Source organism: Malania oleifera, chromosome 6 (genome assembly GCF_029873635.1).
Source record: "Malania oleifera isolate guangnan ecotype guangnan chromosome 6, ASM2987363v1, whole genome shotgun sequence".
NCBI lineage: Eukaryota > Viridiplantae > Streptophyta > Magnoliopsida > Santalales > Ximeniaceae > Malania > Malania oleifera.
Window position 1 is genome coordinate 102,582,392 of NC_080422.1, and position 71,895 is coordinate 102,654,286.

The 71,895-nt window shown below is 36.9% G+C and overlaps 5 protein-coding genes across 11 annotated transcripts in view; 2 read left to right on the forward strand and 3 right to left on the reverse strand.

The window, feature by feature from the left end:
- Positions 1 to 27,677: 27,677 nt before the first annotated feature.
- On the reverse strand, positions 27,678 to 28,499 carry LOC131158730 (uncharacterized). The gene has a single exon (XM_058113588.1). It carries the CDS (start codon positions 28,497 to 28,499, stop codon positions 27,678 to 27,680), a length of 822 nt encoding a protein of 273 aa, XP_057969571.1.
- A 2,147-nt stretch (positions 28,500 to 30,646) lies between these two features.
- Positions 30,647 to 44,103, forward strand: LOC131157236 (uncharacterized). Of its 6 annotated transcripts, none has more exons than XM_058111222.1 (9): positions 30,647 to 30,763; positions 30,931 to 31,023; positions 31,100 to 31,228; positions 32,225 to 32,340; positions 32,780 to 32,861; positions 36,291 to 36,350; positions 36,437 to 36,544; positions 43,012 to 43,057; positions 43,525 to 44,103. In XM_058111222.1, the coding sequence occupies exons 2-9, from the start codon at positions 30,952 to 30,954 to the stop codon at positions 43,728 to 43,730; spliced, it is 819 nt and encodes a 272-aa protein (XP_057967205.1). In that variant the 5' UTR covers positions 30,647 to 30,763; positions 30,931 to 30,951; the 3' UTR covers positions 43,731 to 44,103. The 6 variants fall into 6 exon arrangements, with proteins under 6 accessions (XP_057967205.1, XP_057967208.1, XP_057967206.1 ...); XM_058111225.1 differs by having other exon boundaries at positions 30,678 to 30,759; XM_058111223.1 differs by having other exon boundaries at positions 30,696 to 30,763; positions 30,934 to 31,023.
- Positions 44,104 to 50,748: 6,645 nt separating this feature from the next.
- LOC131157238 (uncharacterized protein At2g34160-like) lies at positions 50,749 to 58,066 on the forward strand. Of its 2 annotated transcripts, XM_058111230.1 has the most exons (6): positions 50,749 to 51,180; positions 51,468 to 51,516; positions 56,581 to 56,643; positions 56,750 to 56,814; positions 57,226 to 57,323; positions 57,677 to 58,066. In XM_058111230.1, exons 1-5 carry the CDS (start codon positions 51,064 to 51,066, stop codon positions 57,319 to 57,321), a joined length of 390 nt encoding a protein of 129 aa, XP_057967213.1. In that variant the 5' UTR covers positions 50,749 to 51,063; the 3' UTR covers positions 57,322 to 57,323; positions 57,677 to 58,066. The 2 variants fall into 2 exon arrangements, with proteins under 2 accessions (XP_057967213.1, XP_057967212.1); XM_058111229.1 differs by having other exon boundaries at positions 57,226 to 58,066.
- A 1,403-nt stretch (positions 58,067 to 59,469) lies between these two features.
- On the reverse strand, positions 59,470 to 67,728 carry LOC131157239 (adenine nucleotide transporter BT1, chloroplastic/mitochondrial-like). The gene is made up of 3 exons (XM_058111231.1): positions 66,719 to 67,728; positions 60,282 to 60,443; positions 59,470 to 60,174 (listed from the first exon to the last, which is right to left on the reverse strand). Exons 1-3 carry the CDS (start codon positions 67,322 to 67,324, stop codon positions 59,704 to 59,706), a joined length of 1,239 nt encoding a protein of 412 aa, XP_057967214.1. The 5' UTR covers positions 67,325 to 67,728; the 3' UTR covers positions 59,470 to 59,703.
- Positions 67,729 to 69,954: 2,226 nt separating this feature from the next.
- Positions 69,955 to 71,895, reverse strand: part of LOC131157240 (ribosome biogenesis regulatory protein homolog) — a 6,463-nt gene continuing 4,522 nt past the window's right edge. Inside the window, exons 6-8 of the mRNA XM_058111232.1 lie at positions 70,535 to 70,718; positions 70,312 to 70,425; positions 69,955 to 70,191 (exon numbers count right to left, since the gene is read on the reverse strand). Of these exons, the coding sequence (XP_057967215.1) occupies positions 70,045 to 70,191; positions 70,312 to 70,425; positions 70,535 to 70,718 (445 nt within the window). The 3' untranslated portion in view covers positions 69,955 to 70,044. The remainder of the gene's footprint in view (positions 70,192 to 70,311; positions 70,426 to 70,534; positions 70,719 to 71,895) is intronic.

The following is a 71,895-nucleotide window of genomic DNA, read 5'->3' on the forward strand; positions in this document are numbered from 1 at the left end:
GAAATCCCTCGGCTTCTCCTCGTCGACAAGCCTCTAAATTTTGTCAACGAGCAACACCTAGACTTCGTCGACGAACTCTGGCTTCGTCGACGAACTTTACTCAATTACTAATTTACCCTTCTTTTATATATTTAATCCATATATCACGATTTGGGTTCTTACAGATTAATCATTAGGTTCCACAACCCTTCAATTAATAATGTCATAACTTATTCACACTTGGTTGAATAAGTTCAAAAGGAAAAAAAAAAAAAAAAAAAGCAGGACAAAATGTTTATTTTCAAAGGGCCTCAACCGTTTGAACCTTTGGAGCTCAAATTGCCTCAGTCGACCGAAGCTGTTTATTAAGGATTTTTTTAAAGGGGTTCAGGCGACCGTCCTATTTATCACACAACTTCCTCAGGTGCCCGAATCTAAATTCCTATTTAACTCAATGCCCTCAGCATACTAACTCTGAAGGTTTAAAATGTGATCGGCCGACCGAAATGATTCGTTCAGGTAACCAAACCAAACCTCAACCAACCGAACCTACGAAGGGTTCGGATCGCCCAATCTCAGCCGATCGGCCGTGTCTCCGATAAACTGAACCACCAACTTAAAAATTTAAATTCACTGTGTCTGTTCAGGGGACCGGCCCATAGCTCCAGGGACTGAACCTCTGGGATTCAGCTAATTTTACTACGATTAATCAGGGTTAATTTCTAATTAAACTTTTCTAAAATGATCGTTGTGTCCCCAATGGTAATATTTTTTAGGGTTTCTATATATACCCTTTCATTTGTCCTAATTAACAATTAATTAACTTTTTGATTAGCAAATTTTCTCTGAAAAATATTTTTTGCTAAAGCTTTCATACTCTCACATTTTCATAAGCTCATTGTTAAAACTTTTTCTCATACTCTATGTAACAACCCGGGATTTTTTGCATAGGGTCTCGTTAACGAATACAGGGGATTCATCGATGAGCGCATAAGGGACTTCATCGACGAAGCCACGTCTCGTCGACAAGAAAATACCGAGAGAGGCTTTGAGGCAACTTGAAATTCGTCGATGAGGGAGGAAGTTCGTCGACAAAATTATTGAAGAACTCGTCGACGAGGTGACGTGTCTCGTCAACGAATCTGGCCCTATAAATAGTGAAAAACTCAAATTTTTATCTAATTTCGGTGCTCCTCTCTCTCTCTCTCATACGATCTCTCTCACTTTTCTCTTCGTTTTCGGGCCCGTTTCTTGCTGGATCGAAGATCTAAGGCTACCACGACACTTCTGGTAAAGTTCTTTGCAAGTCTGCTAGAACTAATCGTTGGGAAAGTTGGTTTGGATTTCGTCCCAATCTCAGGGTAAGGCATTTTATTTAGTATTTGTCTTTCCCTCAGTTATGAGAAATGTTGTAGGTAAGAAAATACTGATATTTTGTTCTGGAGGATTTTGTTTTCAGGATGTTAAATTAGGAATCATGCGGGTATAGAGTTAGAATTTTATTGAGACTTTTCAGAATTAAGGTAAGGGAAATATGCTATGTTAGGAGTTTTATAATGATATAAGAAATTTCATAGACATATATATATATATATATATATATATATATGTAAAAACACGAACCGTGATAAATGGGTTTAAATAAATATGAGAGGGGCAAATTGGGAATTTGACATATTTCGTCGACGAAGCCAGATTTCGTCGATGAAGCCTTTGTTCTTCTCGTCAACGAAATTCAGAGACTCGTCGACGAGGAGAAGCCGAGGAATCTCGGAAAAACCAAAGATCCCAAACTCGTCAACGAGGCCACCGATTCGTCGACTAAGGCAGTGGAAGACTTGTCGAGGAGAACACCATTTCGTCGACGAGTTGGGCCGGGTCAAAGGGTTATAAATAGGGATTTTCATTACTTCCTCACTAAGAAACTTCAAACATATCTCTCTCTCTCTAAACCTCTCCTTACTCTCTCTCTCTCTCTAGATTTCTTCGCCGATCGTTGCTAGAATCGAAAATTAGAAGCTACCACAATGATCATGGAAGGATTCTCTACAATTTCTACGGATCAAAATGTCGTTTCGGAGATTTTTGGGTTTTGGAGAAAAATCGAGGTAAAGCTCAATTTTCATTTCTGATTCGGTAGTTTTGTAGGAAACTGTTTTGTGAGTATATATTTTGTACTATGATTTGTAGGTTTTAGAACTCGGTTCGCTGTTTAGGGGCCTTGGAGTCCGGGATTTGTTATTCGGGAAAAAGGTAAGGGGAACTATGTTTATATTGGTTATTTTTTAAATCGAACTCGGTGGAACTATGGTCCACGGTCCTCTGTGTGTGTTGTGGCTACTCATTTGGGGGGATCTAACAGGAAAAACTATGGGTTTTTCATTATTACAGTTTTGGGAAAAAGGGGGCGACGAGCTGCATCCTTGGTTTTGATGAAAACCTATGTATATGTTGATTTATAATGTGTTATTGGGATGGACGTGCCTTGACTTTATTTAAACTGTATTTTTTTGGAAAGTCGTGATTTAGATTACCAAATGGGTGTGGTTTGTTTGGTTATATGAGTATGCATATGTGTGCATAATATTGAAATGCTAGTAGGAACGAGGTTCCGAATTGTTTCAGATACTGAGAGTGTCCAGCTCTATATCCGAGGGCATGTGTTTATCGCCTGCCATGTAGGCAAGAGTGTCCAGCTCTATATCCAAGGGCGTGAGCCTATACCGACAGATCAGGCTGAAGGGTGTGGATCCACCAATTAGCGCCGATACGATGCCATAGGAGTCGGGGACTAGTCATGTGCCGATGGCGCCGTGTTTGCGGGTCGGCTACAAGCCAACGCCGTATGTCGCGGGCCGGCTTCGAGCCGAAGGGTGTGACGACACCAAGATTACTGATTATGTGTATATGTATGTGTATGCACTGTGTGAATTAGTACTGGATTGCATTTAACTTTTTGTATGTTGTATCATGATAACACTCAAATGCCACACATTAATATAACATGTGTTCTTCCTTACTGAGAGGTGTCTCACCCCTGCTGTACGTACATTTTTACAGATCCTTCGAGTAACCAAAACTAGCGTCCTAGTGTAGGGAGCGTAGTAGCCTGTGTAGTGCGTTTAGCGCTTGGGTAAGTGTTAGGACTGTATTTTTGGTGGGTTGCCATTTTGAGATGTATTTGGGCACCCGTTTGTACGTTTTGATAGATCCATGTTCTGCTCTTGTATAGACTCTGGTATGGTACTGCATATGTATATATAAAATGACCTTTTTCCGCTGCATATATGATTGTGTTTGGATGTGTTAGGGTGCCTAAGAAACCCACGGGATCGGAACCTCATCCATTGTACTGTATCTTTGGATGTTTTATCGGATACAGGGACAAGTTAGATTACATTTTCACCCTTGGGTCCCATTTCGAGGTTCGGGGCGTAACAGCTTGGTATCAAAGCTAACTAGGTTACTAGATCTTGTAGACTTAGTTAGGCTTAGCTATGAGTACATACCAGAGTATAGGATGTGGATATGGGTAGAGTTGGTTGAGGGTTGTTCGGTTGCTAGACTGGGATTTGTCGACAGTATTCCGTGTTTTTCCTAGGATGACGATTCTAGTAAAAGTAGGGTAGATCATTGATGACTTTCGTGTCGGTGTGATAGGACAGACTCAGACCTAGCAGGGAGTAGTTAACACGATTAGTGTAAATCATTGTGTTAACTGTACGAGTTGTAGGGGATACTGATAGATTCCTATTATGATACAGCATGGAGCCCAAGGATAATGACTTGGGAAGTGGTTCCAAGGAAACTGCGAGTGATTTGTCTCCTTCTGTGCTTCAAGGTCTGACGAGGCAGGTATTACGGGAGATCGGGTGGAGTGAGGAGACGTGAGTGTTCTCTTATTGCTGTAGGGTGCACCATTGAGAGGTTCACACGCATACATCCTCCGACGTTCTCTGGAGGACCTGACCCGACGACAACAGAGGACTGGATGGAGAAGACTGAGAGGATCTTGGAGGTCATGCACTGCACGGATACGCAGCGAGTTCTTTATGCCACCTTCCAGCTATCTAGGGAGGCGGGTCGATGGTGGACTGCGGTGAATTTGCTGGAGAAGCAGAGGGGTGGTCTTGAGGAGATGACGTGGAGCCGTTTCAAGGAGGAGTTCTTTGAGAGATACTTCTCGGCTTCAGTACGTGATGCCAAGGCAGATGAGTTTTCTGCTCTGACGTAGGGGAGTTTGACGGTGCAGGGGTATGCAGTTCGGTACAAAGAGTTGTCCCGCTTTGTACCATGTATGATCTCGAGTGAGTATGAAAAGACTCAGAGGTTCGAGAAGGGTTTGAGGAAGGACATCCGCAGACTAGTGGGTATGCTTCAGATCCGCGAGTTTCCTGTGTTGGTGGATAAAGCCACAGTGATTGAGACCGCATCCAAGAGGACGAGGTGGATCAGAAATCGAGGAAGAGGACAGTACCTTCTGGTTCTCAGACAGTATCTCGTCAGGGATCATGGAAGAAGAGGAGTAAAGGCTCGAGTTATCATTAGAATACCGAGCGCTAGGATTCTCAGATGAGCCCGACTGGTGGTCGTTGTACCAAATGTCACAGGTGGCACAAGGGTGAGTGCTAGTCATTTGGGGGTAACTGCTATAATTGTGGCCGGTCAGGCCACATGTCTCGTGATTGCTGTGCATTGAGGCAAGACTTGCCTGCAGTTAGTGGGGACCAAGGGAGCAATCAGATACCTTGGGGAACCATTCAGAAAAATACAGCTCCGGCCAGAGTATACTCTCTTACTCTAGCAGACGCTAAGCATGTAGGTAATGTGGTGACAGGTACCTTATTATTGCTTTCAAATAAAGCTTCTGTTTTGTTTGATTCGGGTGCAACCCATTCCTTTGTATCTATGAATTTTTTGGGACGGTATGGGGTTGAGACCCAAGACATGAATGAGGTGTTATCTGTTACTACACAATCTGGGAGTGTATCTTTCTGTAAGAAGATGCTGGTAGACTGCCCAGTGGAAATTTAGGAGAAGCTGCTATCGTCGAATCTTATGGTATACGACATGTCAGGGTTCGATATCATTCTGGGGATGGATTGGTTGTTCTCCAGTTATGTTGTGATCAACTATCGTCTGAAGGTGGTAGTTTTCAGACCTCCTAAGGAGTAGGAGTATGAATTCATGGGTTCGTGTGTGCATTTGATGCCACAGATTCTATCGGCACTACAGGCGAGGAGGCTACTCTTGAATGGATGTCAGGGGTACCTATCTTGTGTGCAAAAACCGCCGCGGGATGAGTTGAGACTCGAGGACATTTGGGTAGTCAGCGAATTCCCAGATGTGTTTCCAGATGAATTACCCAGTTTACCTTCGGATCGTGAGGTGGAGTTTGCGATAGAATTGCTGCCTGGTGAGGCACCAATTTCTAAAGCTCCGTACTGGATGGCTCCAGTAGAACTTCAGGAGTTGAAGGAGTAATTGCAGGAATTATTAGATAGGGGATTCATTCGACCTAGTGTTTCGCCCTGGGAAGCTCCAGTATTGTTTGTGAAGAAGAAGGACGGGTCGATGCGGATGTGCATTGATTACCGTGAGATTAACAAGGTAACTGTGAAAAATTGCTATCCTTTACCTCGTATAGATGATCTCTTTGACCAGTTATAGGGGATGCGGGTCTTTTCAAAGATTGACTTGCGGTCAGGATATCATCAGGTGAGGGTTAAAGCGGAGGATGTAGCGAAGACTACTTTCCGAACCAGATATGACCACTACGAGTTCTTAGTCATGTCTTTTGGGTTGACGAATGCTCCGACGGTGTTCATGGATCTGATGAACATGGCTTTCCATGAGTACCTAGATCGATTCGTAGTTGTATTCATTGATGACATTCTGGTGTACTCGAGGAGTATGGAAGAGCACGTGAAACATTTGAGGCTAGTGTTACAGATTCTGCGGGAGAAGAAGTTGTATGCTAAGCTGAAGAAATGTGAATTCTGGTTGAATCAGATTGCGTTCTTAGGCCACGTGGTTACTAGGGACGGTATATCATTTGATCCTAGCAAGATTGAAGTTGTGGTCGACTGGGTAAGGTCGAAGAATGTGTAGGAGGTTCGAAGTTTTCTGGGACTGGCAGGTTACTATCATCGGTTCGTAGAGGGTTTCTCTAAACTGACTGGACCTCTGACATGATTGACCAGGAAATGAGTGCATTTTGAGTGGACCAGTGATTGCAAGCAATGCTTTCAAGAGTTGAAGCACCGACTGGTTACTGCTCCAGTATTGACCATTCCTTCAGGAGATGGTGGATTTGTGATTTATAGTGACGCGTCTCTGAAAGGTTTGGGATGTGTGCTTATGCAGCAAGGTAAGGTAGTGGCGTATGCTTCTCGGCAACTGAAGGAATATGAAAGGAATTACCCTACGCATGATTTGGAATTGGTTGCTATGGTATATACACTGAAGATCTGGCGACACTATCTGTACGGGGTGCAGTGTGAGATCTTCACTGACCATAAGAGCCTCAAGTATTTCTTCACACAAAAGGAGTTGAACATGAGGAAGAGGTAGTGGCTAGAGTTGATTAAGGACTACAATTGCACGATCACTTATCACCCGGGGAAGGCTAATGTGGTGGCTGATGCGTTGAGTCGGAAGTTGGAACCTGCGGCTATATCCACGGTGGTAGCTCAGCATTATATTAGACGAGATCTGGGAAGCCTTGGCGTGGAGTTAGTGACTAGTGATCATCAGGCTTTCTTTTCTAGCTTGGTGATCCAGCCGACTTTGTTTGAGCGTATAAAAGCCGCGCAGGCTAGTGATGTAGAGTTGGCAGAGGTGATGGAAAAGGTACAGCAGGGACTAGCTACAGGGTTTAACATCTCTGAAGGGGGTGTATTGAGGTTTGGGACCAGACTGTGTGTTCCGAACGATGATGAGATCAAAAGGACGATTCTAGAGGAGGCGCATCGTTCTTTGTATATGGTACATCCTGGTAGTACAAAGATGTATCGGGACTCGCATGAGACCTTCTGGTGGTCTGGTATGAAGAGGCGGATTGCTCAGTTCATGGAGTAGTGTCTGACGTGTCAACAGGTGAAAGCTGAGCATCAGAGGTCGGCAGGGCCGTTGCAGCCTTTGCCTATTTCGGTGTGGAAATGGGAGCATATTTCCATGGATTTTGTGATCGGATTGCCGCCAATACTTCACGGGCAGAATGCTATTTGGGTGATCGTGGATAGATTGGCAAAATCTGCTCATTTCATATCGATGAAAGTTAGTTATCCTTTAAGTAGGCTGGCAGAGTTGTATATGCATGAGGTTATGATAATGCACGAAGTACCGGTGTCCATTGTATCAGATTGAGATCCGAGGTTTACTTCTCGATTCTGGGTGAGCGTGTAGGAGGCATTGGGGACGAAGCTTACTTTCAGTACAACATTCCACCCCTAGACTGATGGACAGTCGGAGATGACGATATAGATATTAGAAGATATGTTGCGAGTGTGTGTATTAGACTTTGGTGGTAGCTGGATACGGTTTATGCCACTTGTAGAGTTCTCTCATAATAACAGCTTCCAATCTAGTATCGGGATAACACCGTTCGAGGCTTTGTATGGTCGGAGGTGTCTATCTCCTTTGTATTGGGATAAGGTTAGTGAACGTCGAGTGTTAAGACTTGAACTCGTGCAACAGGCGTCTGAGAATGTGGATTTGATCCGGGAGAGGATTAGATCAGCTTAGAGTCGGCAGAAGAGTTACGCGGATGTTCGCCGCCGTGAGTTAGAGTTTGAAGTGGGAGGTAAGGTATTTCTGCGTATTGCTCCAATGAAATGAGTGATGAGATTTGGGAGGAATGGCAAGTTGAGCACGAGGTATATTGGACTATTCGAGGTACTTGAACGAGTGGGTTTGGTAACCTACAGGATTGCATTACCTCCGGCCCTTTCGAGGGTCCACAATGTGTTTCATGTATCCATGTTGAGGAGGTACGTGTTGGATCCTTCGCATGTTATTAGTTATGATGAGTTGAAAATTGGGGATACTTTAGTGTATAAGGATATACCTGTTCAGGTTCTGGACCATAAAGTTCAAAAGCTTCGTACCAAAGAGATACTGTTAGTGAAGGTATTGTGGCGAGACCACGAGATTGAGGAAGCTTCTTGGGAACTAGAAACAGAAATACGCCAAAAGTATCCACAGTTGTTTTGAGCACTTGTACATGATCCTACTGTGGTTAGGGATAGGTGGTTAGTCGTCAGGAGCGCGTATATATTGTGAACTCCTGAGACCGTTGTATATGTAACCACGGTATTCCTCTGCCATAAGTGAGGGAATGTATGTGTATGTGTATGATGGGGCTATTGTAACGACCCGAATTTAAAATGGTATTTAAACAATAAAAGAAATGGGAATAGAAACCGAAAAAGAAGGAGGCAGTCGACGACATTGCATTTTGGAAGGAAAAACCGAAGGAAAGTTATCAGGGTCTCGTCGACGAACACAGGGGATTCATCGACGAAGACATAAGAGGATTCGTCGACGAAAACATAAGAGGATTCGTCGACGAACACAAGGGATTCGTCAACGAAGGCATAAGAGGATTCGTCGATGAACATAGGGGATTCGTCGAAGAGGAAATACCGAGAGAGAGTTTGAGTCGACTGAATTTCGTCAATGAATGATGTGTTTCGTCGACGAAGCTTGTTCTATATATATACAAAAAAATCCAAAAATTTACTTCATAAGTAAGAAATCTCTCTCCTCTCTCTCTCTCTCCCCTTTGGTTCTCTCTCTCTCTCTCTCTCTCTCTCTCTCTCGTCGATTTTGGGCCAAATCTTTGCCGGTCTCCAAATCTGCCGGAGTGGATCGTTGGTGAAAGTAAGGTGGAAACCATCCCAAATCCAGGGTAAGATTTTCTACTTAATATTTGGTTTTTTGACAGTTAAGAAAAGTGTTATACGCTTAGAAATACTGAAAATTAGTTCTGAAAAATATTGTTTCCAAGGTGTCGAGTTGAGAACCCTGCGGGAGCGGGGTAGATTTTCTTATAGGCTTTTCAGGAATCAGGTAAGGAGATAAACTAAGTTAGTTCTTTTTAAGGAAATGTATATGTAACGACCCGAATTTTAAAAGTGGAATTTGAATAATAAAAGAAAGGAGAAAGTGAAATTGGAAAAAGGAACAGAAGGAAGCTGCCAAGCTTCGTCGACGAACACAGGGTTTCGTCGACGAAGGCTTCAAAGATTTCGTCGACGAACACAGGGCTTTGTCGACCAGAAAATGCCGAGAGGGGGTTTTTGAGCTGACTGAATTTCGTCGACGAGGAGTGGATTTCGTCAACGAAATTTGTGAAGAACTCGTCAACGAATTCTGCTGTCTATATATATGAAAAATCCGATTTTTATTCATTTGCAAGCTTCCTCTTCGCTCTCTCTCTTTTCTCTTCGGCCCTTTCACTCTCTCTCTTCAATTTTGGGCTAGTTTTGCCCCGGATCGAAGATCTGAGGCTACCACGACGCTCCTGGCGAAGTTCCCTACGAGTTTGCCGGAGCGGATAGTTGGGAAAACGAAGTTGGAAATCATCCATGTGTTAAGGTAAAGCTTTTTAAGCCAAACTAGACTTTATGGTAGTTATAGAAATTGATGTACGCATGAAAATACTGATGTTTAGTATTAGGGGTTTTGAGTTTCAGGGTATTGATCAGGAAGTCATACGAGGGTTAGCCTAGGATATTTTGGGGGCTTTCTCAGTAGCCAGGTAAGGGAATAAACTAAACCAGTTATTTTCCATGCATGTTATTATTAATTATAAGCATATTTATTTTCATAAAAGCCTATGCTATCTTTGTATGTTACATATGAAATGTATGTTTGGAAAATACTGCTATTATGATGGAAATGTATATGTATGTACAAGATGCTAGAAATGATGATTTTTAGAATATGAAGCATAACTTTAAATGGCATATGTGTGGCATGAACATTATTTTTATGTGAAGTGAATCAAGATATGATTGATTTTACGAGCAAGCATATTTCCAGGTGTTTTAAAAAGACGAGTTATGTTATACTAAGTTTGACGAATATGTGAAAAATGAGTTATTTTCAGAATGTAAATACTTAAAACGTATTTATGTCATTGGCGCGAGGCCATGTATTTATATTATCGGCACGAGGCCGTATTTACGATTTTGGTGCGAGGCCATGTATTTATATTATCGACACGAGGCCGTATTTACGATTTTGACGCAAGGCAATGTAATTATGATTTCGACACGAGGCCATGATCATGTTATGTATGTTCATGTATTATATGTTATTACAACCAGGATGTTAGTTTAGTTCAGTTCAGGGCTCGGTACCGTAGCTATATGTGTAGATCAAATATCTACGTCAGATTAGTGCTAACCATCCCACGAGGGGATAGGAGATGGATAGTCGATGTGGCTTTCAGTAGAGTGTGGACGTCCACCTGGCAGTCCGGACGAGGGTGTGGCGGGCCCATCGTACTTACAGACATATTTGATTTGGCAGTGGTCGGTCAACCATTGTCGGGTCCCGCCTTCGGACTACACAACCTGTCATAGGGGGTAATACATGACGTTAGCTAACTATTCATCCTGGATAAGTTTTAAGTAATTTCAGTAATATCAGTATAACAAATGCATTATTTATGATATGATTTATGAGTAAATATGAAAGTTTATGATGATTTATTTTACGACGATGAATGTGTATGGAAAAATGAATTGTACTGTATATGTATGATTGTATTAAATGTTCATGTGTCACACAACTGTATTTAGTTTATTTTTCCTTACTGAGAAGTGTCTCACCCCCAACATTAACACATTTTTCAGGAAACCTAGAGAAACCGGCGAGTCAAGGCCGCCGTTGAGTGAGTGGAGCTTCCCTACTATAAGGGTAAGCGTTGAACTAGGACTAAAAGATTTTTGTTGTAAGGTCCTAGTGTCATTTTTGACTTTTTGAAAGATTGTAAATAAATACAGTATTTTGAGAATGTAAATAACTCTGGTATTATGTTTCATGGTTGAATGATTGAGATTTTATTTTACTACTGCTTAAGCTTCCGCTATGATTAACAGGTGTCCCTGTTACCCACGGGTTCGGATTGACCATTTTATCTATTATGTGACATTTTATATTAAGAAAATTAGGGTCGCTATAGTATATGTATATATAGCATTCGATTTCAACAAATAATATATTTATATATGATTTATATATTTGGGAAAAATACTATTGAAAACGATGGTATGTTGAATATGTGAAAATCTGTTAGTGTGGCATGAGTATAAATTGTTATGAAATATTGTTTTCTGAGAATGTGCGAATGATACGGATTTTCATAATGGAAAATCGGCATACGGGCCGTGATTTTTATGTATTTTTCCGGCGTATGAGCCGTGCTATGTGTGTGATTTGTCAGCGTATGGGTTGTACTATGATATGATTTGCCAGCATACGGGTTGTGCTATGGATGTGATTTGCCAGCGTACGGGCTATGCTATGATGTGATTTTCTGGCGTACGGGCCTGGCTATGAATGTGATTGCCAACGTACGGGTCGTGCTATAATTGCCGACGTACGGGCCGAGTTATGGTAAAATATGAAATACCGGCATACGGGCCGATGATTTTTCTAACACATACACACACACACACATATATGTATATATATATATATATATGCAAAATGATATGATTGATGTGAAAATTTATGATATGAGATATCCATAGTATAAACTATATGATATCAAAACCTGATTGGCTTGGTCTAGGCTAACACTTGCACGGTATCGTTGCTATGTGTTCATGGTCTTCGTGATCATAATATTTGTGTTAATGCCGCTGTATGGAGTGGTGTAAGATTGGATGGTCGATGTGGTTTTTAAGAAGTGTGTGTGATCGCCCCTAGTGTACGGACCAGGTCAGGCAGATCCATTGGACTTACAGACCGTATGTTTGACTTGGCAGTGGTCGACCAACCATTGTCAAGTCTCGCCTTCGGGCCACACAAGCCAGTTATGTAGGGGTAATACATGACAACAGCCAGCTAACCTACCAGAGATGTTTTTGTATTATCATTATATGAGATGAAATATGTTTATGAAAATGTAGTATGTTCTACCATGATTTGATGATATATATGTTTTCCCAAATTTGGCAAACAGTTACTGAGTATGTTATGTATGATATATGTAGAACACAGAATACTCATGTTGCCACACACTGGTATTAGTTTATTTCCCTTACTGAGAGGTGTCTCACCCCTAAATTTTATAAACTTTTCAGGAGCCCCAGATAGGAGAGCGGGAAAAGCCCGCTGATCTAGAGCTATTGTTTGCTCTTTTTGAAGGGTAAGTTTTGTAGATACAATTAGATTTTGTGGAAAATGTCCCTAGATATGATTTTTGGGATGTATATATCAAAATACAGTGATTGTAGTGACTCTGGTATATTGTGATATATAGTATTGAGATGTATATGATTGTATGTTTCCTGCTGCCTAGGCTTCCGTTGGTTGTTCTGATGTATCCCTGGTACCCACGGGTCCAGGTGGATTATAATCCGCTGAGCTTGAATATGAGATATGTGATATTGATGTTATTAAAAATAATAATAATGGGAAAATAAGCAAGTCGTCACAGCTATGTTGTAGTGGTCACCAGTTTTTCTCTAGAGTGGTATATATGTGTTTGATTGTATGTATGAGCCTGTGAATGAGAGATGACAAATTTCAAGGACGAAATTTTTGTAAGGAAGGGAGATTGTAAGAACACGAACCGTGATAAATGGGTTTAAATAAATACGAGAGGAGCAAATTGGGAATTTGGCATATTTTGTTGACAAAGCCAGATTTCGTCGACGAAACCTTTGTTCTTCTCGTCGACGAAATTCAGAGACTCGTCGACAAGGCCACCAATTTGTCGACGAAGGCAGTGGAAGATTCGTTGACGAGAACACCATTTCATCGACGAGTTGGGTCAGGTCAAAGGGCTATGAAGAGAGATTTTCATTACTTTCTCACTAAGAAACTTCAAACATATATATCTCTCTCTAAACCTCTCCCTACTCTCTCTCTCTCTCTAGATTTCTTCGCCGATCGTTGCTAGAATCGAAAATTGGAAGTTACCACGAGGATCATGGAAGGATTCTCTACAATTTCTACGAATCGGAATCTCGTTTCGGAGATTTTTGGGTTTTGGCAAAAAATTAAGGTAAGGCTCGATTTTCATTTCTGATCCGGTAGTTTTGTAGAAAACTGCTTTGTGAGTATATTCTGTACTGTGATTTGTAGGTTTTGGAACTCGATTTGCTGTTTAGGGGTCTTGGAGTTCGGGATTTGTTATTCAGGGAAAAGGTAAGGGGAACTATGTTTATATTGGTTATTTTTGAAATTAGACTTGGTGGAACTGTGGTCAACGGTCTTGTGTGTGTGTTTTGGCTACTCATTTGGGGGGATCTAATGGGAAATACTATGGGTTTTTCATTATTATAGTTTTGGGAAAAACGGGGCGACGGGCTGCATCCTTGATTTTGATGAAAACCTATGTATATGTTGATTTATACTGTGTTATTGGGATGGTCATGCCTTAACTTTGTTTAAACTGTATTTGTTTGGAAAACCATAATTTAGATTACCAAATGAGTGTGGTTTGTTTGGTTATATGAGCATGCATGTGTGTGTGAAATGTTGAAATGCTAGTAGGAACGGGGTTCTGAATATTTCCAGGTACTAAGAGTGTTCGGCTCTATATCTAAGGGCGTGTGTTTATCGCCTGCCACGTAGGCAAGAGTGTCCGGCTCTATATCTGAGGGCGTGAGCCTATACCGGAAAATCAGGCTAAAGGGTGTGGATCCACCAATTAGCCTTGATACGATGCCATGGGAGTTGGGGACTAGCCATGTGTCAGTGGCGCCGTGTTCGCAGGCCAACGTCGTATGTCGTGGGCTCACTTCGGGCCGAAGGGTGTGACGACACTAGGATTACTGATCATGTGTATGTGTCGGTCTATGCACTGTGTGAATTAATATTGGATTGCATTTAATTGCGTGTATGTTGTATCATGATAGCACTCAAATGTCACACACCGTTATAACATGTGTTCTTCCTTACTAAGAGGTGTCTCACCCCTGCTGTACGTACATTTTTACAGGTCCTTCGAGTAATCGGAATTAGAGTCCTGGTGTAGGGAGCGTAGTAGCCAGTGTACTGCGTTTAACGCTTGGGTAAGTGTTAGGACTGTATTTTTTGTGGGTTGCCATTTTGAGATATATTTGGGCACCTGTTTGTACGTTTTGATAGAGATATGTTCTACTCTTGTATAGACTCTAGTATGGTACTGCATATGTATATACAGAATGACCTTTTTCTGCTGCGTATATTATTGTGTTTGGATGTTTTAGGGTGCTTGGGAAACCCACGGGGTCGGACCCTCATCCATTATATTGTATCTTTGGATATTTTATCTAATACAGGGATAGGTTAGATTACATTTTCACCCTTGGGTCCCATTTCGGGGTTCGAGGCGTGACATATACCAATCTATTATGCAGTTTTTATAGAATTTGAGTTTAAATACTTGTGTGGCCTGAGTAGATTTTCATGTGATAAAGAACTTATATGGCTTTTATAATATATCATACTATACTGACACAGATATAGACAATATATACAGTTTATGTAGTTTTTCCCAATATATGGAGTTATACAGAATATACAGATATAGCTATAGATTCATAGAAATTATATAGAGAGATATACATGCATATACAAGTTTTATACAAATAGTTTCATAAAGCATATACGTATATATATACATATACATATACATGTATACAACTTTACTCAAATCAGTATATATTACAGTTTTATACAGAACAGTATATATAGCCTTTACCGATATGTCATGTTTCCTATTACCATAATATACAGAGTATATAGACAAAGTATACAAACAGATATACATAAATAGCATCAAGATGCTACAGATACAGTATACAGAGATTACAGTATTTACAGTACAGAAAGATAGCGTTATGGTTGTAACGACCCGAATTTAGAATGGTATTTAAATAATAAAGAGAGGGAAATCGAGACCGAAAACAGAAGGAGTCGACGAAGGATTAAGAGAATTCGTCGACGAACACAGGGGCTCGTCGTCGAGAAAATACCGAGAGGGGTTTTTGAGTCGACTGAATTTCTTCGACAAGGGGTGGATTTCGTCGATGAAATTTGTGAAGGGCTCGTCGACGAAGGACGGGCTCGTCGACGAATTCCGCTGTTTATAAATATGGAAAATCCTAGAATTTCTTCATTTTTAAGAAATCTCTCTCTCTCTCTCTCTCTCTCTCTCTCTCTCTCTCTCTCTACGACTCTCTCTCCCTTCTCTCTTCATTTTCGACCCCACCAGTCGTCGGATCAACGATCCGAAGCTACCTGGCAAAGTTCTCCACAAGTCTACCGGGCCGGATCGTTAGGGAAACAAAATTGGATTCCATTCCAAATCTAAGGTAAGGCTTTTTATTCAATTTTTGGATTTGTGATAGTTGAGAGAAGTGTTGTACGCGTTAAAATATTAAAGTTTAATACTGGGAGTTTTCGTTTCCAGGGGTGTTCATTGGGAACGTTGGGAATCCTCCCTAAGTTGAGGTAAGGCTTTTAAGCCTAATTTGACTTAATGATAGTTATAGAAAATGTTGTAAGCACGAAAATACTGAACTTTAGTTCTGGTGAATTTCATTTTCAGGGTATTGAGTCGAAAACCCTGCGGGTGCAGGGAAGAGTTTCTTAGGGGCTGTTCAGGAATCAGGTAAGGGGATAAACTAAGCTAGTATTGTTTTGAGAAAATGCATGTATATATATATAGCATCTGGTTTCAGGAAAAATAAATATATTTATATATATGTTCTATATTTGCAAAATACTGTGAAAATAATGGTATGTTGAATATGTGGAAAATTTATTGTGTGGCATGAGTAAAATGTTGGGAAATACTGTTTTCTGGGAATGTGGATGGCATGGATTTTTATGATGGAAAACCAGCGTACGGGCCGAGATATTTTTTTTATATATATGTGATTTGCTAGCGTACGAGCCGTGCTATGTGGATATGTTTGCCGACGTACGGGTCATGCTATGTGGATGAGATTTGTCAGCGTATGGGCTGTGATATGTGATTTGTCGACGTACGGGCTGAGCTATGTGATTTGCAATCGTACGGGCTTTGCTATGTAATTTGCCGGCGTTCGGGTTAGGCTATGATAAAATGTATAATACCAGCGTACAGGCCGATGATTTTTATGATACACGTATATATACAAAATGATGTGATTGATGTGAGAATAAATGATATGAGATATCTATGTATCACCGTTTTAGTATATATTATATGATATCAGAACCTGGTTGGCTTGATCTAGGCTAGCACTTGCACGATACCGTTGCTATGTGTCCATGGTCTTCGTGATCATGAAATCTGTGTTAACGCCGCTATACGGAATGGTGTGAGATTGGATGGTCGATGTGGTTATTTTCAAGAAGTGTGCTGTTATCACCCCTGGTGTACGGACCAGTCTGGGTAAACCCATCGGACCTACAGACTAGACTATTGACTTGACAGTGGTCAGCCAACCATTGTCAGGTCCCGCCTTCGGGCCACACAACCCAGTTATGTGGGGGTAATACATGACAATAGCCAGCTAACCTACCAGGATTGTTTTATGATATTAGTATTATGATATGAGATGAGATATGCTTATGAAATGCAGTATGTTCTACCATGTTTTGATATACATATGTTTTTCTAGATTTGATAAACAGTACTGAATATGTTATATATGATATATGTAGAACACAGAATACTCATGTTGCCACACACTAGTATTAGTTTATTTCCCTTATTGAGAGGTGTCTCACCCCTAAACTTTACAAATTTTTTAGGAGTCCCAGATAGGAGAGCGGGAAAAGCCCCGCTGACATAGTGTGGTTTATCTGCCCTTCTTGAAGGGTAAGTTTTTGATAGAGATAGTATGATTTTGTGGGAAATTGTCCCTAGATTTCATTTTTGGTATGTATATATGGAAATACAGTAATTGTAGTAACTCTGGTACATTGTGATGTATGATATGATGGTATGTATATGATTATACATTTTCTACTACGTATGCTTCTGCTATATGTTCTGATGTATCCCTAGTACCCACGGGTATAGGTAGATTGTGACCTGCTGAGCTAGAATGTGAGATGTGTGGTATTGATTTTATGATGATATTATAAAAATAATAATAATAATATGTGAAAAATGAGCAGGTCGTGACAATGGTAATTTTGGAAACATGATGAAAACAGTAAAAGAGTATATATATATATATAGTATCAAATCCTTGAGGAAAAAATAGAGACAGATACAGATAAAGATTACAGAGCACGGTACCGTTGCTAGATGTAGATAGAGTGCAACCACATATCTCAGATAGTGTGTGGGTACCGTCAGCTGTGCTCGGAGAGTATGCAGCTCCCCAGTTCATTGGGTGGAGGGGGCCAGTTTGACGACGTAGCAGTCAATCTCGAGCCTAGGAGTGGATGCAGTTTGGCCGGACTGAGGTAGGGTAGAGTATGACTAATCTGGAGGGCCGACCATATTAAGTCCCGCCTATGGGCCGCACAACCCTGTCATGAGGGGTCAAATCATGACATACAAAGTTCCAGAGATAAAGCACAGTTATGTATACGTATATAACTTTACAGTATATGATGAGTATAGTATGATATTAACAGTATGAAAAATAGAAAACACAGTTGACACAATTATATTTTAAATTGTGAAAAGAAGGATATGCTTTATAGATTTATTATTATATTACACCTTAGTTGTTATTTAAACAGTATTCTTAACTTAGTTGTTACACACTAGTAATAGCATATTTCCACTTATTGAGCATCGACTCATCCCATGACTTTAACATTTTTTCAAGTGAGCTAGCTGGGCGAGCAGATCAGGTTCGCGAATAGAGAGTATTTTGATTATCCTGGTTATAGGGTGAGTTTTGACAAAGTTTTGTATTTTTGGAGTAGATGATGCTGAAGGGATTTGTTTTGTATGGCTATAGTCGATGTATACTGGATTCTGGTATTGTATAGTATTTACATATAGATATGGTGATGTGATTTGTGTTCCGCTGCTTAAGTATGGATGTAAATATACATATATATATAAAAAAAAATGATAAGAATTTTGAGGATGTTACACTCTATTGATTGCATATTTTAGAAAGAGTGTTTTATTCATCTTCATTTGCAAAGTTATTGCAACTTGAGATTTGAATAAACACTCAAATCTTATGGGCATTCATACATTGTGTTTAAGCTAACTACTCTCACATACTTGCATTGTTTGATCTTGATTTTTGAGAGTAAGCTAAAGTTGTTCCCATTATATTTTATTGATAAATATTATTTGGGAAGAACTCCTCCTTGCTTGTGAATCTTGGCATCCTTATTGTAAGATTCAAAAGCTTGCATATTGCTTTTGACAAATATATTTCTTAGCAAGCTTGAAAACCCTAATATCTGTTGTGCTTGTTCTTTGAAAAGTATTTTTGGATATTGCTCAGGGTTCAAAAGATTCTTTGATATTACATATAGTGTGAATTGCGGTGTTATCCCACGAGGGGGTGAAATGGGTATTTAAAAAAAATTAAGTCCTTCAAGTTCGAATTTTGAAAACTTTTAATTTCAAACTTGCATGCTACTTACAACTAACTCAATGTTTTACAATTAATCAAGTTAATGTGTGTTTTTGTCAATTGACTCACTCGAAAAATAAGTAGCACTGGGTTAGATTGTCTCCACAAGGAATGCAGATTAGTTCTAAATTAGCGCAAAAAAAAAAAAAAAACAAAAACAAAAACAAAAAAAATTATTGAACATGGTTCAGATTCAAAATTTTTGGGGGTTTTGAAATTTTGTGATAAAATTGAAACAAAAACCTAAAACAAGAACATAACGTGCATAATAACTAACATATAATTAAACAAATAAATTAACTAAGCTAACCTAAACAAGAGTCCTTCAATAATAAACTAACCTAAGATACTACTTGAACAAATATTTAAATCCAACACTAATTTTAAATAAATGCAGCAAGCAAACTCAACACAAAGCATCACTTAGACTAGATTTAATGACTTTAATTAAAAAGAAAAACAAACTAACTTTAATAATAAAAACAACCCAAATAAGATTCAACAATAACTCAAACAAGTATTCAAATTCAAGAGAGGGAGAGTAAAAGAGGGAGTAAAGCATAAATTAATCTAATAAAAAAAAAAGTTTTTCAACAATGGAATAAATTTACACTCTAATCAACTTAAACTAGAATTTAATCGCAACATTAACTTTAAATAAAAGTTAACTAAAGACTTAACAATGAGAATAACCCTTAACAAATATTAAATTCAAAGAGAGAGAGAGAGAGAGAGAGAGAGGAAGAGAGAAGATGGCCGTGAGGAGCTCCACCAAGCTGTTGTGTTCTTTGTTGCGGCGAAACTCTAGAAAAAACCCCACTCCTAACCCCCTCCCCAATAACAAGAAGAAAAAACCTACCTTTTATCTTCCCTAAAAAGCCCCTAAAACCCTCTTTTCTTCCTTTGACTTTTAAACAACAAATATAAAAAACCCACACACACCCAGCGCCCAGCGCACATCCGCATGGCTGGGTCACGTCATTTTTTTTTCTTTTTCATTTTTTCTTTCCGTAATTCCTAGAGCTCGTTTCGTTCAAAACTCAAAACATGGAAGTTGTAGATAATCATCTCCTCTTTCTCTAGAAATTTGAATCATCTCGATCAAAACTCGGATGGAAAATTTATGCCCAAATTACAAACTGATGCCTTTTTTAAGTTTCTTAATTTTTAGGTTTCTATCCCCCAGCTAACAAGTCCGATTTCGACCTAGTAAACATACTTATCTCTTAAAACTCAAAACATGAAGGTTGTAGAGATCTTTCTAAGCTTTTGTTATAATTTAGAATCATCTCGATCAGAGTTTGGATGGGAAAGTTATACGCGAATTACGAACTAGTGCCGGTTTTGGGTCCCGGAATTTTCCTGCGATCAAAAAAATTGCCAAAAATTCATAAATTGTTCAATGAAACTCATAAATTATAAATAGAGCATTTTATTAAAATATTGAGAGTAATTAGGTATTTAATTTAAAATATAAGCCCTAATACTCGGATTAGAACGCCTAATTACGCAGTTTAAGTGCGTAATCATCAATCAATCAATTTTACCCAATTACTTTGCAGACCTACAATATATTTAAAACATTCACAATATTCACATAAATAAGTTTACGTAGAAATTAAATAGAGTTAAGGGTAAGAGAGATGCAAACTTGATTTTTACGAGGTTCGGCCACCCCGGCCTACGTTCTCGCCTTGAGCAACTCACTGAAGGATTCCACTAATACTATAGAGACTTGGAAATTTTAATTTATGAAAATAATAAAAGAAAAGGAAAAATAAAAGAAAGAGGAAGAAAAAGAAGGAAAAAATGAATTTTAAAAGGGGCATCAGTAGGGACTTGTTGACAAACCCATTAGCTTCGTCGACGAACATCCTTCTTGATCTCGTTGACGAGTACATGTATCTCGTCGATGAGGAGATACCAAGAGCAGAGAATTTCAGGACATTAAGGGTTCGTCGATGAACCCATTATCTTCGTCGACGAACAACTTTCTATGACTCGTCGACGAGTACACGTGTCTCGTCGATGAGGCCACGTGGACAGCCATCTATATAAAGGCTCAAATCGGATTTTCAGCAAGAAAAACAAATTTCCTTCACTCTCTCTCTCTCTCTCTCTCTCTCTCTCTCTCTCTCTCTCTCTCTCTCTCTCTCTCTCTCTCTAACTTTCAGCCTCTCCCCCTTCTCTCTTCGATTTTGATTCCGTTTAAGTCCATTTCAATGATTAGGAACCATCACGATGATCTAGGGGTGATTTTCTGTAAGTTAATCGGAGTAGATTGTTGATTTGGAGTCCTTGGGCACCACTCCAAAATCAGGGTAAGTGAGTTATTTTAGGGTTTAAATGATTATTTGGAATATGAGGACCCAGGAAATGTATTAGATGATAAATATACTGGGGTTGCGTTGATTGAACTAAGGATAATGCAATTTTTGGGTTTGAAGTTCTGAATGCCATGGGCGAGGTTTAGGGTTTTTCAACAGGCTTATTAGGAAACAGGTAAGGGGATAGATTAAGTCAGGTATTTTTAGAAAATTTATCATTTAATATACAATATTTGTTTCATATATATATATATATATATATATATATATATATATTATTTAATGCGGTTTTTGGGAATATTGATGTTTGAACTAAGAAAACCCTAGAAACATATCTAATAATATTTTTCAGCAAAATATGCTTTTCCTAGACAGATAGTATGATATTTAGTAGCACTTACTCGTGTGGTATGAGTATATATTTTACAGCAATAATAACATGTCAGAATATTTTATGATTTCATAGAACAAGCATGATTTGACAACAGTTTCTTTAGAAAGATTATAAAGAGTACATAAATTATGATATTTTTTATATATATAGTAATTATTCAGCCAGTGCAGATGTCGTGGTTATTCAATTGACGTAGATACCGTGATTATTCAGCTGACGCAGATGACGTGATTATACAGCCGGCCTAAATGCCGTGATATTTCATTCGGCTCAGATATTGTGAACAAATTTATATATATAATAGTTTATTCAAAAATATTATTATGTCAGATTTTACACAAAATCATGAAACAATTATATTACAGTTATTTATGAAATTTACTATATGATAACAGAACCCTGATGACTTAGTTTAGTTTCAGAGCACGGTACTGTAACTATTCATATCAGGTAGTGCTACCACACGTCTCGGATAGAGTGTGGGAAATGGTAGTCGATTGAGCCTAGAGTAGAGTAGTGTGCCCCTTGGCAGTCCGAACCAGGTTGGGCAGTACCTATAGACTAATGAATTTTGGTTTAGCGTGGTAGGCCAACCATTGCTAGGTTCTGCCTACAGGTCGTACAACCCGGTCATGTGGGGGTAATACATGACATCAGTTAGCTATCCATCCAGGGTATGATTTCAGTAATATACAGATATAACAGATGATTTGTATGTATACAGAAATTTAGTATGACACAATATGTTATGTTGAAATATGATTTATTTAAACTTATACAAAACAATTTTACTTGATTTTTCAAATGCAGATAAACTATGTACAAATTTTCCTTATTTATCAGATACAGTTTATCATGTACAATATATGCTCCTAGTTGGTTACAAATGAATTTAACACAGGCACCTTCACCTCCACCTCCACCCCTCCTCAAGGCTTTAGAAATCTAGCTTCACATAAGCGGTTGTATTGAACTTCTACACAAGTTTCTCCTGAATGAGGGAAACATGATGCTCAAGCATGGAGAAGATCTCCTCGATGCTTTCTCCCCTCCTCGTGTGTAGTTCTCTTTGACACCAATAAATTTGTAGAAGCATTGCTCTTGTTCTTGAAGGTGAACCCTAGCCTATTGTTATCTTATTGAAGTCAAATCTTCCTCGCCATCCATCCTTCTTTCAACTCTTTATTATAAAGCCAAGCCCCATTTGACTTATTTGAAGTCGACTATTCTCTGACAATTTTCTTTTTTTTGTGTTCTTTTGCTCAATCATTGGGATTCCCCATCGATCACCCTGAAATTGAAACAAAACCCAATCTTATCAACAGCAACTAAACCCTATTTCTATTCAATCTACCGAAAAGCCCTTTTGAATTCCTAAAATTCTCCAGACTTTCGTGTCTCCCTCCCTATGGAGCCATCCTTGGCTATCAGGGTTTGTTCATCTTTCTCTAGTGACAGAGTACAACCTATTGACTCTCTCGCCAACCATCGTTAGACTATCGAAAGGCTCTCTTCTTATGGCAACATTTCTAGACCTTCAAAGGCTACTCAAACCTTCCTAGACCTTTAGAGACTGCATGAGCGACTAGACCATAAAGCGGCTTGGCAAAGCCGACGCCAATTAGAAGTTGTTGACACCGCTCGGTGGAGTTATAAGCAAACTGGTCTAAAAATCGAAACAAATTAGAAGGGCCACGATCAGCTTGGCAGGGGGACCAAAACAACTTAGCCTAAAGAGTCAAAGGCGACTCGAACAAATCATAACCGGCTCAGAAGAGGTTAAGGCAACTTGGCCAAGTAGTTGTGGACGGCTCAATCGGTTGGGCCACAATCAGCTCGGACAATCCGCAGAAGAGGTTCGAGTGGCTCAGCCAAGTCGCTAAGAATGGGAACTAAGGATTGGCTTAAAGACAATTGAAGGGGAAATAATGCATTTGTAACTCCTTAAATCCTAATAAAGGCTCGTAAATTCAATAAAACCCATTACTCCTTAATAACTCCACCTTAATGGGAGAATTAATGAAAGGAAAGTCCAGACTATTATAAAAGGGACACACCGGAAAAAGGTAAGGTATCTAAAAAATATTCAATCTTATATTATTACTTTTCAATACATACCTTTCCATTTTTCTGACTTAGGCATTAGATTGATCTGCCCAGAATACACCCCAGGTCCTCTTAAGCCTTGTTTGTTTCCCGAAGGTCAAGGTCATGATTCATTCAACAAAAACCTAGGTCCAGATTTTATCAGCAACAACTTGCATTCTTATATACAATTCGGATGCCATTACTAAAGCTGCACAATGCAAATGTCATGATATTTTTTCATATTAAAGGTAACATTAGCCTCACACTATTCAGTGAGGAAACACAAGGATAAGATTTCCAGTCAGCAGGAACACATTTTCTATTACTAGGATTTCTTCAACATAAATTAATACCAATAGAATGTGAAAGCATGCAACTGAATGGTCGCTGATAAATTCACCAAGCTACAAAACCCATTCCAAACTCGAAGTGGGCAAATTCGATGGAACCATAGATCTCCTAAAAGGATGAGGGAATACATGAAAGAGAAAATCACAACTGAATATTTGACATAGGAAAAAGAAAAGAACTGGAAAATGAGAAAGGACGAGGGGAAGGGTGTGAAGGAGTGAAAATGAAGAACCTGGGAACGAGAAATGATGAAATGCGGAGATGGCGAGCGACCTTAATGATCAAATCTCTCCAGAAGAGAAATTTACTCTCCCAGTCTGATCTTTGCCCGCTAAACGCCTTGAAACGGGCAGTCGCTGTGGCTTCGTCGTCCCAATCCCTGACTTCCTTCCTAATGAATTCCCCAACACTAACAGACGAACACCCATCTTCCATTTTTTCTATTTCTTCGTTCATAAGAAAATAACTACTCTTTCGTATTTGAATCACTAACTATTCCCCGCCCATCAGAGCACCAGATGTCTTCCTGCCCCAACTCGACAAGCGAAGGAAGAAGCTGAAAAAACCAGCAACGCTCGATTGGTTTGGCACGACTCTTTTAACTCTACAGAATCTGTAACTTCCCCGTCAGGTTTCACTAGCCTGGCACGCGCTATATGCCTGATGATGACTTTTTATTTTATTTTTTTTAATTATTAAAAATAATAAATAATTAAAATTTTAAAGCATAGTTATAAGATATTTCGGAATAATTATGGATAGTTATAAAGATTAATTTGACATAATTATAAAGGTTAGTCTGGGATGATTATAAATACTTAAATGAATATTTTGAAATAATCATTGATAGTTATAAAGGATAAATCTAACATTTTTGAAAGATGACACCAAAGAGAAAATCTCCTATATGATATTAATTTTTGTCAATAAAAACTAAATTTCAATAATTATTTTTAGTTTGTCATATGTTTGCAGTTTGCAACATATTATTAATTTGAATTGACGTGTCTCGGGGGTCGTGCTGGCCGAACGTCTAACTGATACACAGAAGTCATGTCCGCATTCCGGACTTTACCTTGATCAGCGAGATCTGGGGGCAAAGGACACTGATCCGTAGGTTTGGTGCCGCACTAGGGGGTCCAAAAGGTTCGTTAGTGACTGGAATTCCTATTTAATAAAAAAAAATATACATTTTGTTATTAGCATGTGACAAAGATTTAATTAAGTAATGATTTTTTGTAAAAAATACTCACAATTGATGTAAATAATGTCAGTAAATATTATCATTTTAATTTATTTTTTTCTAAATACCAAATAAAAATTATATTTTGAGGAATTCTTTTTATTTTTCCCTCTTATTTTCCTTAGCAACCTAACAATGTTGATATTTTAGATTTCTTTGTTTTTCCTTTCATTTCCTTTCCTCTCCTTTTCCTTTTCATTTTCCTTTTCCTTTATTTTCATTTTCATTTCCTTTCCTTGATCATTTTTCAAGATCAAAACAGTAGGTTAAAGTTGATTAAAAATTTTAATTTAGCACAAAATGTATAGCTATTTTATTTTAATTTTTTTTAATTTCTTCAAATAATTTTTAGTATTTAGATAGATTATTATTATGAAAATAATACTAAAAATGTGAAAATTTACAATTAATGTTTTGTATGTGTATTTTATTTTATTTTATTTTTTTGGAAAGTTTCTTTATTGTTGGTTCAATTACTTCACCAGTTCACCTTGAACTGTCATGCAAAAGTCCCCAAACCCTAACTTCTCTGCACAAAATATCACCAGTAGGCTTGTGACCCCTAAGCAGCGAGAAATGGAAATCAAATAAATATAACCATATATAATTATATACAATACCAGAGAGCTAACATGTTTCCCAAAATATATATATATATATATATATATATATGACTGTTTCCCAAAATATCTTCAACTGGCTAGGGCTATACAAAAATACTCCCAAAAATACTCACTCTCCTGTCAGGGCAATACTGAGGCTCCTCTATCTGCGAGCCTGATCTGCTCGCCTACCTGGATCTCCTGAAAAAAATGTTAAAGTAATGGGATGAGCCAACGCTCAGTAAGACGAAATATGCTATTACTAGTGTGTGGCAAATGAGTTACAATACTGTGAAAATCTATTACTATGTAATCATGTATCACTGAATCTGTAAATACAACACTAGTAATAACAATCATCACCTTTATCCTGTTGCTTAACATATCTGTACTTTAGGTTTCTACTCTAAATACTTCTAATATATTTGTATATATTTTCTGTCTCTGTAAATCTATATAAACATAATAATAACTGAAAACTTATTTGTGGATAATTGTGTGTCATGATTTAACCCCTCATAATAGGGTTGTGCGGCCCGTAAGCGGGATTTATCCTAGCTGGCCGACCAGGATAAACCACTATACTCCATAGGTCTAATCAGCCCTCCTCGATCCATATCTGATGGGGAGCCTGTCCACTCGTGGGCTCTATACGATCGACCTTTACACCACGTATTATCTGAATAGGTGGTTACACTCTATATACTATATGTAGCAACGGTACCGTGCTCTGTAATCTGTAATGGTCCATCAGGGTCTGATACTATAATACATTTCTATATACAACTATCTGTTTTATCATGATTTTGTAATAACTGTATAAACCATGACGTTGTGATAAACTCTATCTGTATCAATTGTATTTCAGAAATGAACTGTAAAACTGTATGTCATGGTACTGTAAATTGTATCTGTATCAACTATATAATCATGGTATTCTGTAATTACTATAAAATATTTCTTCTGTCTATATAATCTGTAAAACATAACTCTAAAAAATACTATAAAGCATGTTTCTGTACAATATCTATATTCTCAAGTCACACAGTAATTTAAAACATATTATTCATAATTGATAAACTGTATAAAGTTCTGCTATGAATATTAATCTGGTAAAAATATACATTTCATACTAAAAATCATTTTAAAATTATCTAGCATGGCATATTTCCCTTACCTGATTTCTGCTAAAATCCCCTTACTTTAGTGGGTCCTACACCCGTAGGGTTCTCCACTCAACACCCTGAAAATCATAAATCTCAGAACAAAACATTACTATTTCTACGTTTATGTCATTTCCTACAACTGCCAAAAAACCTAATTTCGATTAAAAGACCTTACCATAAATCTGGGATGAATTCCAACTTCGTCCCACCGATGATCTGCTTCAATAGACTTTGAGAAAACTTCCCTAGGAGCGTCGTGGTGGCCTCAGATCGTCAATCCAGTGGACGACGGGGCCGAAATCGAAGAGAGATGGAGGTGGAGTCGTGGGAGAGAGAGAGAATAGGGTTTTGGTGTGATTTCTGCGCAAGAAAATGAGTTTAGCACTAATTATACTGCAACCTTTGTCGACGAGTCACGCCATCTCTTTGATGAGTCCTGTAGAAAGTTTGTCGACGAACTTGCACCCTCGTCGACGAATTTCAGACTTCCAAAAATTCTCTCGGTATCTTCTTGTCAACGAAACTTGCCCTTGTCGACAAGATCCTTTTGTGCCCTCGTCGACGAATCCCCTATGCTCATCGATGAGGCAATGAGAAAATCCTCTGGGTTATTATATTCAAAATGCAATTTCGTCGATGAAGTCGACTGCCTCCTTCTGTTACTGTTTCCATTTCTCTCCCTTTTTATTATTTAAATACCATTATTCTTCGGGTTGTTACAATACTAGTGCGTCATCGTGTGGTTATTATACTACTTCTTCGTTCCGTTGTCAAAGATGATATCATCATCTTGACTATTCCTTTTGCTACTTGGTTTCCCTTTCTCTGTTGAGAGTACTTGTTTAACATATCTTTTGCGTCCACCTCCGCTATCTTCTCCACTAGCGGATCCTCCAAAGATCACCGTGATTTCCCCTATGACCTGTTCTTCCTTCTCGTTCCTGTTGGGTCTCCTCTGCTCGCGAGGTTCTCTTTGTGGATCTTCTTTCTTTATAAATCTTGACAGGTATCCCCTTTTCATCAAAGCTTTAATCTCCTTCTTCAGCTGAATACATTCCTCTGTGTCATGCCTATGATCCCTGTGGAATTGACAAAACTTGGACATGTTTCGTTTATGTAAATAAGTTCGCATAAGTTCTGGCCACGAGACATAGTTCTTCTTCCTTATCTGCATTAGTATTTCAAAACACGATACATTTAGGGGTGTATAGGTGGAGAACTTGCTGGACTGCCCTCTTATCTTAGGGCTGGTGAGCAGCGTACTAGTCTCTTGTCTCTTCGTGGATCTAGAGGATTCTCCCATCTCATGACTATTACCCTTCCTTTTCAGCTCGATGCGATTTCCCCTGGTGTCCATCATTTCTTCTAAGTTGATGTACTTCTGCGCTCGGGCCATCAATTCTCCCATATAAGCCAGCGGCTTCTTCCCCAAAGAGTACAGGAAGCTTCCGGACTGAAGGGCAGTGGTCAGAGCTGCCAAAGCCACCCTCATGTCTAGGTTGCGGATCTCCAGGGTCGCGGTGTTGAAGCGATGCATGAATTTTTTTAGCATCTCCTTCTCTCCCTGGACCATGCTCATTAGGTGGGCTGTAGTTTTGACGATCCTCCGATTGCTGAGGAAGTGGCTGGTGAACAGCTGTTCCATCTCCGAGAAGGAGCCAATTGATCCAAGTCGCAGGGTTCGGTACCAATCTTTGACACTACCTTTAAGGGTTGCTGTAAAAGCTCAGCATATAATGGCACCAGGAGTGCCTTGCAGCTGCATCAACACCCTGAAGGTATCCAAGTGATCAATTGGATCGGAGAGACCCTCGTACCTCTCAAAAGTGGGCATTTTGAATTTGCTCGGCAGTGGGACCTCCATCACTTCTCTGGTGAACGGCGACTTCGAGGACCTTAGAGACGTTTCTCCATAAAAGAGGTTGGTCTTGCCTTCTTTCATCATTTTTTCTATTTGATCTATTTTCTTGATCCTTTCCTCCAACTCTGAGGATCTTTGTTGGTTGATATTTACGCTATTTGCGTCTTCTACCTTCTTGGTAAGGAAGGTTTTATCCTCGCTCTCCTTTGGTTTATCTGCTTTCTTGGGTGGATCGGGATTCACCTGTTGTTGATAGGAGACAAGACCTTCCTGACTCTTTTGGTGTAAGAGTAGGTTGAACATATCCTCCATTTTCTTCTGAAAGGTAAGGAATTCTTCTTTGGCGACTCCTGAAGGTTCTGTAGGTGTGGAGCGAATGGATTGGGGTGACTCTTTTCCGGCAGGGCCAGAGCTAGAGCCGTGTGTAGTTGGCATTTTTTTGAATGTCGGAGGTCGAGAGCAAGATAAGTACCTCTTTGAAGCAGTTTCCACAGACGGCGCCAACTGTTGCGGGATAAAGTTAGTGATGATCAATGAGACTGCTTCCAGATCTCCAATGACCTGCAAAGGATGAAAACAAAAAGGCTTGGAGGACCCGGGATGTACTCCGGGGGATCACTCCGATGCCTAAGTAAGGGGAAGACTCTAGAGAGGCAGAATGCAACAGTAAGAATGAGTGTCGAATGACTTACCTTGGACTCTTCCCCGCCTCCCTTCTTATAGGGGTTGGAGTTGACCCTTGGGTTGATACGTCTTTATTGCGCGGGGGCGTGAATTGCTCTTGGGTCATAAAGTGTCTGCGCACATCACTTCGACTATTTAAGCCGCTGGCGTGGATCTCTCCTCCTTTTTATTGGTTTTGAGTTGATTACTCTCTCTAAAAGGTTTGACTTGGGGGGTGAGGGCTAGGTGTTGACTTGCTTTTATTGGCTGATTTATTTTGGGCATATTAGTATAAAATTTGGTTGATTGAATATTGGTTAGCCATTTAAAATGGTTGGGTCTTGAGTCGCAATTTTTGGTGAATTGAACTTTTGGTTTGGTTAATGGTTTCAGGGGTCATGTTTTAGTTGATGGAACCATGTTTGCCCCTACCTTCAGGAACTTGAATACATGAATAATGAATGTTTCATTTGTAAAAGGGAAATGGGGTTTGATTTGTAAATTAGATTTGACTTTTGATTGGCATGTTGTATATTAGGGAATGCAGGATTTTCTTTTATAGGCATGTGATTTTCTTTAATTGGAGGAAGAGGGTAGAGGAGGTTTTGATTTGCATCATTTCAAGAACTCCTAAAACCCTTTCTTCAGTGTTAGGTTTTTCTAATTACTTAAAAAAATATTATATAAACTATAATATTTAATATATTATTTTTAATTATAAATATGTTATATTCTGAATTTGTTATTGCAATGATGAATTATATTAATTATAAAAAAATAAATTAAAAAATAAATTTAATTTATAATGGTATTAGTAACATGTATTGATAATTATATATATTATTTTATTTTGTATTATAATATACAAATCATATTGAAAACTCTCCATAGTGTTATTTATATGATAATAATGATTCTAATATATATTTTATATTGATTAAATTGTTAACTTATTTAATAATAATATTATTAAGTAGTTTTAGAATTATAAATTATTTTGTTATAATGTTATATGTTATAATATATTAATTATATTTTGGGATATAATAACTACATTATTATAATAAATTGGCACAATACTTATAATAAAAGTGAATATCCAAACACCACTTATTTAATCAACACTTATAGTCGGTACTTATTTTTCAATACAACCAAACAACACTTATGACTTTCAGCATTTATTCATTTAGCACTTATTTTCAGCATTTATTAATTTTAGCTCATTTTTAGAAAAAAACACTTCTTCATAAATGGTTCCAGCCCAAAAACCCTCCACCATTAACTTCATTGCTAGTGCGTTGGAAGTGTAGGTGGGCTGAATCCCTAACCCAATTAGAACACAAAATATGATCCTCATGGGGGCTGGACTTGGGCTGAGCCCTTAATCAAGCATCTCTTTCCTCCTCACCCAGTTTTTTCAGTTTATTATTATTATTTTTTTAAACTCATGAATGCCTCTTGTTTTGATTCCTTACAGCAGAAATAATAGAAGAAGAAGATGTTTAGATTATTCCTTGCGAAGGCTGCTCTGAAACATTATGCCCTACATCGTTGGAACTTCATTCCGAAGGCAAGTTTTCGACCTTCCCAAAATTCCCATATCTGAACTTTTTTAATTTACATTTTTTTGAGGGTTTGATTTACAGAGAGAACTTCACAGTAGAAATAAGAAGGCTATGGAATACATTGCAAAAGGGTGGAGTGCTGTGAAGGAGGTGGATAGAGTCATAGACTACACTGAACTCAACGATCGCCGTCTTATCCCTCTTCTTAGGGTATGATTAATTTGTTAACTTATGGAAATGTCCATTTCTTAATCATGTATTCTAGCTTTCTTGTGATGCTATTTTGTGTCCATTTATGGCTATATGCCTATATGCCTGTATGTATTCCTTTTTTCCAACATTAATGTTTGCTAAGCAGCTTTGGGCCGACCCCTTATTAGTTTTTGATGAGGCAATGGCGCTGCTGTACGGTATAGGGGTTTTATAAGGAGTAAGAAAGAGATGGTCTTCTGGAGATATGTTTTTATTTTGTTCTATATATTTGGTTTTTTTTTTTTGCTTGTTGTTTTTTTGGACTTTGCAGATTGAAAAGAATGCAAGGAGTTTTAATGGCAAAAAAACTCCCTAGATTTATTATGGGTTACATTTGTTGTTTTTTTGCTTCCTTTTGGGTTCACCCTTTTGGGGTTTTTTTTTTTTTTTTTCCGTTTGTTTTTAGGAAGATATCTTATCTTCTATTCTTTGTAATTTTCTCGCTTTGCTGTTATGGGTTTCTTTTTCTATCCAAAAAATGTTGAATCATCATGTCGTTCAAGCAGTTTGCTAACTTTCAGTATGCATTTTTTTCCTATGTGAATTCATTTGTGTGCATATGATTATGCATACGTTGGTCAATTTATTTATGCATACGTTATACAGCTGAAGGGTACCTCTTATTATTGTTATTTTTGGTGAAAATATTGTATGTGGTCCTTTAATTAATTTTGAGATCTTGGTGGTGTTTCATTGTTTTTGTACTTCTTGACACTGATAGCTAGGTCAGTTGATGATGATGATGATGGAGAATTGTGTACCAATATAAGTAATGGGGGTATGATAAACAACTTTAGTTGTAGAATTAACAATTGATTTACCTTGATTCATTTTAGAATTTATTTGCTGGCAAAGGAATTTAAGTGGATTTGTGATTTAGTAACTTTTATCTCGGGAAAATTTGATTTGATCTAACGAACCCCCTACACTCCTTGTGAGGGTGTTTAATGTCAGACTGCAAAAGAGAATTTTGAGTTGGCTTTGGAGGCAGACAACACGAACACCCATGCCAGATACTGGTTGGCCAGATTACATATGAAATACCATGTACCAGGGGCATGTAAAGCTATGTAAGGGAACTTATCTCTCCTTTTACATGATTCTTGACTATATTTTTTTTTTTTTGCTGTCCCTGCAATTGTTTGCATTCTAGACATTATTACCTCACTGATATTTCAAATGTTATTTAAGCATAAAATAACAGTTTTATTTAGTTCATTTTTTAAAAATTAGAAAAATACTGGAATTTTCATTTGTTCATCTTTAGATTGAATTTTCCAGATGCTCTTAGATCCTTCATCTGACATTTGGAAGCTTTTAAGCGTGGAATTTGATTTAGAATTTTGGTGTTCCTTAACCTGCTAAGCCTCTTACCTGCTAAACATGTGAATTTTTAATAATAGTAATGGTTGCTTGCCTTTATAGTTTTTTTTTTGAAATTCACCTATATACCTTTTTATGTTTTTCTCCACCTGTGATTGTTGCTGGTTGCCTTTTCCATTCCATTAGAGGAGCTGCTTTGTTAGTCGAAGCTGCAGAGATGGGTGATCCAGATGCACAATATGAATTGGGTTGTCGTTTAAGAGTTGAGGTTAGGCTCCTTATGCTTGCCTTGATACCTATACATGTTAGGTAGTTTGCATTTTGGAGGTGTTAAGTTCTGTCTTGATGGATTTATATAAGGAGCCACCAGCAAGTTTTCATTATTCTCACCCTTCAGTTTATATTATTGAAATTTCTAGTGTAACTTGAGAAGCTTTAAAAGCATAGTCTGCACAGGACAACAGCATATCCTGTTCTTTCCATTCTGCTAAATCCAACACAACGTCCTCCTATAGCAAGGGTTCTTAGATTGTTTGAATCTAATGTTACGTTTTGTTTGTAGAATGGAATAGGATGGGAATGGAATATTTATAGTATATAGATTGTCAATTAAATCACTCTTGCTCACTAGTGCAGAGCTTAAAAACATCTATATGCTTAGTATTAATTGCTGACCTTTTCTATGCAGTTTTATATGAACAATCCTACATTATTAGGTTTTTCCCCTGACCTTCCTGAGGTGGTAGATTTTGTGTGTGAAAAACCAGCAGAGTTAGAATTTCAAGGATTGTTCTGTTGTCATCTACTTTCAATGGCATAAAAATGTATCTTTCAAGACTGAAAAGTTTCTGGACTTATGTTGACAACTGTTTTATTCTGTTTTTAGATTAAAAAATTTTTGAAGCACTGGTGCACGGTCTTGGTATATGCTCTCCTTGTTTATGGTCATAGGTTAGTAACTTCAAGTTGCCTAGAAGTAAACAGAATTATTGTTTGAGTGCATTCATAATGTGATACAATATTGTGCTTGATTTTTAAACCTTTACCAGGTGTTGGATGCTGTTGTATCAATGATCTGTATTTTGGTAATTTGTGTTTTTATGCATACTAAGGATGTATTGCGGAATTAACTTGTGGAAGCACATTTTGAGTGCCTTGTCACCATGCTGAACATGGCAGTCTTCTTTTGAATGGCATACAACATGCTCCATCATTGCAAAAATTCATCTACTTATTACCTCTGGAGTTTATCTTTTTTTATGATTTTTTTTTTCATGTTATTCTTGTTAGAAATTTTTTTATCTTTGGTACTCTTTGTTTTATGGCACTTGATTTGGTTATATGGTTACCAGTTCCAGCAACATGCTTTAGAAGCTCTTGTTTACAACTTTTAGCTTTAGAATCTTGCTTTATTTGTTTAAACAGGGTTATCCACAACAAATTGTGTGTATGCAGAAATCTCAAGAGAAGATAATAAAAATCAAAGGCAAATTGTAAATTCGGAAATTTGAAAATTTTAGTGCTAGTCTCGCATTAATAATGTAAGCATCACGTAATTTAAAGGTGAATAGGGGAGCTCTTTAGAGGTGTCTTACTGTTGCAAGCTGCATAGAAGATAAAAATGGGTGGGAAGCTAAAATAGGTGTGATGTATGGACTGCGTTTTTGGTTTTTATTGCTAAAGGGAAAAAAATCCTTATCATGTGAGGTACGGAATTGGTTGTCTTTTCTATTTACACATGACATTTGGTGTGACGAGGCTCTTCTCATTTCCTGATTCTCTAATTTATTTACTTTGGCCAACTCATAAGAGGCTTTTTTGCAGATTGTTTTCGTATATATATATGTGTGTGTGTGTGTTTATGTATTGTATATTGTGTTTTTGGGTGGGGGGTTGGTGTTGAGGTTTTGTGCTTTTATCAAAAGCTTTATGGAATCAGTAAGGGAATAAGGAAATAGTCAAGTAAGATGGAATTTGTCCGACAATAATTGCTTTTCAATAAAGTTGTTTTATGAGGTGATGTCCAAGAGGAATTTGGATATGGGAAATTTCCTTGGAAACAAAGCTCCAAAGAAGGTTGCCATGTCCTCTTGGGAAACTTGAGAATACATTTTGACTATTGATAATTTGTAAAGAATAAGCTAGGCTCCGGCACATTGTTGCACCTTTGGGAGTGTTGTATTGCCTTTTGGCAATTGGGTGGATTGCTCTTAGCCTGTGAGAGGGTAACTTCTTACTTGGCAAGGTCTCTTTGCAAGAAGAGTGAAGGAAAAACTTTTTTTTTTTATTAGAAAGGAGGGCGACACTTCCAATTATTTATTGATATACCTTTACTTTTGACAGAGGACTATCCTGGTTACAAGATAAGCATTGGGAGATTATAGATAAAATAGACATTAAAGGCCTCCCAAAAACAATACCAACAACCAACCAAAACAGGACTACAAATCCAAACCAAGTTAAATAAGAAACAAATCTAAACAGGCCTAGCAAAAAACAAACATAAAAAAAAAAAACTAAAATAAAAAAATCTAAACCAACCAAACAAAAATCAAAAGGATGAACTAATGATGAAGGGAAGTGAGACCCAACCTGTCCATCCAAAGAATACCTTTCAGAGAACGTGGTAAAAGATGTTCTTCGTAGATGATATTGTTTCCCATTTCTCATTCTCTAGCGAGAAAATCAGCCGCACTATTGCCTTCCCTATATTGATGGATCACCATGAAGTTCACTCCTTCTAGTCCCGCCACGAGGTCTTTCCAAAAATCCCAAAAGGTACATCTACCTTTCTGAAACCAATAAACAACAATTCTCGAGTCACTTGCAATAATCACATTAAAATAATGAAGTCGTTTGCATAAACGAATTCCTTCCAGGATTGCTTTTAATTCCGCACTATTGTTCGTACCATTGCCAAAATAGCTTGAAAAAAGCTGCTTTCACCATGCCATGACAGTCCCGAATGATTCCTCCACCTCCTGAAGTACCCGGATGACCCCTACAGCTCCCATCACAATTATGTTTTATGCACCCTGCTGGGGGTTTAACCCACGAGATAATTTTTTCAGGCCTTGCACAAACTTCCTGATGCTGAATTTGAAACTCTTTCAAAATCGTAATGTCCGATATCTTCAATTTTTGAAAAGAATTAGAGCTCTCAGCTAAAGAACTAACCCAGTATCGAACACTTGCAATTTTTTGGTTTACTTTTGGGGAAAAGGCTTGTTTAATTATAATCTTTTGGATACAATAGTGGTTGTCGTTTGAAGGAGAGATGGATCAGAACTCGGCTGGAAAAAGGGTAATTTAATTCTAGTATTTTGGATGTTGAAATTTGTACTTCCATTTTTTTTTGTTTTTTGTTTTTTTTACTTGGGGAGGGGGCAGGGTGGACTTCCACTGTTCCACACATAGGTACTGCTTTCGTATTTTTAAAGATTCTTTTCTCAGAATCTCCATACCAATGAATCTTTTATCCTTTTTGCCAATTGGGGAAAAAAGAGAGGTTATTTTCAATTTTCCATGAGCATGGCCTGCTGGAGACTTCTCATTTTTTCACAATCCCTATTTAATGTGGCTGCCCACAAACATCACACATAAAGAACTACTTTTTTAGATGGTCTTTATTAAATTTAAATGCTTTCCGGATTACCATCACATGGTTTTGATGTTCTTTAACTTGGTTTATGGATAGAATGAACATGTTCAGTCTGATCAACAGGCATTCTATTATTTGGAGAAGGCTGTAGACCAGGTATATTTTCTCAAGACAAATTGATTTGCAATGTCTTCTTGAGTTCTGAATGTATCATAATCTTATCGGAACTTGTTGTGTTCTAGCTGCATCCAGGTGCACTCTACCTTCTGGGTGCTGTATATCTGACAGGGGATTGTGTGAAGAAAGATGTTGCCTCAGCAATATGGTGTTTCCATAGGGCATCAGAGAAGGTAAAATTCATCTTACTGCTTAATTGAATGCAGTTATTTATTGCTTGAGAGAGGCCTGTATCAGCCAGAATAGTAAAATATCGTAGGGGCTGTTTGATAAATAATGAAATTTGTGGGAAAAAAATCAGAAATGAAAAACTTAATGCAGTAGCAGGAACTAAAAACTGAAGATGAGCAACTTGCTCCGTTAATATTTTCAAAACTGTAATAAACTTAAAACCTACTTGAGTACGTATTCATTTTTGTCCTTAAATCAAATTACAATAAAAAAATTCATTAGAGTAATGAAAATGAAAAAGAATATAAAAGATATATTATAACAAAAAATATAAAAAGATGTTCTTTGGGGAGTCTGTGGAGGTTCATTTCTCATATTTATCCTTCTTTCATCCCTCACACTAATCTTGAGATGGGGAGGGGTTCATAGGTCTGTTTTTGGAAAGAACTTTGGCTGGGTAGTGTGTATCCTTATCCACTTCATTCCCTTGTCTATTTTGACTAAGCTACAAGAAAAATAGATCTATATCTTTCTTTGTTGGGGATTTGAATAGCCCATTGGTTTCTTGGAATCTCCATTTTAGAGAACCTTCTAATGGTAGGGAGTTGGTGGAGTTGTATTCTTTGTTATTTTTATTGAATGGGAGATCTTTCTTCGGGAGGGATGTTTGATCTTGGTCTTTGGATCAGTCGGGAGTGTTTTTTTGTATTTTTTTTGAATTCTTGACTCACTCCAATTCTTATTTCCCACTCTATTGTTTCATTTGGAAGGCCAAGGCTCCTCCAAAAATTACGGCTTTCACTTGGTTGGTTGTGCTCAATAAAATTAATACTAGCTTGCTGCAAATTCGGAGACCTTTGAGGGTTCTCTCTCCCGATGTATGCGTGCTCTGTTTCAAAAATTCTGAGATGGTTTCTCATCTTCTTTTGCACTGTGAATTTTCTTGGAGGATTTGGAATATGATTTTTGGTATTTCTGGAGAGAGCTGGGTATGCCCTTCTTCGGTTGGTGAATTGTTAGCTATTTCTTTCACATGGTTTGGTAGGAGAAAGGACAAGGCAGCCCTATGGAATTGTGGAATACTTGAAGTTTTATAGGGGTTATGGTTGGAGCGAAATTCAAGGATATCCAATGGGAAGATATTAAATTGTGTGATGGTTTGGGATAAAATTTAGTATTTGGCCTCACTCTGGTTTGCTGGCTTTGGTTTTTAAAGAGGAATTAGTTTCCATGAATTACATAGAGATGGGAGGAACTTATTGGCATGTTGATCTTTTATTTTTTGGTATTTATTAGTTGCTTTTTCTGGAATTTTTGAATCCTTTTTTGGGAGATATCTCATGCTCCCTCATTTAAATTCTCTTCCTATTAGTGAAATCTTCTTTTGCTATAAAAAAAACTTATCTTTTAAACTCACTTTTTCTTAATCAGCAAAGAAAATTTCATCAAAAGGCATCAATTGGATGCCGTCCATATGCAAACAACAGGCACTTACCTGCACTGGAACATATAAAAAAAAAATCAAGAATTACATGAGTTGACTAGGACAAAGCACCATGCCATCTAGTGACAGTAGTAATCAAGTGGTCTTTAAAAACATGTAAGGGCATTGCCATTCCTTTAAAATCTCTCTTATTCCTTTTCCTCTACACAAACCAAAAGATGGCAAGAGGAATGAGCGACAGGGCTTTCTTCCTCCTATTAGTCCTTACTAACATGGATTCCTTTCCATGTCCATAACTCTCCTTCCACTATTCTAGCAATAACATACTGATGTTTGATTAAGGTTATGGCCAAGTCGCACAAGGTTTTGGTCCAGGAGCAGTGCAAGAGGATGTAATTAACTATTTCTGCACTCTCTAAACACAACTAGCTCCTGTTAACAAGGGGTAGTCCCTTTTTTGGAAGGTTGTCTGCATTTGTATGAGGAGTGAAGACATTTGTGCACATCTCTTTCTTCATTGCCCTTTCACATTGGCTATTTGGAATAAATTATTTGGTATATTTGATGAAAATTGAGCCTCTCGATCCACAAGGCCTTTTATACCATTATCTTTAGGGGTTTTGGCAAAGGAAAGGATAGGAAGGCTCTATGGTGTTTCATTGTTGTGGCTATTATTTGGTGTTTTTGGTTGGGAAGGAACGCTAGAATATTCAAAGGTGTGGCTACTCCAGTTGGATAGTTACTGTAGTGGACTTTGTATAAGCAATCATAAAAGTCAGTGAGTTGCGATAGGAAGGCTCTATGGTGTTTCATTTTTGCTGAAAATAATGGTTTTGCTGAAAATAATGGTATCAGTCACAAACAGGTGGTAGGAGACTCACATCTCCCTCTTATTCTTTCCAATGCCAGGACCTTTGAGGAGACCTGCTTTAGAGGCTTTTATCAAGAAAAGGCTTAAAACTTCCATTAACAACAAGATAGAGAGGGGATCCCCTGCCTCAGAGATCTGGTAGATGAAAAAACATATGATGGGCAGCCATTAAGCAGTACAAATAAGGAAGGGATTGAGATGCATTGATGGATCCACCTACACCACAACTCCCCAAAGCCATTCTTTGGAGAATATGAAGTAGGAAATCCCAATTCACCAGATCAAAGGCCTTTTCCATTTGCAGACCGTCCCATTCTTTCTTTCCTTTCTCTCTATGTCCACAATTTCTTTAGCAATATGGGTTGAATCCATGATTTGCCTTCCTACTACAGAAGCTTGTTGGTGTTGGCAAATGACCCCTCTGGAATTACTTTTTTAAGACTCTTGGAAAAGACTTTGGATAGAATCTTATAGATACTACTCATAAGACTGATGGGGCAAAAGTTCATACTGTTGCAAGCCCCAATTTTCTTGAGGACCAAGGTTTAAAAGGGGGAGTTCAAACTACTCAAGAATCTGCCTGTACAGTAAAAGTTGGTAAAATGCTGATAACATCCTGCTTGAGGAGTCCCCAGTTTGCCTGAAAATAAACCAAAGTAAAGCCATCAGGGCCTGGAGCTTTATCTCCATTACTTTTTTACTAGCCTGAAAAACCTCCTACTCATTAAAGGTTCTTTCAAGCTTCTGCACTGTGGAAGAATTCATGGTGTTGAAGGTGATGCTGTTAACTATAGGTTGCCAGCTCTCTGGATCAGTATAAAGATCCTTTTAGAATCTGCTAATGCTCTCTCTCCCCCCCCTCTCTCTCTCTCTCTCTCTCTCTCTCTCTCTGTTGATAAGGGGTTGAACCTGCAGTGAACATTTGCTATTCGGTGGGAGAAGAGCCCTAGATATCTGTCTCTAGGCGATCTCTTCTGTGTTAATGATATCAGCAAGCTATTTTTAAAATTACTACTTTTGTGCTCCAAGAACAATTCTATTGTATTTGACAGTTGAAAAGCGATAAAAGAATTTTTTTTTGAATGACTTTTTTTTTAAAACAAAAAATTTAGAAAATTTATGCATATTTTAATTCGCAGTCATTTTATTTTAATTTTTTATTTAAAATTGTTCATGGAATGATTTAACATACAAATGTGAATCTTGGATATAAAAAAATTGTGGGAATAGCACGGAAACTGTAAACTATAAAAAATATCGACGGGTTTATTCACTAAATGGCAATTGGCACATACAATACGACAGCTTTCTGTTTTTGCCGCAATAGCTGAAAAGTAACAATAAAAATAGGTAAAATCAACAACATAGGAAAATGTGTTTTCACCTTCATTATATTGCACCAAAAATGGCGAACAAAAAAAGAGAAGTGGTACTGAACACCCCCTTAGTCGTTGCTTGATTGCCTGGAACGAGGTGGCTCTTAGTGCATGCGTGTGAGTGCTGCTAGATGAGTCATAAGTTATTTAAAGAGCTTCTTATGTAAACCGTAATTTGAGTCCAGGACAAAGCCTCTGCCTCACTCTCATATCAGTTTATATTATGTTTGGTTAGTGGAAAAGCTATTCCTTGGAATAAGATGGAATATAATGAGAAATTTGGAAATAGAGGTAATAGCTATTCTTTATTATTTCATCCAACATGTAATAAGAAAGATATTTCTATTGCCATGGTGAAAATTTGGGAATAGTTGTTCCATGTGTATCCTTGTTATTTGCAACAACAGAAATTTTCGTATAACTAATTGTACTAACCTATTATACTGATAAAAAAAAAAATTTAATAACCTATTATAACTAATATCTTCCTAGGAACAAGCATTCTATGAACCAAATGTAACCTGAACATTAATGCAACTGTTGCTATTAGTAGCCAAATTACTTGTTTTTAATTTTTGTCTTGCTTTTTATTATTCATCTTTTTTGAAATCCATTACACTTAAGTTCCATTAATAAACCATTTATCACATCCATGATAAATTAGAATTTAGTTGTTCTGCTTCATGTTAAAACACTATTGGAAATATAATCCATGGTACTCTGTTTCACACCTATTAATTATTTCCTGTTGAAGTATGCTGTATGCTTTGTGTAATGTGATGCACTGTGATTTATTTAGGGAAACAGTTAAAATATTGACTTAGTGGGCATTTGGTTTTCAACATGAAAAAAAAAAAATATTTTGAAGGAATGATATTTTTGAGAAAATGATTTCTAGGAATGGGATGCCTTGGAAATATTTTTGTTTGGTTCTTGTCATAAGACTCATAGAAATGTAAATAGGATGCCCATGTCAGTGTTTCAGGGTAATGCATTTCAAAAAGTTATTATTGTACCCTTAACTTTTGTATGAACAATATATGAAGAATAATCACATTTTTAGCCCAAAAACCTATTAAGAATGTTTACCAAATTAAACCCATGATCTAAAATAAATAATCCAATTAACCAAAATAATGAGGGGCAATGTAGTTTCAGGATTTCACCTGTTATGTTATATTAATATTACTAAAAAAAAAAAGAAAAATGGACAGCCAGGTGCATAAAGCTGCCACGTATGCAGGGTCCGGGGAAGGGGCAGTCCACAATGTGTCTATAGTACACAGTCTTACCTTACATTTTTGCAAGAGGCTGTTTCTACGCCTCGAATCCGTGGTCTCCAAGTCACACGGCAACAACCTTATCATTGTGCCTAAGCTCCCTTTCATGTTATATTAATTTTACTATATAATAATATTATTTATTTTCAAAATTTTTTCTTGATTTATATTTTTGTTATTATTAATTTTTAATTGTAAATATAATTATATCATGTAATAATATTATATTATGGGATCATTAACATGCACCCAGCGAAAATAGTTTAAGAAAATAAGATTCTCATGGGAATGGGATTTCCATGAAACTTACAGGAGCATGGGAATGGGATTTCCCATATATTGTGGAGTCTTTTATCCCCTGGGAATGTGAGATTCCTGTTAATTCAGATTCCAATTCCAAAACAAACATGGGAACAGACATTCCCAGGGATGTTGAAAGTTGCTGCGAATCAGAGCTTCCCAAGGCTGTGAACCTGACCATCTTAGCTAGTAAAAGGAAATGCAACCTTGGTGGGTTCATCAAGGACAATGAATCTATTTGACTTGAAGAGGTTTATGACATTATTGACGATGTTAGTTGGCATAATGATTACTCATTGTGAGCATGCTAGGTCTGGTCCCTCGAATTTTGAGCAACATCACAAGAAGTGAACAAAATTTTATTTGGTCGGAAACACCTTTCATCATCTTAAGGTGGTCATAAAATCTGATTCAATGACAAATCCTCTCCCACCCTGCCCCAGGGATAGAATAAGTGCATGATGTCCAAAGCTTGGCCTTATATTTTGTACAAAGCCCAATATTCCACATGAATCCAACAAAAACTTGTCATCCTCACCTCTCACAAGCCCCTTTTCTCTGTTGGGCCTGTACCATCTTCCTCTAGCAATCAACAGTTGGATTGGTTCTGCAAGATGAACTGCCAAGTTCTTCTTCAGCCAGCTTGTTTTTATGTTTTCTCAAAAAACAGATGCTTACTGGCAATGTCATTTTCTTTTTTGGACACTATTTTTTTAATCATAGAAATGTTCAAGTACAATTAGGTTCATTGACTTGCCCCAAATGGTGTACATTATTGAACTTATCCTGGTAGATTTTACACTGTTCTCCCACCCTGCAATCCCCTCAGAAGGTTCTATGCCCACAGAAGACAGTTCAAGGTTGTATCTACTTGCATGGCCAGTGACAGAGCCAGAAAGTAAATCCAGGTGGAACGAAGGTACAAATATTATAGCGGTCATTCCAGAAGGTTAAAAAAAGAACTGCTGGGGTTGGGATGCAAGGCACTTGATGAAAAGCAAAATGAAGGGCTAAATGTTGAAGGGGCTTATATTGGGCATGTGGAGCGCCCCCTGCCTGTCTGTCCCACTTTATGTAGTGTACCCTCAATGCTCTGACAATCTAAGAATGTGTGTGCGTGTATAAAACTCTGACACTTTACATTCAGCTCAGGCTATTATTAACAAACATATCTTATACTTTTTCCACATATATGCAGGGACATGCTGGTGCAGCTATAGCATATGGATCTCTTCTTCTTCAAGGTGAGTTACACCCATCTTATTATGCTCCTCTTTTTTCCTCCTTTTAAAATGGGAGTTCAATGATAACTATATACTAAATGTTGTACTTATTGAAACATATTTCTATGTAATGTGCATTAGAGTTTGTGAAGTAGAGATCCAATTATTTTCAGTTAATGGCCTAATGCACTTGTTTTCTAGGAGTAATTGGTTCACTAATTACAATAGGCTTCAACCTGAGAGAAATTAAAATTTTCCGTAATCCAGTATCATAAAAAAGGCACTATTATTTCCTATCTGTCTTGTTTTCACTAGTAACTTGTGCACGTTAACTGAATGAAAATTCTTTTTGATATTCACATGGACCACCAGATAATTATGGTTGATGGTTGAACCAATGTTTAAAACCAAGACCAATCCTTGCTTCATTTTTTCCCACCCCTTTTAGCCTTTTATTTCCCGCTTTAATGTGTTGAAGAACGTGTCAGGTGCTCAAGTCCCTGATTCTATAGTGAGATTCAATTCCAATAGGGGCTCCTCTGCCAAGACCAGAAAGAATGCTGGAAGTCCTTTGCTGGATCCAGTAGAGATGGCAAGAGAACAATTTCAGATTGCTGCAAAGGCAGGATGTGATCTTGGATTCAAATGGTTAAAAAGACTAGAGGAGGAAGAGCAGCGTCTGCTGGCTGGATAATGCTGCTACTGCATGTGACTGATTGGTCTTCATTGTGGCCGAGCTGGAAACTGGTTGAGCTCAAGGTCAATTTTTTGAAGGTTACACAATACGGCAAGTTAAATTGCTCTAAAAACAATGTCATGTTAAAGTATCCAAAGTTCACATGCTGAAGTAGGTAGCTGTCTCGGAGTAGATACATTGCTTGAAAAATTGGTGTAATAATCCTTTTGTACATTTCTTGTTCTGAATAAACAATAATATGAACTTGTGCGGAAATAACTATGTTTTTTTGGTAGAAAAAATGAATTACTGTTCAAGTGATCGAGAAATAGTTGATGTAAACCTTTCTCAAGCAAGATTTTGAATAATGAAATGTGTTTCCTGCTGTAAACGGATTTCAATGATTGGTATGGAAATGCCATTGTTTTGCAGTAGGTCAGTTTCATAGTTGGTAACAATTTTTGTTTTGTTTTCAGTTGCAATAACAGAAGCTGTTGTTAGTTCAGAGACAGTTATGATGTTGCTTTGTAGTTAGGCAGTTATAATCTTGATCTTGTACATCTCAATTTATCCAATTTGAGCCATAGCTGTTTGGCTAGAAGATTGGGCCTGCCATCACAGCCTCGCTGAGGCGCCAGGTGGTCCCCATGCCCCTTGACATTTTAATGTTAGTTATTTTTTGCGAGCAATTTTTTCTTTTTTAATTTTCGTCTAATTTGAACTCCTAACCTTAGAGAAGAGAAAGATGAGCCCCTAATAATATGCTACCACCTCGGTGATGGGTCATGATACACGATCCTAATGAAGCAATCCTGTAATGGGTGTGAATGCTTTTGCTTAGTCTTTTGAGTTCATAGTTTGATTATTTGACAAGTAGGATTGTCTATGGCGTGTCATGGTGCAGATTAATGGTTGCTCGTGCATGGTATAGTAATTCAAAAAAGCAAATAGTTGATATGTAAAAACTTTCTATCCAACAAAGAATGGAATGCTTCTGTAGTTTAATTTTGAAATAATCAAATTTTGGATTGTCATTAGCTTTGTAATGATGACATATATTCTTTTGTAACTTTTTAATTTCTTGTCATAAAAGTTCTATTCTTAAGAATAGATGCACAATGAATGGCCCGTCTTATGCAAGGGTTTGTTGGAGTCTTTTTCTCACTAATCATTCATCAGACATACGACTGAAAACAATATATATATATATATATATTACATGTTAAAAGAAACTGTTCACAATCTTATAAATTGATGAAAGTAATTTATACAACTGATCCCATCTACAGAGATGTAAGGTTGGATTTGTTGTTGTTGTTGTTGCTGTATATATCGTATATGGTAAATTATAAAAACCTTTTTCAAGTGACAAAACTTTTTACATTTCTCACTTATCTATAACTTCTTTATATACATTTATTTTTGAGAAAAAGTGTTCCAAGGACAAGTTGTGTTGTTACATCAGCTAAATATGATAATGAATTCATCAAGATGAAGAGTAGTGTTTGGTGAGACATGGTACAACCTTAGAACTTCTCATAGTTGTTTCTAATACTTTCATTGTAGCCTATCTAATGAAGCTTGCCACTCATCAAATGAACTTCATTGTACTGGTTGCTTTCACAATTATTGAATGTGACATAAAATGACCATTTTTTCAAAGTTAGAAATTTTATGTTAAAATGTCGAATTTAAAAAAAAAATAAAATAAAATGGAAGATTTGTTATTTATTTTGTTACGATCAAAATCAATATGTGCTTGTAATAAAATTAGAAAAACGTGTAACTTGTCACTCACACACACCAAGCATTTAAGACAAGATAATTTATCATTTGTGAAAAATTAAGACAAGATATAATTGGAGTACATTAACTAATTAAATTTAAAAGCTTGAAGGTTTTTATTAGGCTTGATAAGGCTTGGACAAAGTTTTGATCATCATGTTTAAAATACACTTGAATAAGAAAAGCTTCGAGGATATTAGCGGTGATGAGTAGGATCATCTTCAATTGGTACTTGCACTCCTTTAAAGTAGAGTCGTCAAGCTGAGAGAGTTCTTCGAATGGGATACACAATCCACCCCCAAAGTGGGTCTCTATTAGCATTCACAATTTAAAAGTCTCTTAAGGCCCCAATCACACATCACCCCATTTCTTTTAGATCAAGTTCTTGCATAATGAGTATGTGAGGAGTTCTATTTATATTTGTTTCAAATCAAAACTCCCCTTCTTCTGGATTAAGAGTACAAGCAAGCATGTGTATGGGGTGTGCATAGTATTAGGGGTGGAAAAACAAATTCACGAGCCGGGTTTGGATCGATCATAAACGGGTGAGGGTTAAACAGAGTCAGATTTGGGTTGATTTGTTTATTAATGGGTAAATCACCTATAAACCTAAATCTGCCTGCTTATTAAATGAGTCATAAATGGATACTCATTAAGCACCCGTTTAAAAATATAATTTATTTATTTAATTTTTTTCCTCTAACATTTCAGCAAATTTTAGTTATTAAAAAAAAAAAAAAACAAACAACATCATTTAGTCATTTATTTTATTTATTAATGTATTAACAAAAAAATTAAAATTTTAAAAACAATACATCTCTTTAACTTTCTTTTGAAAAAATATGATTTAAAATTTAAAAAACAACACCAATACAAGTATAACCTATCACTCATGTTATGTATCATTTTGTCCTCTTCAAATTTCCAACAAATCTAGTTATATAGCTTGCAACTATAAAATATTATTTATCTAAAAGCCCAAAAGTAAAAAAAAATAAAAAAATTATAAAATGTTATTATTTTTAAATGTAAATAAGGGACCCAACGAGTACCTGACCCAAACCCATTTAACCCATTTATTAAACGAATTGAGTTCAGATTGACTCATTTATAAATGGGTCGTCCCCTCTCAAATCCCAACCCGGTCTAAATGGGAGGGTAATGAGTAACACTTTGGGTCTTGACTTGTTTTGCCACCCCTACATAATATCATGATAAATATCATGTTGGGAGAAACAATAATACTCAAACTCCCTCTTTGTGTGAATCTACAGGGAACTATAAAATAGAACAATATATATGCAGAAAATATATATCCAAACACCACAAGCACAAGATACACGATTTTTACGTGGAAAACTTTCTTGATGTGAGAAGGAAAAACCATAGAACCGTAGTCCATTCAAATAATTCTACTATCAACAATTACGAGAATACATGAGTCTTTTCTAATATCAATTAGAGGCATACAATCAGCAACTATTTTCAAGAAATAGAATACCTTGACATAAATCAACTTTTACAAGAATTAAAGAAAGATCTCACCAAAACAGAAGCTACTGTTCACGGGGTGAAAAAATAACAAAGAATGCTCAGAATCCAATCTCTACCGTTCACAATGAAGATTCATGTGTCATGAAGATCCCCATAAAATTTCAGCTTAATTAGACCAAAATACTCATTGATCCAAACAGTTGATCAAGACTGGACAACTTTCTCTCTATGTGTCGGCAAAAAAACCAAGGTTACTGTTCATGGGCTGAAAACCAACACCGAATGCTCAAAATCCAATATCCACTGTTCACAATAAAGTTTCACGTGTCATGAACATCCTTGTAATTTTCAGCTCAATCTAATCACGAATGTTTGTTGATCGGAGCAGTTGATGAAGTCTGGACAGCTCTCTCTCTCTCTATGGCGGCTGCAACTCTCCTTTATTTTTCTTTCTTATTTTCTGATTGTTCACCACACTTTGTAGCAATAAAAGATAGGGTTTAACCCTATTCTCCCAAATGGGCCTCTCCACACATGGGCCCATATTGGGCAAGTTTGGATCATCCTCACTTATGAGGAAACCCAACCCAACAAGTCCGTGAATTGATGAACCGGGTGTAGATTTCTTTGTACAATGCAATGCATAATTGTTTTACTATTTTTATTTAATAGTACATAAATTTTCTAACTAACATGAAGATTTGATTGCTTTCTTTCACTGTTCTTTTCTTTTTGTGCTAACATGATGCATTGAAGTTAGGGTTTACAAATTATGACAAGAAGTTCCACAATGATAAAATAACCTAATTTGAACATATGAAATTCAAAGTGGCTTATTCCTACTTTATGCAAAACTTGGATTGCAGGTGAAGGCATATCCTTTGGCATGCCCACAAAATATAAGTTTTTTGAGTCTATTTAAAAAATCTCCAAGCAAAGTGACACTTTCAAATGGATTTTGATATATTTTTTTACATTCAAGTACTTATTAAATATTGATCATAGTCAAGTTATACATCGTGAGTACGATAAACATTACATGAATAGTATAAAGGTAAATTTATTTCATATTTGGTACGACGAAATGGAATATATTGAAAGTGGAATGGAATAAAAAATTGTATGAGAAAATCTATAAAATTGTAAAACCAACTTCATTCCATTGTGTTCCATTTTTTGTCTACCAGACGAATCATACAGTAAGCATTTGAAAATCAAGAAGGTAATAAGTGTGCACGCTTCCTAATTAAAATTGGAACACATTAATTAAAGAAGTAAAGATTTGGCATTGTTTACTTTCTACTTCCCACAATAGTTTGCTAGCAAATGCAACTAATGTTACTCTAGAAGTGATTCTTAAACCTACTAAATTATATATCTTTCTTTTTATCAATATAATCGTAATGTCAAAATATGTGTCTTGAAAATTAAGAAAAAAAAAGTTGAAATAAATTTTAATTATATATTAAACGAAAGAAAGGTTACAGTCTCTATGTATTTTACAATGAAGTAAAATGTTCTATGATTCAGTCTTCTTGAAATTGGATCGTTGTTTCAAGGTTTGAGGGAGCGTGCTCCCAAATGCAATGGTGGATCTACCAAAGGGTCAATTTGACAATCTACAAATGTTGGATTTGCTTGATTGTTGATTAATTTGACAAGATCTACTAATTTGACGAAGTGGAGGATGGATTCGAAGGATCAATTTGACAATTTACAAAAGGTGAATTTGTTTAATCTTTGGTTTTGTTTAATGAGATTCATCAATTTGAGAGCTCGAGGTTGTTGCCTAATAAGTTGATAATGGATCTTCAGGACGATCAATTTCATGATCTACGAAAGTTTAGTTTACATGATCTCGCATCAATTTAACAATATACGTAAATTTGATGAAGTTGAAAATTTATTAATTGGAAGGTGGATGAGTATCCAATATTCATGAACATGAGCCTAATCAAGAGTAACAGATGTTTGGAAGAAAAAATTGATCACTTGATAATGACCAAAATTTAAGTATTCTTTGATTGCCATGGTAGCTAAAGAATGAAGGTTGGTTATTGATTTTGCGCTTATCTCTTCCTTTCTCTAAACCAAGTTCTATCCGTCTTTTTCTTCTCTTTTTTTTTTTTTTTCCTTTTGAGAGGCCATAAGAAGTATTTATAAACAGTGATTAGGGTTAGATGTTACCCTAAGAATTCCACATTTCACATGTGTCCTTTTCTATGGATTTGACTCATGGGTCAACCAACCATATTTCTTGAGTTAAGCCCTGTTTAGACATTAACACCTAAAACCCCTTCATTTCAGGCTCAATATACACCTTCTATTAATTGACCTCCTTAAAATAATTAGCCATATATATAAATATTTAGACATTTAAACCTAAAACCCCTTCATTTCAGGCTCAATATACATCTTCTATTAATTAAACTCCTTAAAATAATTAGTCATATATATATATATATATATATATATTCAATTTTAATTAATTAAAAAAATTAGGCATTGATATTTTTTAATGCTTCTAATAATAAAAACATTTTCTTAGTAAAAAGCCTTAATTGACTTATCTTTGTGCAAGAAGAAGCCTTACATTTAATAGATGACTAGAAATTATAAGTATAACAAAGAAAGTTAATTTTTTAATAATAAAATTGCACTTACAAATTATAAGTATAATAAACAACATTAAATTTATATGTTATCTAAAAAAAACAAAGTTAATTACAGTGAAATGGATAGTCAATGGATTTAGAGAAAATCATAGAGTTGTATTTCTGACAGTCCAATTTAAGCCACATTTCCATCCTCACCTAAAACCATTCCATGCATGATTACCACATTTAGAAACACATGATCGTACAGAGAGAATGAAAAGAGGTATGAGATGAAAGATGAGCTATCTTTTGTAATGTAACTCAAATTTAGCATGAGTTTTCAATTAATAATAATAATAATAATAATAAAGAAACCATTTTAAGCACAACACATCACAATTATTGAAAACGTTTATATGCCTATATAATCATGCAAAACCACCATTATTGCACCTAGCAAGACACAATAGTCAAAATTGACAAATCGAGAGACAAAAGTACTAGTAGAAAGGAGCAATCATACACACGCATGCACCCAGAGAGAGAGAGAGAGAGAGAGATTTTTTATATGGAGAGGGTCAAGTCTAGGCTAACAAGTGCGTCGCAATTTATTAATTGTAACACCCTCTCTAAAAAGATTATTGGGTATATGTGCGATATTATCATGACATCAATTTAATTAGAATTTTTTTTTATTGACAAAGAGCATTTGGTGCTCTAAAAAGCAACTTAAAAACAGAGTTCAATGAAATGTTTGTATTGTTAAAGAAGTGTAACTGTGTAATATAAAGAAGTAAAAAAAAAAAAATATTCTAAGTATAAAAATGGAAACTTCCTTGATTAATCAGACGGAACACATTAAGAAAGTTGTCATCTTTATGTCAAGGCATTTTGGTGTTGTGCATGGTGGGTTTGGATTGTCCTTATTCATCATATTTTTAAAAATGTTTTAAATAAAAAAGAGAGTGACTCGAGCTTGAATTCGATATCAACTCAAAGGAATCGAACATAATAAAGCTTGAGTTCAAGTATAGTTAATATAAGCTCGATCGAATTCCGAGTCTTAATTTTTTATATCTAAGTGGATTATTCTACGCTCCAATGACCCGACTTGACTAAAGTCCAATGCCCCGACCCAAGAGCATAACCGGATCTCAACCCAGCAAGACTTCAAAGGCTCAAACGGATTTGAATTGGGGCCGGAAAGCTTTTTTTATTTATTTATTTTTGTTAATTTTAATTATCTACTAGGACGCTGCTGTTGCCGCTGCCGTTGCCTTGCTGAGGTCAAAATAAGCCGTCTGCAGCATCTCTCTCTCTCTCTCTACGTTCTTCTGTGCTCTGCTTCTCTCCCCGGATTATTCTCTTTCATCTTCATCCCCCGACTCAGAGAGAGAGAGAGAGAGAGAGAGAGAGAGAGAGAGAGAGAGGGTTAGGGTTTAGGATCTGGTGGGACTCGATCTTTGTTCTCAGCAATGGAAGATATCACAGAGGGAGTGAACAACCTCAACATCGCCGATTCCCACAAGAAGAACCGTATTCAGGTCTCCAACACTAAGAAGCCCTTGTTCTTCTACGTTAATCTGGCCAAGGTATTGCCACTACTCCTCTCCTCTTCATCTTCGTTTCCTAGGGTTTCACCTCTGCCTCTCTCTCTCTTTCTCTCTCTCTAGGGTTCATCTACTTGGGATCTGGGGTTTTGATATTTTTCTGAGGATTAGGCATCTCTTGCTTATTTGGAAATTTCGAAGTATTTTTGTTGCTTTGAAAGCAAAAGTTGGAAGTTTTTGAAGTGGGGTGTGGGGTAGTGCTTTTGAAAAATTCTGATCAAACTATACGTTAGGGTTTTAGTTCGTTAATTGTTTTATTGACTTTGCAGAGGTATATGCAGCAGCACAACGAGGTGGAGCTTTCTGCCCTTGGAATGGGTATTGTTTCACATCTCTAACCCCTAAAACACTTCAGTTTCTTCAATAGCTGTACTCGTTATTTATTTATTTATTTATTTTTTAAAAAATATTTTATAATTATTTTGTATCTGTTATTTCTGAATAATTATTCAACACTGGATTGGAACAATTGCTCATTTTTAAGCTCGATCTTGCCTATGCTAAAATATTTTATTTTTAGCTGATTGTAGAGTGACATGGAGATATGTATTAAAACCATTGTCCATTTATGGTGGTAAGACTAGCTTGATTGTGGTTTGCTATGGCTAGTCTACAGCCACATAATTTGTCATTTCATTTTGTCAAGCTTTTCATTCCCACTTTCTTGCGGTCCTTTTGCTAAGTTATGACCATCTGACATTATGCTGTTATGGTATTGTATGTCATTTGTGCTCCCCTATTGCTTGGTGTATGCGTCGAGATACCACATATATCACGGTTCATGAATTATGCATTTCTTTCAGTAACATTTTTGTGTGTTTGGTGGCCATATTGCCATATATTGGAGTGTAAGAGTTATATGGTGAACATGCTGTGGCCCTAACACTGTTGGCTGTGGGAATGTAATTTGTTTTACTTATTTGCCTGGTGAAATCATAAGATAGTCCCAATACTATTAAGGTAAATCTATTATTGTCCTTATACTTTTAAATAATACAAATAAGGACTTGTACTCATTAATTTTATATAATTACATTTTTCATTGAAATTTGGTCCAAGAGCAATAGTTGAACTTGCTGAAGTGCACACAATGCTGTCTTAGCATTACATTTTGTTGTATTACTATTAGCTGCTATGAGACTTAGCCCATAAAAAAAATGAACAAGAAGAGAAGTTGCATTGGCTTGACTTACATTTGTTGGTATGCGCTTTGTAAATATACATGCTTCTGCTCATATTATTGTCTTTTTTTACTACACTGCACTATTATGTTCTACTTTATTGCCTCCAACTTGTTTGCATGATGGATCAATGTAGTTTTAGAGGATACATGTTTCACTATGACCACTATGCTATGACCAGTTTCATTTTTTCATTGTTCATATGCTCCCTCGTGTTATCTTTTATCTTTAAATTAATTAATGTAATTGGAGAAAATTGGTTAGCTTGGTTCAGTTTTCTGGAATATTTTTTTGAATCTTCAGTTTTTGATTATTGAGTTGACTAATAAAAATTCATTGAAGGTGCATATTGGACCCTGAACATTTTGCATTTTAACTTTTCCAATGAAACTTGTTGTCAGTTTAGTCCCCTATGTTCTATTTTTAGCAATTTGCACCTGAATGTTTGTGACTGTTGTCGATTTTCCTCTCTCATTCAAAATCATTATCTTGATTCATTAATTAGTTACAATAATAATGATGCTATTAATTTTTTATTTCTTGTTTAGAAATTGTGTTAAATAAAATTGGAAATAAATAAACAAAATAAAAATCAGGACCAGGATAACTCGCCATTCATCAAGCAACCACTAGACACACAACTATGTGAATGATTTTTAAAATTTTTATTTGTGTACATAGGAATAATTGATTTTTGTGATGAAAATCTATAAGTAAATAAATAAATAAATAATTGCAATTAAAATGTTGTGTAAAATTATTTTAATTTTTACTTCTTATTTTTCTTGTGCCAAAAACCATAAAATAAAAATAAAAATTTCTAAACAAATGTTGTTTTGATCCAATTTCTGAGCAGATGGTGTCATATTAATTTTCATTTTTATTTTATTCATTTGCTTAAAATTTCTTTACCACAAGAATTCTAAGCAAGAAATGGAAAGTTCTGTAAAATGGCCTCATTGGTTTTTAAGATAATTGATATGATTTTGAGGTGGGGGGATTGATAATAAGGACACATGTTAGGGTACAAATTGCTAGAACTAGAATGTGAAGGACCAAATTGATAGCATGAATGACAGTATATTAACAAAAATTGAACATGAGGACCCAAAATGATAACACCCTAAGATTTTCACGGTGAATATGCACTTTCCCCAAGAAGTTCACAAATTTTTTTTATTTATTTATATGATTTTCTCTTTAAATTAATAAAATTTGTTTATCTATTTTTTTTTTTTTTTTTTAAAGAAGGTAAGGAGATTGTATATGAGTGCAAGGGGGGGAAATACAGGGGAAGAACAAAAAAAAAAAAAGAAGAATCTAGCATAACTGGCTAGCTTAGTAGCTTGCTAATGCCTGAAATCTGACATTTAACATCAACCATAACAACTTGCAACATAGAATCAGGATCAATTATAACATTTCAAAACACAAACCAGTTTTCTAGTTCTCCAGATGTGGTAAATCATAGCAGATCAAACAAACTTGCAAATGGTATCCAACTTGCTATTGTTCAAGCTGGGAATTCTGATAATAGACTCCTCCCGGAGGCCAGTAGACCATAGGACGTTAAATCTTTGGAAGGCATTATTAAAACTACACTTATGGAGCTGCATCAGAGAAGAGATGAATCCTGCTTTCAATCCCTTGATAGCAAAGAACGCAGATAGCAGAGCTGACCTTACTGCTATCCAACAACCTGTCAAGAGTATGCAAATCTGTTCCATATGGCAATCAGGCAATAAAAGCATGTCTTGGAATGTTGTCCTTAAACCAAATTGCAGAGGCTCAAGAAACAATAGGATTTTTGGTTTGGATGTGATTCCAGTCAGAGTTCGAGACCCAAAGAGGATAACAGCCAGAGAACAGAATTTGTTCTAGTAACATTCGGAATAAAATCCAGAACAGTTCTGGTAAGGACAAATCCTGGACAGTTGCCTTCTTAGGAAGATCCTACTCCCATCCTTGATGATAGATGAGACTAGCATGAATTGAAAGAGCAAAATCATTGGCTACTGATATCCCAAACTTTCTCACAAGGGGAATATGAGGATGCAAGTTATCATAGAACGAAAAGATTTATCTACCATCACCAACAACATCCTTGGTGAAGTCATAAAAACAATATTTCTAATCTTCAGGATTCTTTGCCAAATGCAGGTGCTGGATGGTTGGGGTTTAATGGCCCAAATGCTCTGATCTTTAAGCTTAACAGCTAGAACCCACTTAACCCACAAAATACAAATATTCCGCAAAAGCTTAACAGCGAGCACAATCGCATAAGTTTTTAATATCCAGAGCACGTTAAAAAAAAAGGGCTTACAGACCTAATTCCAACTGACTTTGCTCCAAGAAGTGTTAGTGTCATTCCCTTTCTTTCCAGGTAAAGGGTGGAAAAAAATTTCTCCAGACTAGCAATAACAGCAGTAGGAAGATTAAATATAGAACCACAATAGCTTTGGATGCTCATTAAAACGGATTTATTGAGCTGAAGCCCCCAGAATAAGAATAATAGTTATGTATCGAACAATGAATTCTAGATGATATTTATCTACCAGCAAATTGCATTCTTAGTTGCCGATCTATTTTTGAAACCAAAGGAAGCCCAAGATATCTTACTGGTAAAGAGCTTCGAGAAAACACTGAAGTTTGAGAAATGTCCTGCTTTACACTATCTTGAGTACCAGCCATGAAAAAGAGGACTTTGAAGGTAACTTGAAGAACAGATAGAAAAATAGAAGTCTCAAGGAATTATGAATTCTATTAGCAGCAGAGTGCTTGCATGCAAGAAAATTAAGAAATCATCAGAAAATAGAGGTTAGTGAGACCAATTTTGTCTCATAAGAGGATGGTATCTGAGTTCCCCTTGAGAGACTGCCCTTCTAAAATTTTAGTTAAAAGCACCCTCGCCATAACAAAAACATAAGTGGTGTCTCCCTTCCTTAGACTTTGAAATAATCTTCAATAACTATTAATTGAGATTGAGAAATGAGGGGTTTAGATACATTACATAATCCAATTGACAAGGAGTACCAATGGTGTTGAGAATTTTACCCATAAGATCCCAGTTTATTGAGTATAAAGCTTTCCTTAAATCAACCTTCCAAGCAAGCATTGGAGTTACTTTGCTAAGATGGTAATTATGAAGCAACTCTTGAGCAAGCAACAAATTGTCCTGAATAAACCTACCTTTTGCAAAAGCAGTCTGGTTTGTACTTATGAAGTAACTTGGGCAACTCTGCAGCCTACCAGCCAAGATTTTTGTGATGCATTAACAGAGAATGCTACGGCAAGCAATAGGACTATGGTCAGCTGGGGCAGAAGGTATCTGAGTTTTGGGAATGAGAACCAGCGGAGTAGAGTTGACTTGCCTTAACAATTTTGAGCTTTAGAGAAAAGAGAGAATTGCAGCCACCTGATCATGCTCTATGATATTCCAGCAAGTTTTTGTAAAACTTCACATTAAAACCATCCTGCCTATGGGCCTTGTCATCAGTAAAAGAATTGTAAAACTTCACATTAAAACCATCCTGCCTATGGGCCTTGTCATCAGTAAAAGAAATCTTTTTTTTTTTTTCTCATCTCTTTGATGAAAATATTTAACTGAAAGTTTTGGCTAATTTGGAAATTAACCAATTAATCCTACCTACTGACCAATTGCTGACCCTTGACCAAACACAACTTAAATGAAGTTTGTGATGTTGGTTGATAGAAGATTATAATATTCTTCTGTCAAATAGTCAATAGTTTGTAATACTATTCAGGTCTAGGAGATTCATTTTGTGGGTTAGGGCATGCTGAGAGACATGTAATGTTGTAATCATGGAATTCAAGTGAGAGAATAGGAGCCAGCTTCAAGTTTGTATAATTTCTGTGTGTGTGGGTGTTGGATATTATGCAGGCTTGGCTTTCATTTTTGCCAGGTGTCTGGGCCATTTTTTTTTTATCTCAATTACAATACCATCATTGATAAATGTAGTGATTTAAGTGTGCAACTATGCTTTTATTCATTTGAACTGGATTATGTGCCAGTTTTGGTTGGCATAAATTGTAAGTCAGGCATCGTTATATGGTTGTTGATGCAGTTATTATTTCCTTGCTACCCATTCTGTGGAAACAAGACCTAGTCCAGTCTGATTAGAACTCTCTAGACTTAATTGATTTCCTAGTCGTTGATTTATTTTTGGTGTGATTCTTGCAGCCATTGCAACAGTTGTCACCATTGCAGAAATTTTGAAGAACAATGGATTGGCTGTTGAGAAGAGTAAGAATTTGTGTGTGTGTGTGTGTAAACACACATAATAGTATATGGTTCATTTGAGCAAGCAGTCATCTCGAGTTTTCTGAAGTTCGATTTTCACATTCTGCAGAAATCATGACATCTACTGTTGATATGAAGGATGAATCAAGAGGACGACCTATCCAAAAAGCGAAGGTGAGTTTCTCTACACAACTACACAATTACTGTTGGCTATAGCATAGACCATGCTGTGCTGTATGTGTTGCGCACATTTATATTGGGACCTTTCAGCGTGAAGCCCCCTCTTATGCTTTCCAATCTGCATCAAATGGATCCTGCTGGATCTTTATCATTTCAAATTGTAGATGTCTCCAAGAATTGTGATACAATATTTGGGTGGTATTGAGGATGTAGTTGTCCACTTGTTAAGGGATTTTTATTTTTATTTAATTTATGTTATTATAGCTATTTCCCCAGCTAGTTGGGTCATTGATGTTTTGTAATGTTTCCAAATCCAATCTTTCGTAGTGATTGTAATTGTAGTTCTACTTTTAATCACAACTTCAAAGGTTAAATGACACCGGGCATTTTTCTTTCTTTTTTCAGATTGAGATAGTGCTGGGAAAGACTGAAAACTTTGACGAATTGATGGCAGCTGCTGCAGAGGAGAGGGACATTGCAGATGGTGAAGAGCAAACTTAAAAGTGCGGTTGTTTCTATGAGTTTGGTTTGGGTTAATCGTATGTTTTAGATGCTGGTGCATGCTCTTAATCGGTCAATTTGTTTGATTCTAGACATTTGCGGGACCTGGTCTTGATTGAGTTTCATAGTTGTGGAAATATCTTGTTAGGAGTGTAGAAATCAACTCTGCCTGCTATTCAAAAAATTCTTTTTTTGTTTTGTAGCTTCTAGGTTTCTGAAAATGTTTTGATGCCATCTTGATGGTATGAAATATGCAGTGATAGCTGATAAATTGTTTTGTGCTCATTATATTAGTGCTAAAAAAAGCTGGTGGTCATTTGGCATGAAGTTCTTGATAGTGTATTTGTCTTTTCAGGCATTAAAGGGTAACTGTTATGTGTGGGTGTGTGCACCTTGGGATTGATTCTGGGTCCAGGGCCACCAAAGTTCAGGCTGCAAAAGGCAAACATTTCCTCTGTGTTGCTCTGAGCCATTTGATTGAAACTCAATGCCGTGTCTGATTTGAATGAAGTTAAAATTATGCATCTTGAGAAGGGAAGACCACCCTCATCCTAAGGAATGCATGTAATAGATGTAGGATTGAGCTTGATCTGACTTTTGTTATAGATGTAGGATTGAGCTTGATCTGACTTTATAACAATGATGTTTACCTGGCGATGAGATTCTGTTTCCACATTATAGTTTTCCGGTTTCTAGTTGTAAAAAACTCCGTCTTTGGCCATACCATGTTCTTGCTTTCAGGTAACTCTTATAGAGATCCTTGGCTGTGATTGGGATTTTACAGGAGACCCAAACAAAAAAAAAAGAAAGATAGAAAGAAAACCTGTTTTGAAGCAGCTCTTATTCCTTTGTTGAGGATTCCCAACCTGATATTGGTAGATTGGTGCCATCTGCTTAATAAAACTTGGTGGGTTTGGCTGGGTTTATACCAAGCCTTCCTTGTTTCAAGTGTTACAACTCGAATAGTTTCAAAACAATCTGAATGAGCCAGACAGGTAGATGTGGTAAAAAGACTCGGGGCATTTTTTTGTGAATGCAGGTGGGAGTGTCTGATGTTTCATTAAAGTAGTCAAGTTGGATTTTAAGTGAACAAAACTTGGTATAAAATTGTTTGGTTTACCAATTCTTCATCCAAGTACAAAGCAAACCTTCATATGTTTTATGGGCTTGATCCCATCTCGAAAAATAGTACCTCACGTTTGATTCAAAATTGCTTGTTAGCAAGGCAAAGTGTGGAGAAAAGAAAAAGGTAATATATCTGAATGGGAAGACTGTCCATGACTTGGTCTTTCCAATTTTCACATCACGCACAGGGCAAATGTCAGCTTGAACGTGCAGGAATAAACTAGAGCAATGGTTGAGGCAAGAAATCCAAATGCTTGGGAATGTACGTTTGCGTATTCTTTTTATGCTGTTCAAGCTTGTGGATGCTTACAGCTGGGAACCAAATCCTACCACATAAACATGCACAAAGATTGAGAGGAACCCTGAAAAAGAAAAAGCAAGAAAGAAAAAGCAGAATCACTTCCATTTGATGAGTGTAATTCTTTTTGGTCACGTTTCATGCCTACCTATTTTTTTTTTTATTTAAAAAAAAAAAATTCCATGGGGAAGTTAGACATATTCTCCAAAGGCCTTGCTGCCATATATTCTAATGGGATTTTCTTTTGATAATTTTGTGCACCCTAAAATCTTTACGTTTCTCTTTTTGTACTGATTCCTCGCTGAAAACAAGGAATTCAAGGATATCCCAAAATATAAAATATAAATAAAGACAAAAACGCGCCCACGCACAATCCTCTACTTGGTTCATCAATGTTGGCCGATGCATGCCATTTTCTGCCCATTCCTTGGCATTTTCCACCAAGTTCGGGTGATTGTTTCTTCATTGGTAAGAGAAAATTAAGTTCTCGTTCCATCCAAACAGACCCCTCACTGAATTCCCATTTCTTGTGCAAAAATCACAGAGCTTGGACTATTGTCATTCTTATCATAGAATGGAACTTTAAAAGAAAATTTTAATTCGATAGCCTGCCAAACCATGTCAATGGATCGCCCATGCTTCTGCAATCCACACCAAATCAATCCTGTGCAGCTGTCTCCCTTTATGGTTCAAGCAAAAACATGTAATAACAAAAACTAAGAGACTTGTACTCCAAATTCATGCCCTCATCTTGACAAATGAATTCTTGAATCAAATAAAAAACAAAAAGTGATGACAAGGCAGCCAATGCATTAATCAAATATCACTCTTCTCTTTTTCAGCTTCCATAAATAACAGCTTAGAATAAAGTCCTTTTTGTCTCATCACCTCCCCCCCCTCCCCTTCCCCCCAAAAAAATATAAAAAAGGAGTCAACAATAATAAAGTTTCTAATATTTGCTATGGATCATCCTCTTTCTCGATCAGTATTCTTTTGCATGCCTCATAGCACATGAATGAAATGCCAGCAGCGGGGACCAACTTCAGGCAGCTTGGACCCAGTCCTCTGTACAAACCAGCAAGGCCTTCCTTTTCAAGTATGCTAGCGAGCGCATGGAGCATGCTCTTGTACTGCCTCCCATTGAGAGCCCCGGCCTGCATGTGTTTCCGAGCCACCTCCAGTGGAAAAGTTGCACTACAAGAAATTGCACCGGCTGCAGATCCAATTAGGAGGGTCATTAAGTTCCCAATTTCCTCTTGCTTAAAACCCTTCTTGTATCCTTTCCTTAATGTATCATAAGCAAAATAATTCGTAGCAGCATATGGGACAACTCCAATTAGACTTGGGGTGAGGCCTCGATATAGTTCTGCAGGCCCCTCCTCTTGTATGATTTTCAGGAAAGCATCCAAGAGGTTTTTGTACACGCCCCTCTGCAGTTAGATGAAACCTTGAGTATGAGATAATAACCTTATATCGAAAGAAGTTGGTGCTTTTTAATAGATCAATTTGTCAAAACTTCAATGATTTTTTATTTTACCTGGATAGTTAGTCGAGTTTTAAGTAACTCAAGGGGATATGTGCATAGTGTAGAGCTAACTCCAGCAACAGCTCCTGCAATTGGTGAGGCAGGAATTGGGAGTTTTGGTTGTTCTCCAACTTTAGGTGTCAAGTGCTTCTTAACTGTTTCATAAGCAAATAACTATACAAGTATTTCATTAGCAAATATAAGAGAGTAAACTCAAACATGAACAGAGAGCTTGATGTGTTGAATGTCAAGGAAGGGATTCCATTGTTTTCAAGCATAAAGGCTGGCAAATTAGTCATATATTGCAAGGATATATTTACTCTACTGATATGATTAAATGTTGTAGTAGACATACATAGGATCACACTGTATCGTTGTATGATTGTTGCATTTTCAAGCAATATATCGTCCCCAGGCTACAAGGCTCCCTACTTTGCAAGGGTATAGGGGGAGGATCGTCATAGTATACGCAGTCTTACCTCTGCCTTTATGCAAAAAGACTGTTTCCCTACACTCAAAGTTGTGACCAATCAGTCACAAAGAAGTGGCCTTACCATTGATCCAAGGCCTACCTTCATCTTCAAGCAATAATATCAATGTAATTTTTGGCAATCAACTATTCCAATTGATGAATAGTTTTTCATCCTAACAAAATACCCCTTCGTGGTCTATGGCAATATAATGATCTCTAAATGTGACACTATGAGAGAGAAGGAGAGGATTTGTGGATAGCCAAAGGTATGTATGGCGTCATGCCACAAGAGGATGCAGAGGGACAAAACCTATAACGTGGTATTTTACTCATGGGTCCATGGCAGCCTAACATTGACCACATGTTGTGATTGGTGGCTCATTTCTCGAAATGATTAACTTACACCAGGAGAAGAACATAGTGTAGTATAGAAACATGCTCTCGGTATCTCAAACCGTTGACGATTTCAAGAAATCTCAGAAAAACCGTCGACGGTTTTGTTTCTAGGCAGCGAGACTGAAATTCAAAATTTTTGAACCTTAAGTTGGTTGGTTTTTGGGGGGAAACCTCCGAAGGAAAGTCTCTATATTCTTGTCTAAGTGTATTGTGAGATAAGAGAGATCATTTTGATAAGTGTATTGTGTACCCAAAAATTTCTTAGTGAAATTCTTGTGCCGATTGCTCCCGTGGATGTAGGCATTGCCGAACCACATAAATTCTCGTGTTGTTGTTCTTGTTGTTTCTCATATACTAGTTGCGTTTGATTGCTTGTTGCGTTTTACTTATTCCGCTGTGTTTCCTATATCCGATCAATTTACAACAAATTGGTATCAGAGTGATTGTTGTCATGGCATCGGGATCATCTTTTGCAAGATTTGACATCGTCAAATTTGATGGAACCAGAAATTTTGGTTTGTGGCAGAAGAGAGTAAAGGATATACTTGTATAACAAGGGATGGTGAAGGCTCTACATGGTGTTCAACCGGTTGGTATGGATGATGTAACATGTGAAGAATTGCAAGCAAATGCCGTTTCTACAATACGCTTATGTTTGGCCAATGAAGTTCTTTATCATGTTATGGAGGAGGATTCTTCAGTAGCAATTTGGCATAAATTAAAAAGCCGGTATATGTCTAAGTCCTTATCAAACAAACTTTTTCTAAAGCAAATGTTGTATTGGCTTAAGATGGTTGAAGGTTCAGATTTGAACCAGCATATCAACACTTTGAATCAAATTGTGAGTGATTTGATGCGAGTTGATGTAAAGTTTAAAGAGTAAGATAAAGTGTTGATGTTATTAAATTCCCTACCTACGTCTCAAACTTATGAGAACTTGGTTATCACTCTTACATGAGGCAAGGATAGTCTGAATTTGGAAGAGGTAACAAGTGCATTGCTTGGTTTTCATCAAAGAAAAATAATTAGAGATGAAACTTCACATAGTGAAGGACTTGTTGTGAAAAGTAACCAAGAACATGGGAGATGTAAGTTCCAAAGCAAATCTCGGCTGCAATCCGAGAAGAAGAAGGACGTGAAATGCTTTAAGTGTAGTGAAATTGGGCACATTAGATCGGAATGTCTGGAGTGGAAGAAAGGGAATTTTGAAAATCAGCAAGGTTTGTCAAAATCTGCAAATGTAGTAGAAAGAGATTCAGAATGCAGTAATGGAGATATGTTATGTGTTTCATCGGGTTCGGAGTGCCTCACAGATGACTCTAGGATTCTACATACCAAATGCTCTTATCATCTGACAACAAATAGAAAATGGTTTGACACCTACAGGTTAGTCAATACTGGTTGTGTTTTGATGGGAAATAATATTTCATGCAAAATATTTGATATTGGAGATGTCAAAATAAAAATATATGATGATATTGTAAGAACTATACATGATGTAAGGCATATAGAGGGTCTAGGAAAGAATGTTATTTTGTTGGGTACTTTAGACTGTAATGGATTTTGTTACAAGTTTGAAAAAGGAAAAATGAAAATGTGTGAAGGCAACTCGATAGTGATGAAAGGAGAAAGATAGCGGAAAATATCTATGTACTGCAGGGTATTACGGTCAATGTTTTAAAAGGCGAAGGCGTAAGGCGAGGTGTTTTACCCTCCGCGAGGTGAGGCGTAAGCCTTTTGGGACTGTAATTTTTAAAATAATTAATAAATAAAAAATTATATATATAGTATTAAAATGAGAAAAATGTTAGAATAATGGAGAAAATATTTTATGTATTAACTATTTCCAAGCAAAATCTTTTTTTTGCCACTTGAATCAGCTTCAGACATTTCAGCAGCAAGATTTAATTTAAACAATTAAAATATGAAACAAAAAAAAAGAACTCAGACACGTGAGACTTCGAAAGAGAGAGACCACATGCTTCAAGAGAGAGAGAGAGCAGAGGCTGAGAGAGTGAGAGAGGCTTCGAGAGAGCAGAGGCTTCGTCGAGCTTCATCTAGGCTTCGAAAGAGAGAGCAGAGGGTTCTCCAAGCTTCGTCGGTTTCGTGGAGCTTCGTCCAGGCTTCGAAAGAGAGAGCAGAGGGTTCGCCAAGCTTCGTTGGCTCCGTGGAGCTTCGTCCAGGCTTTGAAGGAGAGAGCAAAGGGTTCGCCGAGCTTCGTCCAGGATTCGAAGAGAGAGCGAAGGCTTTGTCAGGCTTCGGCAACAGAGTAGAGGAGAAGAAGCTTGTGGGAGACCGAAAGGCGTACGCCCTGCTTATAAAGCATAAAAAAGCGTGGTTTTTTGGCTTAGGCATACGCTTTGTTGGCTGAGGCGAACGCTTTCTTGGATTTACGCCTTTACACATACGCCTTGAGGCGTTTTTGTCTCAAAACGCACCGATGCGCGCCTAAAAAATGCCTTTCAAAACACTAGTTAGGGTTGTAGGTGGAGCTGCAGCTGTTGAATTTGAATAAGATACCTTGTGACATATGCAGTTGAAGAATATGGGTGGCTACATGTATTATGTTGGGGGACCGATGATGATAGCATCAAAGGATAGACATGTTTTTCGTGAGTGTATCACGGAAGGTCTTGGTTTATCTCATGTGACACAAGCTTGATGTTGATGTGTTTACCAGGATAAACTTGTGGTTGAGATGGAGTATCAGACCAGAAAAGAAATCCTCACATCAAACATTGGGTCTGAGTACGCTGGTTTCATTCAAGAAATTTTGTGAGCAGGGTGAGTCATATGTAAGGCTTGCAGGGTACTTCTTGGTGAAATCAGTGAGTATGGCGCGTTCTTGTGTGACCGATCGCTAAAGGCATCGTTAGATGAGAAAGTTGTAAGTGAATTGTGGGCAGGTCTTGCGGTAGACTACTCAATTGTGAGTGGATGTCCACTGGTCCACTATTTGAGTAATGGAGGATCTAAGTTTGGTGTTATGTCTGGACAGTACATCTTTCTAGGGAAAGGTGAGTACAAGCTGGGTGATCCTGTGGCAAACAAATGGGTGATCAAGGACATGACTTTTGGTAATAAAGTCATGGGGCAGCGTATTCAGGTAAAGAAAGAGAAATAAATGCCAGAAAACTGCGACAGCAGCAATCATTTTATTCAGGTAGAGTTAGGGATTTCGGGCAGAAATGCGGGGAGTTCTATCTCGGGTCAATAGTATCATAGTATGAATGGGCATGTGATGCAAGTGGAGGAACAGACTCAGGGCAAAAATGACATTGGTCATATTGTATGGAGTTTCAACTTAGCAGACTAGCAGAGTCACGGTGAGTCTATGTGCACTATTAGACCACCACTCAGGTATAAATTGATGAGGCTTCCAGTTGGGGAAGAGGGTGATAGTGATACATGAAGTGATGTATCTGTTGTGTGTGAATGACATGTTATTGACTGTAAATGCTTTAACTAAGGTTAATCAGTTAGGAACTCTGTTGAAAGGTTTTGACATGAATGTGTTGGGTACGGTCAGGATGAGTCTTGGTTTGCTGATTTGATTGGATAAAGCTACAGGGAGATTGATGTTATCTCCGGGTGGCTTTGAGGACGGAACCGTAGGGAGACTTTGTTTGCCGTCTCAAGGGGGTTATGTGGAGAATCAATATGGAATGTCTACCACTCGGTACCCAAGGACGGGTTGTGATGTCCGAGATATGTCAAAGGTCCTCCATGATTGTGCAATGGGATGTTTCAGCAGACAACAGAATGGACCGTCAATTGTTAGTTTTGTTGAAGACTATGCATAAGGTTTTGGTGATACAAGACTTGCAACAGCTTTGTGTTCACTGTTGTGAGAAGATCTTATTGGAAGCTTAGGGTGAAGTCTTCGAGTGTTGCGTCTACAACTGTGTCGGGGTTTATGGTAGAAGCTGAAGCTGCCATTGGTAAGTTCAAGCGGTGTTGCTTGGACTTACTTCATATCTCCAAGTGTTAGAAGGGAGACAGACCCAACTTAACGTTCTAAGGTCAAGGTGGAGCATCGGGCTATGTTTTTCGTGATTCTACTAAGGGGCAGAAATTCTCTAAGGTGGAGATTGTTGTGATTGGTGGCTCATTTCTTGAAATGATTAACTTATATAAGGAGAAGAACATAGTGCGGCTAGAAACATGCTCTCGGTATCTCAAACCGTCGACGGTTTCAGGAAATCTCAGGAAAACCGTCGACGGTTTTGTTTTGACAACGAAACTGAAATTCAAAATTTGAATTTGAACGTTAAGTTGGTTGGTTTTTGGGGGGAAATCTCCGAAGGAAAGTCTATATATTCTTGTCTTAGTGTATTGTGAGACAAGAGAGATCATTTTGATAAGTGTATTGTGTATCCAAAAATTTCTTAGTGAAATTCTTGTGTCGATTACTCTCGTAGATGTAGGCATTACCGAACCACGTAAATTCTCGTGTTGTTGTTGTTGTTGTTTCTCATACACTAGTTGTTTTTGATTAGTTGTTGCGTTTTACTTATTCCGTTGTGCTTCCTATATCCGATCAATTTACAACACCACGCACATGGATGCAATCTTCACAAGTACTTTTGCAGGGGATGTCAAGCCTCTTCTAAAGTGGCTGGGCTCCCTCAGCCCTTCCCTCAAGAGATTGAGGAGGGGCACATACTGTGTGATTGAGTACTGTCTTTTACCACTTGAGAAAAATGATGCTGTCGTAGTAATCTCATCTTGCATTACAGGCATCGAGTTTTTCAAGAAATTTTTAACCATTTATGTGGCTTCTTTTCGTTGTTCTTAGGTCTTTATTTTAAATAGATGTGGCGCAAGGCAGCAGGTTCCAAGTTAATCAGGCCTATCACCATCCCTAATTGTACAGAGATGACTATCAATTTCAAGTTGAATACTTGAACAGTTGGAAACTCTTAACACAATTTGAACATTCAAAAGAGTAGACAAGTGCAAATTCATTGGGAATCTAAATCCCAAAAGTTTTGGCCCCATTAACCTCACTTCATTCCAACACCAAAGTTGACAAGCTAAATTTTGGCTTGGTGAGTTGGGAGGACTACAAGAGCTCCAAGAGGGTCAGAGGCAATTGAAACACACATGCACACACATACAAAAGCAAAGAAAAACACCAAAAGTAGAAATCCTCTTAAAAAAAAAAACCCTCAAAATGAAGTGATTCTGCATTCATGACAAAACAAGCAAGTTACGTTCATGAACTAACCATTTAAAGATTAAGTGCTTCCTGTGAACTAACCATTTCAAGATTAAGTGCTCCCTGCAGGAAGCACTGATAAGTGATAACAAACCAAGAAAAGAAACTAAGAAAGTAATACAAAATTTTAGCTAATCCATACAGCAATTAGGACTCGCGCAAACCATTAAGTGGTACCTAGAACTATATCTAATATTCTAAATGAAACAGGTACTGAATTACGTAACCAGCAAACTCATTCAAATTTTCGCATCAAACAAAACCAATATCATGATCTGCCAGAATGTCTCATTGATAAGAAATCATACAATATATGCATATGGATATCCAGATAGAAACGCAAGTTTCTTAACTACTCACCTCTATAGCCTTGCTTGGTGCAACCCGAATGACATTAACCAAATTACCCCTGAATAAACCCTTCCATCCATCAATCTTCATCACAGTTTTGAACACTTCAGATGTGGAGTGTCCACAGCTCCCAACCATCAAATGTGTCCGAACTGTCTCCAACGGAGCAACCGCTGTTCTTGATACTGCTCCAGCAACCGCACCGCTTATCAACCTCCCTAATGATGGATTAGCAATCCTAATTTTCAATTTAAGACCACCACCACCAGCCCTGTTCTTATTTTTCTTCTTCTTCCCCAACCCCTCTTCTTCAACCTCCCTAACCTCACCCATTACCAGTTCTGGCATCCCTACAATCTGAAACCCAGAATCTCGCATTGACACATATTTTGTGTACAGGTTTGGATATGGAAGCTTCACACTGTTGCCTTTTGGGCTTAAAGAATTGGATGAAATGCCAAATCCCCTTCCCATCTGCCCTACACTTGCAAATAATCCTCCGGGATGAAAACAACTTTCTTGAGGGCTCCATTGAAAACCTAACTCAGAATCAGAGAACAGCCCACCTCCATTATCGTCAGCAGGCATAGCACTTTGCATTTCTCCCCCTCCCATGTATCTGAAGCTTGAAACTGAAGACTTTCTTCAGGTTTTCAACACACCCAGAAAAATTTTGGCTGTCGTAGAATCATAGAAAATGGAGTTTGAGCAAATGGGCACTCCAAAAACGCAACTAACCAGTTGGGTGTCAACAACTTGAGCAAAAAGTCTAATTTTTATGTCAAAAAGAAGCAAACAAACTTGTGAGTATGGCTAACCCAGAATAAAGTATATGATACATTCAACAAGAAGGACATCAACTACCAGGGCTAGATGGTACCAGGTGATTTGGTCGGAGGGAAAAAAAAATCCAGTGAGTGTAGTTCTTCCTTTCCTCTCTCTCTCTCTCTCTCTCTGAGCAGAGAAAGAAGGGTGTATTCCTCAATAAGCTCTTGTTTTGTGTCCTCAAAGGATGGCTTGGTAACTCAAAACGCTATCCTAGTTAAATAATTAGGATTTGAATTAAGAATTAGATTTTTTGTTTAAAATAATATCTCAACATTTAAGTATAGAAGAATAAAGAGATGGATCCATTATTTTGATGAATTTTAAATATCTAAAATATAAAAAAAAAGAAAAGTAACTCTTATTTAGAGTTGCTCTTGTTTAGTTTAGTTTACCAAAAGGCAAAGGCTGCCCCCTCAAGAGTGAATTTTGTAATTGACCCAATTAATGGCCTTCTCACCAGCTGCATTTGTGGTGATCTTAGTTTGTTTCCCCCTTCTTCTTTTTTTGACATCTAATTGGGTTAGATTTAAAATTTGTAAAATTTTTCTTCCCATTTGGTGAAAATATAGAAATATTGCATTTTTTTTTTTTTTAAAAAGATTCCAAGTCAAGAACTTTCTAAATGACATAAATTTTTGACATGAACATATAATTTTCTTATACATTTACCACTTAAATTTAAGGAGACACAGGTTAATCATAAAAGAAATAAAATTTTAAGAGTGGTATGGACTTGTTTCGTTGTGAAAAATATTTTTTTTATATTTAAAAAAAATTGTATAATTCTAACTTAATTTTTAGTCCTTCAATATTCATATTAAAACGACGGAAAATAATGACTTGTTCATTTGTGCAAAAAATTTATTTTTAAATTTCAAAATAATTACAAAAAAGATAATTTATTTGAAAATTTTTCAAAAATTTATATATTTGTATTTGAGATCATAAATTTTGAAACTAAAACTTAGATTTGGATTTGTATATTTGTAAGAAATTCAATACAATTTTATATTATATTTTATAATAGTCCACACAAATCCAACTTTAAAATTGAAATTCCTTACTCAAGCACAAAGTTAAAAATTAGAAATTTAGAGTTGAATAAAAGATATTTTTCAATTGTTCTATATAAATTTAGAAAATTGTGGCATTTTTAAAATTATTTGAAAAAATGTAAAATTAAAAGTAAAACCATTTTCACAAGGAAATTGCATCGAAACTTTTTATTATTTCTCATTTTTGGCATATAAATATGGTAAAACTAAAATTTAACTAACACTTTTTTTGTCATTCTTTAAAAAATAAAAATAAAATAAAATAAATAATCACAACTAGATGGGTCTTATAACTTTTAATACTTCCGCTTTGCTTTGAATGGATTAAGTAAATCTTTTCCTAAAAGGAAATACCATTGCACATATGAAATCAACATTTTCTTCATTCAAAAGAAAAAAAAAAAAGAAGAAAAGAAATGCAACATTCTCTTCCTCAATTTCTATAAAATGCTTTAAGTTATCTATTCCATGCATGTCTGCAGTGACCTTAGTTCAAGGTATTGCAGGGTTTTCGTTGCCACAGAGGATAAGGGTTTTTGTTCTTTTGTTAGGTTATTTATTTGGGGGTGGGGCAAACAAAGCCACAAGGAATGGAGAATTTGGATATTTTTTTTTTGGACCACCACTAGCACCTGACAAAAACAGGGTCGTCAATTTTGTTCTGCGCAGTAGCATTAGGCATTAGGCATTAGGCAGAGAACTGTTTTGTGCCACACAGCAATGTGATAAAGAGTTGGGAATTTGGAGAGCTCAAGTTTGTCACCACATATGTTCACATGAATTTACTACACAGGTTTTGAAAAGAAACTAACGTTATATAGTACAAACAGAGAACCTTTAATTCAGAATATTATGGGTCCACATTAAGAATTTTGTTTTAATAAAGCAAAGGAAAATAAGAAAAAATTACTTTTACATTTTTTATATATTGAATAATATTTAAAAATTATTCTAATATAATTAAAAATTTTTAAAATAAAAAAATAAATGGTAATGTTTTTCATATTAAGTCTCAAGGAAGTGACACAAAAACCAGAATATTTTCTGTACAATTAATCTCTGATTTTTCTTAATTTGTAATCAAATGTCCACTTCTTCATTATTAGAACCCCTTTTTCCAAACAAAGCCTTTGTGTAAAACTTCATTCAATGTTGCACTGTTCAACCTGAGATTGAATTGTTGTCCAATTCTACACCGCAGCAAATTCAACAATCAAGCTGCCAAGACCGTTACGGTATGGTCTAGCAATGGAGGCACGTAATGGAGGCGCCTCAAGGGTGCTGAAGGGGCCAGGATTCAACAGAGTACCTGTGTGTGTGTGTGTGTGTGTGAGAGAGAGAGAGAGAGAGAGAGAGAGAGCATTAATATAAAAACTTCTGTACTGATAAATAGAACATTAGAATGAAAAGATAGTACTCTTTCCACTAGACAAAATTGGAGTACAAAAACATTCATTGTGACTTTCCTTTCTTCGAGGACCCCTTGGATGATTTCTTGTGGAGTTTCTTCTTGGGCTTCAATTTGCTCGAGCTCGACGAAGGCTTCCCTTGTTGATTCCCACGTTTCTTCTCTTCCCTCACTTTGTGCACTGTAGCAGCCTGTTGCCCAAGCCCAACATGTTCAGATGATAAGACACAGTTTCACTTGACCAGAAAGCTTAGCAAAGCTTCAACCTTATCCATGAGGAATAGATGAATTACAGAATGGAAGGGAGATACCTTATGAACATTGAGCATCTCATGGGAATTCTTGGAAATCAGCTTATTCAAAACTTTTTCAGTTTGCTGCCTCTCTTGTGAGCCCATTCCTTTTCCTTCCACCACTGGCAGGAACTGAACACAAATAAAGGAAAAATAAGATGACATTCATAATGCCTGGGGTGTGATTAGAAGCAATTGCATCAAACAATTCATGTGGGCAAGGTGGGCTATGTTTACAAACCTTGCAATATTTTCCCTTGTGTTTTTCGGGCTTTTCTCCAGACAACTTCTTGTCAAATTTTCCACCACTAGCTGTTGCAGTTGCAGCCATTGTAGCTACATTTTGTAGATCATCTTTGCCAACTTTCTTGGGTGCAACTTGAGTTCCTGTAATGGGTAAGGCTGTAGCAGCCAGTTGAACATGGCTACAGAAGAAACTCATTAGTTCTGTGTGTACAAGTAACAAGGAAGTGACGTGCACCATGCCCTGTTGCAGGTACTGGAAAATAAATTCATATATATATATATATATATATATATATATATATATGAATTAAATTGAGGCTTAAATGACTGGAGCAAACAGATGAATAGGACAAGATTATGAGAAATATTTAATTAGAAATGTAATAATGTTGTTACCATAGCTAGGTTTATTACTCCCACAACAGCTACATATATAGCATGGATAGCCAGAAGTAGTTCATAACATGATTTTAAGCCATTTTGGAGGGGCCATTTCAGGAATAACAAAATCAGCTTGCAACAGTGACACAAACAAGATACAAAAAACAAAATGCTGTTTAACAACCACTTCTTTGTATCGGTCACCTTTCTTTGTATATTGCAGGATGGAAAAGCAGCTTCTTGTAGGATCAAAAGTCACTTCTAGTCATGGATACCAGATACAAAAAACTATCGCAACATGCTTGTGCTTTTTATTTACTGGTCATTTTTTTATCACGTGTAACACATGATTAGATACAAGCAGGTAATATTATGTGTTTCATGACACTGCATTTTATAATATTTGAAAATTAAGTGTGAGACCTAAGAGCCTGTTTAGTTGCAGAAAACATTTTCCATTTTCCTTTTTTTTGTTTTGCAAAGAATCATAAAAATTTCAAGTTATTTTTTAATTTTTCAATATTCATATCAAAAGATACAAAATAAAGAGTTTGTTTAGTTGTAGAAAGAAAGTTTTTAATTTTTATTTGTACAATTCAAAATAAAAACAAAAATACAACTTGTTTTCCAATTTTCCAAAAATAAATTTATACAAGATAGTATATACAATCATGGATTTTGGGGCTTGAAGGGGCATCCCCTTGCCAAAAACAATCAGACCAGCTGATTTATCAGTAGCGATTTTTCCAAATGGATTAAAAGAAAATGGGGAAAAATACTAAATAAATATATAAGAAAAATGTTTCTCAATTGATCACTAAATCAACTGGTCAAATTTCATGTGAGGCAAGAATGGACTGTCTGTATTCAGAAATTTGGAAACCGTTGCGAGGTTTTTTTTCATTGTTTAGCACTTGCTCACTAAATATGGAATTATAAAAGCATATGCTGCCATCTGTCGTTCATTTAGATATG

Excerpts from the sequence above, each read along its gene's own strand:
- LOC131158730 (XM_058113588.1), bottom strand. The coding sequence starts at position 28,499 with ATGGTCCAGGGAGAGAAGGAGATGCTAAAAAAATTCATGCATCGCTTC.
- LOC131157236 (XM_058111222.1), top strand. The coding sequence starts at position 30,952 with ATGTTTAGATTATTCCTTGCGAAGGCTGCTCTGAAACATTATGCCCTA. Across the intron at positions 32,341-32,779 it reads CCAGGGGCATGTAAAGCTAT|AGGAGCTGCTTTGTTAGTCG; the intron begins GTAAGGGAACTT and ends CCATTCCATTAG. Across the intron at positions 43,058-43,524 it reads TGGATCTCTTCTTCTTCAAG|GTGCTCAAGTCCCTGATTCT; the intron begins GTGAGTTACACC and ends AGAACGTGTCAG.
- LOC131157238 (XM_058111229.1), top strand. The coding sequence starts at position 51,064 with ATGGAAGATATCACAGAGGGAGTGAACAACCTCAACATCGCCGATTCC. Across the intron at positions 51,181-51,467 it reads TCTACGTTAATCTGGCCAAG|AGGTATATGCAGCAGCACAA; the intron begins GTATTGCCACTA and ends TTGACTTTGCAG. Across the intron at positions 56,815-57,225 it reads GACCTATCCAAAAAGCGAAG|ATTGAGATAGTGCTGGGAAA; the intron begins GTGAGTTTCTCT and ends TTCTTTTTTCAG.
- LOC131157239 (XM_058111231.1), bottom strand. The coding sequence starts at position 67,324 with ATGGGAGGGGGAGAAATGCAAAGTGCTATGCCTGCTGACGATAATGGA. Across the intron at positions 60,444-66,718 it reads CACCAAGCAAGGCTATAGAG|TTATTTGCTTATGAAACAGT; the intron begins GTGAGTAGTTAA and ends ATACTTGTATAG. Across the intron at positions 60,175-60,281 it reads AAACTCGACTAACTATCCAG|AGGGGCGTGTACAAAAACCT; the intron begins GTAAAATAAAAA and ends ATCTAACTGCAG.